Consider the following 71,724-nt stretch of genomic DNA (forward strand, 5'->3'; position numbering starts at 1 on the left):
ATTGTGCCCATCTTTGCATGAGATGTTCCCTTGGTATCTGTAATTTTCTTGAAGAGATCTCTAGCCTTTCCCATTCTATTGTTTCCCTCTATTTCTTTGCTGAGGAAGGCTTTCTTATCTCTCCTTGCTATTCTTTGGAACTCTGCATTCAGATGGGTGTATCTTCCCTTTTCTCCTTTGCCTTTCGCTTCTCTTATCTTCTCAGCTATTTGTAAGGCCTCCTTAGACAACCAGTTTCCCTTTTTGCTTTCTTTTTCTTGGGGATGGTTTTGATTGCCACCTCCTATACAGTGTCATGAACCTCCTTCCAAAGTTCTTCAGGCACTCTATCAGATCTAATCCCTTGAATCTATTTGTCACTTCCACTGTATAATTATATGGGATTTGATTTAGGTCATACCTGAATGGTCTAGTGGTTTGTTTTCCCTACTTTCTTCAATTTAAGTCTGAATTTTGCAATAAGGAGTGCATGATCTGAGCCACAGTCAGCTCCCGGTCTTGTTTTTGCTGACTGTATAGAGTGTCTCCATCTTCGGCTACAAAGAATATAATCAATCTGATTTCGGTATTGACCACCTGGTGATGTCCATGTGTAGAATCGTCTTTTGTGTTGTTGGAAGAGGGTGTTTGCTATGACCAGTGTGTTCTCTTGGCAAAATTTGTTAACCTTTCTCCAGCTTCATTTTTTACTCCAAGGCCGAACTTGCCTGCTACTCCATGTATCTCTTGACTTCCTATTTTTGTATTCCAGTCCCCTATGATGAAAAGGACATCTTTTTTTGGTGTTAGTTCTACAATGTCTTGTAGGTCATCATAGAACTGTTCAATTTCAGCTTCTTTGGCATTAGTGGTTGGGGCATAGACTTGGACCTCCTTCAAAAAGACTTATTCCAGCCCTGATGTATTCAGTGCCTCTGACCCAGCAGTAGGCCACCGTCAATCCACGCCTCCACCACAGATTCCTGGATACTCACAGGCAAGTCTGGCTCAGTCTCATGTGGGGTCGCTGCCCTATCTCCTAGGTCCTGGTGTGCACAAGGTTTTGTTTGTTCCCTCCAAGAGTCTGTTTCTTTAGTCCTGTGGAAGTTCTGTAATCAAATCCCACTGGCCTCCAAGGTCAAATTCCCTGGGGGTTCTTAGTCCCTTTGCCGCATCCCCAGGTTAGGAAATCTGTGGTGGGTCCTAGAACTTTCGTAACAATGTGAAAACTTCTTTGGCATAATTGTTCTCCTGTTCCACAGAGAGAACATGATTTTCAGAAGATCCATGTAATTGCTTGAGGTGGAAGCATCTACCAGTAAAATTTTCTGGGAGCTAGAAATCCACATTAGTTTCTACAGAGGAAGTCTACCCACAGACAGGCCGCCTGTGCCAATGGTTCACTCCTGTCTTTGGTGGCCGTGAAATTTAGATTGAGTAGAGCATGAATCTAGGAGGGACAGGAGGAAGACTGCAAATAACATGACATCAGGCACTTCAGACAATTGTTGGGGAAATACAGGAGGACTGAGTAGTGCAGCAGAGGCAGTGGGCTGCGGAGCCAGGCAAATTACAAAAGGGAGCTGGGCTGGAGCAATGTGCAGCAGATACTTAATTGCAGGAGAATCTGAGTATACAGTGTGTGAAAGGCCCCCATCATAGGGCTTCCTAGATGGCAATAGTGGTAAAGAATCTGCCTGCCAATTCAGGAGACATAAGAGACATGGGTTTGATCCCTGGGTTGGGAAGATTCCCTGGAGGAGGAAACGGCAGCCCCTTCTAGTATTCTTGCCTGGAGAATCCCATGGACAGAGGAAACTGGCGGGCTACAGTCCAAGGGTCACAAAGAGTCAGACGTGACTGAGCAACTGAGCACAAAAGGTCCCATTGTGTGGCATTTGAAACAGCAGAGGAGAAGTCCCTGATACTGCAATGCCTGTGGTCACAGAAGAGAAGCCATTCCTGGTTCAGTTTCTATTCAGGGCCTCTGTCATGTAGTTGCACTAACTACAAGATGCCTTTGTAATTAAACTCTTCTGGATAGTGATGCTGAATTTCTCCAAGTTGGGCCTGGAACACACATACAGTTATATGGTGGGAAAGGGCTCTAAGAATAAATGCTAATCGCTGTTTCCCTAAACTGTGCCACAGGTTGGAGCCCCAGCAGGACTTGTATCTCTAAAAACAATGGTTACAAAACAGAACAGACTCTCAAGGACTTATTTTGTGCCAGGCACCACTGTAAATACTTTGCCAATCTGTGAATTCATTTAATTATTAACCTTCATTTATTATTAATAGCCCTTTGTGGGGGGTGCCCCCATCATACCCATATAACAGACAATGAAACAGGCAAAGCAACTTGCTGCTGATCCCCCAGTTATTAAGTGCTACAGCCAGGTTTCTGGGACTAGCTAGTTGATGCTGTCAACCCACACACATTTGGCCGCTGAAATGGTGGGCACTACTCTTCCCATTTCCAATTCTCCCACAGTGGTATGGACACAGGACCCAGGTCGCCTGGGCACATTTGGAGCAATGTATGTACCTCAGTTATCTTGAATGGCAACAACAACTGGCATAGACCAGAGAACCCAGGGTAGTCCTCAGGACTGAAACCATTCAGCAGTTGGAACCGGATTCCCAGGCAGATCAGTGGTGAAGAATCAGCCTGCAAATGCAGGAGATGCGGGTTTGATCCCTGGGTCTGGAAGATCTCCCTTGAGGAGGAAACGGCTACTCACTTCAGTATTCTTGCCTGGAGAATCCCATGGACAGAGGAGCCTGGTGGACTGGTACACCGTTGTCCAAATATGAGTAGGTCTAGTTCTATCTTAAACGTCCCACACGCGTCTAGGTCCTAGGAAGGGAGAGGGCTTTAAAAAGGTAGATGGAAACCATGGTTTTCCTAAGGGCTGCCCGGCTTAGGACACAAGCACGATCCCTGGCGTGGGCCTCTGAGACATGACACAGCAGGTGTCCCTCTCCCTAAACTGCACAGCCCAGACTCCAGATGACCCAAGGAGAAAATGAGGCAAACAGCTGATGAAGCTGTCCGTTAACTGCGGCCCCACCTGCGCCCTGAGGCCGAGATCTGAGTAGATTAAGGCGTCAACAGTGCCGCGACACGCCACCCCTAGTCGGCTCAGCGGTTGGAGCACAAGGGTGGAGGGACCAGCCCCTAGCGCTGCGTTACGGCGCCCACCAGTGACGTCACGGGCAAGTGCCGGCCAGAAGCCCGCCCCTTCGGGTCACGTGAGGTCGCGCCGCCGGGACCACCGAAATGCTCTGCCCAGAAGTGCGCTGGGTGCCCGCGCTCGCTTCTGTGTGGGCTGTGAGAGTGCTTCTTGGGGTTCGGAGGGGAAGAGGGTAGGTTCTGGCGAGTTTTTCGTGCCAGTCTCGTCCGGCGCCGGCTTCCTCGTTTTCCTTAGCGCCTCGTCAGCACGCTGCCCTGAACTCGCTTCTCTCTGACCGGATGCCCCGGCGTCTCGGCCTCACAGAAGCCGCAGAGGTGGCTGCTGGGCCTCCTAGAGCCCCGGTCCAGACCTTTGCCACCGAGGCGTGATCCTCTTTGTTTGAAAGAAGTTGGCCCAACAGTTCCCCGTGGCCGGTACTGAAGTTTCTGATGTTTGGGGTCTCCTGCTTGCTTGGGTGGAGAGCCTCTTGGGGTCTCCCGTCCCCTGATAGCTCTTGTGACCCTGAATATTTTACTCAATCCAAATCCAGCCACCCTTGTCTCCTCTCCATAGGCACTTTTGGGAGTCAGTGACGTGGTCCCCATAAGCACTTTTTAAGGTTTTTAAATTTGTTCAGACCCAGCACTGTAGGGGCCGAATTCGTCATGTGTGTCTCGGTCCACTCGGTGTGAATGGTCCCAGGAGCGCTCTTGGGCAGAGGAGGCAGGTGGTGGATTGTCCCGAATACCAGCTAGAGCAATTCATGAGGAGGTGGGGGCCATCAGCCAGTGGAGGGCTGGTAGAGACTCCTGCCAATGCTGGAAATGAGACGGAAGACCGTGGGCGGTGTTGGTGATGTAGAAAAGGGACCATTGCGCTCATGGCTCTTCTTGTCTTAGTTTTTAAGGTTCTTGCTTTTCCAAACCGGGAAGAGTGCACAGAGCCAGGGGACATCAGCCATGCTCCAAACCACTTGGCCTCAGGTGAGCCTACCTTCATTTCAGTCTTAAAGGTCACGTTAGCTATCAGGTCATTAGGAAGGGACCGAAAAAGCCTAAGTTGGAGAGGCTGTGGTTTCCCTCTTGAATCCATCCCCAGGGCTAAGGTTGTAAATATGTTGTGGGGGAGGTAAGAGTCTTGTGTGTAGAGTGGAGAGTTTGGATATATAGGTTTAAGTAGAAAAGGGGGGACCCATGTCAAGAAATTCCCCCAGAACATGAAAATAGAGATAATTTGAGGTATTATATAAATAAAAGTTGTGTGCAGAGATATAGAAAACAACTTTGCCTAAAGGGAAGCATGTGGGGGTGGAGTATAAATTAGGAATATGGATTAGCAACAACAAAAAAATAAGGTTGCTAGGTGAGAAACCGCTTGAGAAAAATTCTCAATTGAAGAGATTGCTTCACAAATACTAGATGTATCCCAGAGAGACCTGCATTGTTCTTTCCATATGTGCTTTCAGACTAGGCACATAATGCTGAATAATGCAGACAGGTTCTCCTTTCTCATGGAGGGTACTTTTACCAAAAACAAGTTGATATCATAAGTACCTGTTGCTCAAGTACCGTGCTTGCTAACAGTGAGGGCCGCAGGTGGGCAGCATCAGGATCGCTTGGGTGCTTATTAAAATCGCCAGTTGCTAGGTGCCACCCTAGATCAGTAATCATCCTGGGTAGGAGGGTAGGTCGGTGTCAGGAATCTGTTGTAGCAGGTTCTGTGGGTGATTCTTATGCACCCTCTCAAATTTGAGAAGCCTCAAAGAAGCTCCCTTTGAAGGTGGTCGTCAGGGAAGCCCTCATGGAGGTCGTCACATGAGCTTGAGACCTCCTGAAAGAAGTAAAAATAGGCTGGAGAACTACTGGAGAGAGAGCCAAAGCTGAGCTTTCCAGGGAGTATAGCAAATGTGTCAGCCCTGAGGTAGGGGAGAAAGCTGGGTGTATTCTAGAGACAGAAGTTAGAGGAGGTAGTTCATTGTGAGGTGGGACAGTTAGGCACATGTTTTGGAGGTCACTGTGAAGACTCTGGTCTCACTTCTGAGTTCAGTAGGAAGACCGTAAAGGATTTTAATCAGGACATGTGAAAGGGATGGATTTACATATCAAAAAGATTTTTGGCCCATAGTGGTGACTTGCTTGCAAGAGTGTGAGTCACTTAGGAGGATGTTGCAGTCCAGGTAAGAGGTTAAGTATTGGTGTCCCTGCTCTCTCATCTTTCTTTTTTTAGTAGACTCTTTTTTTTTCCCCAGTGAGAAATTTTAGGTTCATTGTATAATGGCGCAAAAACCACAGAGTCCCCAAATGCTTTCTGGCCCCATACGTGGATAGCCCATTATCAGAGTGGTACATGAATTCAACTGATGAACCTACATTGACATAGTCACCCAGAGTCCATAGCTTGCACTAGGGTTCATTCTTGGTGTTGTACATTCTGTGGGTAACGTGTATAAATGATGTGTATTTACTATTATATCATACAGTGTCTTTTCACAGGCTCTAAAAATCCTGTGTCCTGCCCTCCCTTCCTGGCAACTGTTGATCTTTTTGCTTTTTCCAAAATATTGTGTAGTTGGTATCCTACCTTTTCATGTTGGTTTCATTCACTTAGTAGTATTCATTTCAGGTTCCTGTGTGACTTTTCATGGCTTGATAGCTTGTTTTCTTTTCAGTGCTCTATAATACTCCATTGATTATACCACAATTTATTCACCTACTGAAGGACCATTTGTTTGCTTCCAAGTTTTGGCAATTGTGAATAAAGCTGCAGTAAACATCTTTGTGTTTGTTTTTGTGTGGCCATAAGTTTTTAGCTCATTGGGTAGATACCAAGGAGTATGATTGCTGGATCGTATGGTTAGAATGAGTTTATTCTAGTTTTATAAGGAGCTGTTAAACTGTCTTCCAAAGTTTGTATTTGGAAAAGAATGAGAGTTCGTGTTGCTCCACATCCTCACTAGTGTTTGGTGGTGTCAGTGTTTCGGATTTTGGTCATTCTACTAGGTGTGTTGTGGTATCTCATTGTTTTAATTTGCATTTTCCTGAACACATAAGTTGTAGAGTATCTTGTATACCTGTTTGCCATCTGTATAACTTCTTTGGTGACATTTCTGTTCGGGTCTTTTGCCCACTTTTTCATTGGGTTCATTTTCCTGTTGAGTTTTTAAGAGTTCTTTATGTACTTGGGATAATAGTCCTTTGCTATGTGTGTCTCTTTAAATGTTTTCTCACTATCTGTGACTTGTATTCTCATTTCCTTGAAGTATTGTCCTTTTAAGGTACTGTTTAATTCCCCATCATCTTTTCTTTCAAAAATGTATTTCCTTCAAAACCTTCTCAGCTCTATGATGAGTTACTTTTTTTCAGATGACTTTAAATGAACCTCAACTGCTGCATAAATCTCATTGATTTTTTTTTTTTTTTGGTGAAGAAGTTGATTTTATTGGAATCATAGGCAAAATTGGGGATTGACTTCTTTACAAGTTTGATTCTTCCCATTTAGAAACACTGTATAATTTATTCAGTTCCTCTTGTATTTATTTTAATAGACATATAGTTTTCTTCATCTTGGTTTTACAGGTTTTTGTTGGGTCTGTTCTTAGCTCTTTTCATATGAATGGCATCTTATTTTCTACGATTTTGTCTTTTAGCTGATTATGATGATACTTAGGAAAACTAATCATTTTGGTTCATTTATCCTATATCTAGGTAACTTAATGAATTATTCTGTCAGTTTTAAATGTTTTTCATTGTCTTGGGTCTTGGATATTTTTTTAAAAAGATAGCTATTTCATCTGCAAGAAAAGATATTTATGTTGCTTTTCTATATTTATGTGCCTTCTCCAATCTTTTTAAAAAAATTATTTATTTTTAATTGAAGGATAATTGCTTTACAGTATTGCATTGGTTTCTACCAAACATCAACATGAGTCAGCCATAGGTTTACCCATGTTCCCTCCCACTTGACCATCCCTCCCACCTCCCTCCTCATTCCACCCCTCTAGGTTGTTACAGAGCCGCAGTGTGAGTTCTCTGAGTCATACAGCAAATTCCCGTTGGCTATATGTTTTACATATGGTAGTGTATGTTTCCATGTTACTCCCTCCATACCTCCCAATCTCTCCTCCTCCCCTACCCCTAGCCATGTCCATAAGTCTGTTCTCAATGTCTGTGTCTTCATTGCTTCTCTGCAAATAGTTTCATCAGTACCATCTTTCTAGATTCCAGTTTTAAGCGTTCAGTTCAGTCGCTCAGTCGTGTCCGACTCTTTGTGACCCCATGAATCGCAGCACGCGAGGCGTCCCTGTCCATCACCAACTCCCAGAGTTCACCCAGACTCATGTCCATCGAGTCAGTGATGCCATCCAGCCATCTCATCCTCTGTCGTCCCCTTCTCCTCCTGCCCCCAATCCCTCCCAGCATCAAAGTCTTTTCCAATAAGTCAACTCTTCGCATGAGGTGGCCAAAGTACTGGAGTTTCAGCTTTAGTGTCATTCCTTCCAAAGAAATCCCAGGGCTGATCTCCTTCAGAATGGACTGGTTGGATCTCTTTGCAGTCCAAGGGACTCTCAAGAGTCTTCTCCAACACCACAGTTCAAAAGCATCAATTCTCAGCTTTCTTCACAGTCCAACTCTCACATCCATACATGACCACTGGAAAAACCATAGCCTTGACTAGACGGACCTTTGTTGGCAAAGTAATGTCTCTGCTTTTGAATATGCTATCTAGGTTGGTCATAACTTTCCTTCCAAGGACTAAGCGTCTTTTAATTTCATGGCTGCAGTCACCATCTGCAGTGATTTTGGAGCCCCAAAAAATAAAGTCTGACACTGTTTCCACTATTTCCTCATCTATTTCCCATGAAGTGATGGGACCAGATACCATGATCTTCGTTTTCTGAATGTTGAGTTTTAAGCCAACTTTTCCACTCTCCTCTTTCACCTTCATCAAGAGGCTTTTTAGTTCCTCTTCACTTTCTGCCATAAGGGTGGTGTCATCTGCATATGTGAGGTTATTGATATTTCTCCTGGCAGTCTTGATTCCAGCTTGTGCTTCTTCCAGCCCAGCATTTCTCATGATGTACTCTGCATATAAGTTAAGCAGGGTGACAATATACAGCCTTGACGTATTCCTTTTCCTATTTGGAACCAGTCTGTTGTTCCATGTCCAGTTCTAACTGTTGCTTCCTGACCTGCATACACGTTTCTCAAGAGGCAGGTCAGGTGGTCTGCTTTCCCACCTCTTTCAGAATTTTCCAGTTTATTGTGATCCACACAGTCAAAGGCTTTGGCATAGTCAATAAAGCAGAAATGGATGTTTTTCTGGAACTCTCTTGCTTTTTTGATGATCCAGCGGATGTTGGCAATTTGATCTCTGGTTCCTCTGACTTTCCTAAAAGCAGTTTGAACATCTGTAAGTTCACGGTTCACATATTGCTGAAGCCTGGCTTGGAGAATTTTGAGCATTACTTTACTAGCGTGTGAGATGACTGCAATTGTGTGGTAGTTTGAGCATTCTTTGGCATTGCCTTTCTTTGGGATTGGAATGAAAACTGACCTTTTCCAGTCCTGTGGCCACTGCTGAGTTTTCCAAATTTTATGGCATATTGAGTGTAGCACTTTCGCAGCATCATCTTTCAGGATTTGAAATAGCTCAACTGGAATTCCATCACCTCCACTAGCTTTGTTCGTAGTGATGCTTTCTAAGGCCCACTTGACTTCACATTCCAGGATGTCTGGCTCTAGGTGAGTGATCACACCATCGTGATTATCTGGGTCGTGAAGATCTTTTTTGTACACTTGCCATCACTTCATGGCAAATAGATGGGGAAACAATGGATACAGTGACAGACTTTATTTTGGGGGGCTCCAAAATCACTGCAGATTATGACTGCAGCCATGGAATTAAAAGACACTTGCTCCTTGGAAGAAAAGCTATGACCAACCTAAACAGCATATTAAAAAGCAGACACATTCATTACTTTGCTGACAAAGGTCCATCTAGTCAAAGCTATGATTTTTCCAGTTGTCATGTATGGAGGTGAGAGTTGGACCATAAAGAAAGGTGAGCACTGAAGAATTGATGCTTTTGAACTGTGGTTTTGGAAAAGACTCTTGAGAGTTCCTTGGACTTCAAGCAGATCCATCCAGTCCATCCTAAAGGAAATCAGTCCTGAAAGTTCATTTGAAGGACTGATGCTCAAGCTGAGGCTCTAATACTTTGGCCACCTGATGGGAAGAACTGACCCATTGGAAAAGACCCTGATGCTGGGAAAGATTGAAGGCAGGAGGAGAAGGGGACAACAGAGGACGAGATGGTTGGATGGCTCACCAACTTGATGGATATGAGTTTGAGTAAGCTCCGGGAGTTGGTGATGGATGGAGAAGCCTGGCGTGCTGCAGACCATGGGGTTGCAAAAATTTGGATTAACTGAGCCACTGAAATTATATAGTATCCCTGTTCAGGGTACATATGGCTGCAGCAAGGATTGCCTATGTGATTATCATTCCATTCAGACTCACAGATCAGTTGCCTCACTGTCCCAACAGCCTCAAATGTTTCTCCTCTGTCCTAAACGGTTGCCTCAATGTGGGATCTCACCCCTCCTTCAGTTCACCCCCAGGTGCAGTCCTCCTCACACTCCTCTTTTCCCCCCTACTTCTTTTGTCCTACAGAGTTTGCATGGTTTTATATATTCTTTTCTGGTGATCAGGTACTCCTGCTCGCTCTCAGCTGCTGTTCTATAAGATCGTCTGTGTCTGAAGGTGTATTCCTGATGAATCCATGGAGAGAGAAGTACTCCTTTTCCACTTATGCCTCCACCATCTTGGATCTCCTGAACATTCCTATTTTTAGTTTTTTAAGGAACCTCTGTACTCTTTTCCAGAGTCCGTATCAATTTACTTTCCCATCATCAGTGTAGGGAGGCTCTCTTTTCGCCACACCCTCTCTAGCATTTATTGTTGGTAGATTTTTAGATGATGGCTCTTCTGATCAGTGTGATACTTCATTGTAGTTTTGATTTGCATCTTTTCATGTGCTTCCTGGCCACTTGTATGTCTTCCTTGGAGATGTCTGTTTAGATCTTCTGCTCATTTGTGATTCGGGTTTTTTTTTTTTTTTTTTATATTGAATACATGAGCTGTTTGTAAATTTGGGAGATTAATCCCTTATTGGTAATATTGCTTGCAGATATTTTCTCCCATTCTGTGGGTTTTTTCTGTGCAAAGGCTTTTGAGTGTAATTAGGTCTCATTTTCTTCTTTCCATTACTCTGGGAGATGAATTGAAAAAGATATTGACACGATTTATTTCAGAGTGTTCTGCCTATGTTTTCCTCTAAGAGTTTATAGTATCTGGTCTTACATTTATTTAATCTATTTTGAATTTATTTTTGTAGATGGTGTTAAAGAAAGTTCTAATTTCAGTTTTTTAAATGTGTAGCTGTAGTGGGACTATTTCAAAGGAGTGGCTTCTCTGCATGTAGTGTAAGCTGGTGGAGAAGGCTAGAGAGAAACTAGGGCGGGGAACATATGTGGTTGTACACATGTATTTTTGCTGAGCAGAGACAGGGAGAGTAGTTGGTGTACAGAGAATAAGGTGACAGGTTATGGGTACCCCAGACTTCCCTGGTAACTCAGCTGGTAAAGAATCTGCCTGCAATGCAGGAGACCCTGGTTCGATTCCTGGGTCAGGAAGATCTGATGGAGAAAGAATAGACTACCCCCTCCAGTTTTCTTGGGCTTCCCTGGGGGCTCAGATGGTAAACAATCCGCCTACAATGCAGGAAACATGGCCTTGATCTCTGGGTTGGGAAGATCCCCTGGAGAAGGGAATGGCTAGGACTCCAGTATTCTGGCTTGGAGAATTCCATGGACAGAGGAGCCTGGCAGCCTACAGTCCTGCCAGGGGTTGCAAAGACACAACTGAACAACTTTTAGTATGGTATGTCAGGGCAGCTGATGCTAGAGAGACAGCTCCATGGAGACAGGAACATAAGAGGTTGATACAGTTACAGCCCCTGATGAGCCCCTGATGCCAGGCTTTGAGGTTTAGAGCTGCAGAGCTGAGCAGGTAGGAAGCCTTGGTGATCCACATTTGAAGGTGGGAACCAGTGCTCTTGTCCATAGAACAGACCTTCCACGGGGCTCAGAGTCACAGACCTTGGCAGGTCTGTTTCTTCCCTGAAGCTCATACTGGCCCCCTCTGGCCCTCACTCAGAGCCTGAGCAGGAACCTGTTGTTTCAGGAGCCAGTGACCTTTGAGGACGTGGCCGTGTACTTCACCCAGAACCAATGGGCCAGCCTGGACTCTGCGCAGAGGGCCCTGTACAGGAGGTGATGCTGGAGAATTACGCAAATGTGGCTTCCCTTGGTAAGATCTCTCAGTGGCCCTCTGATAGTTGGTCTTCCTCAGATGTCTTGGGAGTTCTAGTAGTCCTCAGGGTTCTGTGGAGATGCTGGGTGGGGAAATCCCAGGTTCCCCTTGGCTTTGAAGTTGGACTTTATTCCTTCCCAGGGAAGAGCGTGGTTTTGGACCCTGAGGGAAAGGACTCTTGGGGTGCCCCAGGAGACCTCAGTTCCTCCGTCCTTGCAGTGTGGTGGATGTGGGCCCTCTCCTGTGTGCAGGAGCCTCCCAGGATATCGGTACATTCATCCTTCCTGAGGGGATGTCCTTTCTTCTGAGTCAGGGCGAGCTTGCACTTCCTCCCTGGGGAGAATCACTGTCTCCCTGATCTTTGCATGGAGTCAGTTTGGACCCCTTCCTCAGAACCCCTGTGTGGCTCATTGGTCCCCCAGGCAGTCCCCTTCTCCCCCCCCAACTCAACTCGCCTGCCTTGGGGTGGGCAGAGGGATCTCAGTAACAGCTCTGGATGTCTCCCCTCAACTTGTCTGTCTCTCTCTCTTGTTGGAGTAGTGTCTCCATTCCCCAGACCTGATCTGATCTCCCAGCTGGAGAGAGGGGAAGCTCCATGGGACCCCGATCCCTGGGAAGCAGAGGATTTGAGAGGCATCTGTCCAGGTGAGTAAGGGGACTTAGCACCTTCTGGTTTTGCCTTCCTGGTTTACTGGAAATGTTTCTTCTGCAGTGGAGAGCAAAGCTCCCTGTAGCTGACCCTCTGACCTGTATTGAGTTCCCATCCCAAACCTGTAAGGACAGTTTTCATGGCAGGGTGGTAGGGTTTCAGCTATACTTTAAAGAAGGTGTGATTCTGTGCATCAAACTGATTGATTTGTACCATAGCTATGATTTTATTTGCCTTTTTAGTGTTTATATAATTTTTAGTATTTTAAAGTTCCTGATGCCATAACGTTGTGGTTTACAATGAATTTGTTTTAAATGGGGCCATAGAGGAAAGGGCAAGAATACTACCCCACTGAACACACACACCCACTTACCCTAAAATTTCCTGGAATCTTTGCTGATGAGTTAGTCCTGGGAGGTTTTAATTATTTGGGTTTTCTTTACTCATTCCCAGGTAGCTCAGATGGTAAAGAATCTTCCTGCAATGTGGGAGACCTAGGTTCAATCCCTTGGTTGGGAAGATCCCCTAGAGAAGGAAATGGCAACCCACTCCAGTATTCTTGCCTGCAAAGTCCCATGGATGGAGGAGCCTGGCAGGCTACAGTCCATGGGGTCGCAAAGAGTTGGACGTGACTGAGCGAATTCACTTTTCTTTGCTTTAGGAAGAAACTTTCCAGGCCTCACTTCTCACACATATTGTGATACTGTAAAAAGTGGTTTCTTCAGCAGTAAAACCACGGTGGCCTACAGTTCTCCAATCAACTTGTATTCCCACTGACTTGCTGAAATAATCTTTTATCCCAGAATGTTATATGAAATATTTAAAAGTAGAATTGTCAGGCTGTTATTTAGAATTCAAAATTGGGGGTGGTTTCCTGGCTTCCAGGTGGGGCATTGGGGTCCATCGTTTCTCTGTTTGTGTTGCTGGGCTTCTCAGCTGCTCCCCTTCATCTCACCGATGTCTTATCCCTCCCTGAGGGTCTCCCTCTCTCTCTCTTTTGAAGCCTGTTTGCATTTCGTGCTGGTCCATCTTACCTCACCCATTCTTTTTTCCCCTCCTGCTTCCTTTCCTTCCCACTCTTGAAGTTCTCATTTGCCCACCTCACCTGCCCTGGTTCATTGCCCAGCCCTTCCTTATAAGAGGCACTTCCTGGACTGCAGTGTCATCTCTTGTCCAGTTTATGCTGTTGTTTTCCTTTTTCTCTCTTATCCTCTCTTATGGAGGCTCATAACCATCTCATGGGATATTTTTGAAATACCGCATCCTACGAGAGAAAACCAGGACCACTGCATCCCATTTCCCTTCCAGTTCAGTAACGAGGAAACTTGTGGTTTCTTTGGTCAGGTGGTGAGAGGGGCATCAAGACAGAAGAGCCAGCGGTAGCGCAGCAAGCCTCCGAGGGCACAGAGGCCCACGGCAGGCCCGTGGGAGGGCTTCTCACGAATGTGTCTCAGCACTTGGATTTTGAAAATAAGGCAATGTGGCAGACTTTCAATCTGAATCCCAATCTGATACTTCGAGGTGGCATGAAGTTCTACAAATGCAAAGAATGTGGGAAGATCTTCCGATATAACTCACAGCTCCTTCGGCATCAGAGTAGGCACACTGGGGAAAAGCCCTTCAAGTGCAAGGAGTGTGGCAAAGCTTTCAAGTCCAGCCAGAACTGTATCGTACATGAGAAAAATCACATTGGCAAAGGACCCTATGAATGTAAGGAGTGTGGCAAAGGTCTGAGTTCCAAAACCGCCTTGACTCAGCATCAGAGGATCCACACGGGGAGAAGCTCTATAAATGTAAGGAGTGTGGCAAAGGTCTGAGTTCCAACACTGCCTTGACCCAGCACCAGAGACTACACACTGGGGAGAAGCTCTATAAGTGTAAGGAGTGTGGGAAGGCGTTCACCCAGAAGATCACCTCCATTCAGCATCAGAGAGTTCACACCGGAGAGAAGCCCTATGAGTGTAAGGTGTGTCGGAAAGCCTTCAAGTGGTACCCCAGCTTTCTTCAGCATCAGAAAAGGCACCGTGTGGAGAGGCCCATCAAGGCTTTTGGGCCGCCCCTGCTGCGTCCCCAAGGCCCCTCTGCATCCTTAGCTCCCGGGTGTCTCCCGGGCCTGGGCTCTACTCCTGTGGCCGTGGCCTTGCCACACACCGTCCTCATTCCTGCCTCCGGGCCCATGTTCATGCTGCTGCCCGCCTCTGGGGTTCTTTCTTCCCCTGTCCAAGTAGTTCGTGTCTTCCAGGGTCTTCCTCCTGCTGTGAAGCCTTCCCCAGTTATTCTGACCCCTTCTCCTCACCCCCGTGACCTCTCTCTTGGCACTTCTCTGGCTGTTACAGCAGATCTCTAACCTACTTCAGCTTGATCTGTAGCTTTTACACTGTACCTGTGTTCCAGCTATTTGAGCATAAACCCCATTGTAATCGAGATGCATCTAAAGACTGTGTTATATACAGTGTATTCTCTTCTGGGTAGAAAACGGAAGCACTTGACTTTCATATTGGTCCCTTTCAGACTTGAACAGTAATGGCCGTATCTGCATCATGGGGCTGCTCGTGGGTGAAGTGCTGGTAGGACACTGTGGTGAATTAGGGATCTTTGAGAGAAGATATCCCCATGTCAGGCCCCTGTGATGTGAGAGAAGCTGCCTGGGAGAAACAGGAGGCATGTGAGATCTGTCAGAGTTTAGAATTGGCCTGAGTTTCCAACCAGGGCCTTTAGAAATGAATGCAGGTGGTTCAGTGGTTGAAGGTTCATGGTGTCTTCATGCAGTGGAAGTTGGGTTGCCTTTGACACAGATCATTGAGGATCTCGTACGTCTCTGCAAAAAATCATGCGGAATAACCAGTTAAAAAACATGTATTGGGCTTCAAGGGTGGCTCAGGGATAAAGAATTCACCCTCAATGCAAGAGAAATGGGTTCAGTCCCTGGTCCAGGAGATCCCACATGCTATGGAGGAAGTAAGCCCCTGTGTTGCAGCTACTGAGCCTACCTGCCTCAGCTACTGAAGCCCGAGAGCCCTAGAGCCTATGCTCTGCAACAAGAGAAGCCACTGCTGTGAGAACCCTGTGTACTGCAACCAGAGAGTAGCCTCTAATTGCTGCAGGTAGAGAACAGCCTGTGCAGTAAGAAGACCCAGCACAGTCAAAAAAAATACATGTACACAGTGATAGCAATTATTTATATGATTGATAGGAATCATGTCTTGAAACATGAAAGGTTTTTTATTTTTTAATCTTTAGTTTTGCTCTTGATATGTAGTTTCCTTTTACCTTTGGTTTCCTAAGCGCACACACACCAAAGCATTCATCTTTGCTCCACCCATTGGGTACATTTTTCTTGGTGGGCGTTCTGGTTTGCTGTTTGCAAGCATTGGTTTCTGCATTTCCTTTTCTCCAGATAGCATAAATTATGAGTTTGGCAAACTACTAAAGAAATAGGAGCAGAAGATTTGGGGGAAATCTGAATATGCCTGTGTAATGTTTTTAAAATAATTTTTACTTATTTATTTTTGTTGGCACTGGGTCTTCACTGCTGCCCTGGGCTTTCTCTACTCGTGGTGTGCGGGCTTCTTGTTGCAGTGGCTTCTCTTGTTGTGGAGCACGGGCTCTAAGTGTGTGGGCTCAGTAGTTGTGGCACGTAGCCTTAGTTGCCCCACATTGTGTGAGATCTTCCCAGACCTGGGGTCAAACCTGCAGTCCACCAGGCTCCTCTGTCCTCCACTGTCTCCTGGAGTTAGCTCAAATTCTTATCCATTGATCAGTGAGGCTATTTAACCATCTAATCCTCCACCTTCTTCTGCCTTCAGTCTTTCCTAGCATCAGGGTCTTTTCAGTGAGTTAACTTGGTGTCAGATAGCTAAATTATTGGAGCTTCAGCTTTAGCATCAGTCCCTCCAATGAATACTCAGGGTTGATATCCTTTAGATTGACTGGTTTGATCTCCTTGCAGGTCAAGGGACTCTCAAGAGGTTGTGACAGGTTAGTGAAGTAGAACTTTGGATTGTTCTTGCTTTTGACTTTAGATGAGGTCTTTTATAACTATGCAAAAGACTATGTGAAGTAATTCCTGGGAAAAGAACTGAGTTATGCATTACAGGCACACCTTATTTTATTGCACTTCATTATATCTGTTTTGCATATACTGTGTTTTTTACAAATTGAAGGTTGTGACAACACTGCATTATTGGAAAATGGCTAAGATATTTTAGCAATAAAGTAATTTTTAATTAATGCTGTTCCTCTTTTTTTTTTGACATAATACTATTACACACTTCACAGATTGTAGCGTAAACAACTTTTATATGCACTGGGAAACCAAAAAATTCACGTGACTTGCTTTCTTGCTGTATTTGCTATATCATGGTCCTCTGGAACCAAACCCACAATATCTCCAACATATGCCTTACTAGCACTGTTGTGCTGTGCTTAGTCACTCAGTGGTGTCCAACTCTGTACCCACCAGGCTCCTCTGTCCATGGGGATTCTCCAGGCAAGAATACTGGAATGGGTTGCCATGTCCTCCTCCAGGGGATCTTCCCAACTCAGGGATCAAACCTAAATCTCCTGCATTGCAGGCGGATTCTTTACCATCTGAGCAACCAGGGAGCCCAAGAACACTGGAGTAGGTAGCCTTTCCCTTCTGCAGGGGATCTTCCCGATCCAGGAATTGGAACTGGGGTCTCCTGCATTGCAAGCGGATTGTTTCCCAGCTGAGCTACCGTGGAAGCTGGTAAAGTATTAGCACAGATTTAAAGTAAATCCTTAAATGTTTATGGAAGGGGCCATACATTTTTTAAAGTTGTTTTTCTATCTACATGTTTCTCCATTGCCATTAGTGCTTCTTAAACTTTACCATGTGTCTCGATAACCTGGTATAGAAAGAGTAATTTTCTGGCCTAACTCTCAGAGATTCTGATTTTTAAAACATGTTTTATGAGAGTATAGTTGATTTACAATGTTGTGTTAGTTTCTGTTCTACAGCAAAGTGTCTGTGGATATCCATGGTGATGCCCAGACCTTTAGTGTGGACCATGCTTTGAGAGAGCTGCCTTGAGCAGAAGATGTCTGGGGCTGTACATTGATAAAGGGCTTGCCCTGTTAACTCAGTGGTCTTCAGGAAAGAGACCTCTAAAAATAGTTTGGGTGGTGTCACTTTAGAAGGAGAGAGAAAAGCAAGTGGAACTGGTCCATAAGGAAGAAAAGGGAAGGGGAAAGAGATGTGATGTGGCCTGTGGAGAGTCCTGAGTTCTCACCTGCCAGGAAGTGCCTGAGGTGGACAGTGGCTACTTTTTGCTGTTTTTGTGGCTTACTTGCATGTTCACTGAAAGAGTGAGAAAATATTTTTTCTTATATAAAGTTAATACACTTTAAAAATAGCTCTTGGGTTAAAGAGAACACAGAGTGGATGCTGCAGATGAGTGGGACCGAACAGCAGAAGGATGAGATGTAGCATGGTCTATGGCATGTGGCAGAAGGTGGGGCTTGGAATAAGCTTTACAGTCTTGGATGCATTCTTTGTGTGAAAAGTCACTGAGTCGTGTTCTGACTCTTTGCAGCCCCGTGAACTGTAGCCCGCCAGGCTCCTTTGTCCATGGGATTTTCCACCAAGAATACTGGAGTGGGTTGCCATTTCCTTGTCCAGGGGACCTTCCTGACCCAGGGATCGAACCCAGGTCTCCTGCATTGCAGGCAGATTCTTTACCACTGATCCACCTGGGAAGTTTGAAGGCTTGCAGTTCAGAGTTGGGGATGGTGGTAGTCGTGGGAACCAAAATAATTACCCCAAAACTAAAACCAAATATAGACCTTTTCCCCAGTAAACTTAGCAGAAATAAGATACAACAGACTTTGTTAAGATGGCCATTGAACATAGCATTCACACCCTCCTGAAACCCCATTGAGAAAGAGATTAAAAATTAAAAAGCATAAACTCAGAAGAACAGTGAAAATAAGCTAATTATAACATTTTGGAAACTCGAAATTAGGTGAAGGAGTTATGACTAAGTACAGCTAAGAAAAGTAAATCCTAAACCATGTTGCGGGAAGCTGAGCAGTGCCTCCATGTGGCAGAAAAGGTTAAAGATTCGGGTAACTTCTGAAAGTCTGCTGGCAACACAGGAGACCTGGGTTGGATCCCAGGGTGGGGAAGATCCCCTGGAGAAGGCAATGGCTACCGACTCCAGTGTTCTTGCCTGGACATCCTATGGACAGAGAAGCCTGGCGGACTGTACAGTTCATGGGGCTGCAAAGAATTGGACATGACTTTGCGACTAACACTTTCTCTTTTCTGGAAGTGTAGGTGATGCTGGTGGGGTGAAGAACAGGAAAATCAACTAAAAGTCTTTAAGAAACACTGAGATTCCATGTCACTTCCCCACCCCTCTCTCCCTGGGAGCAGTGTAGCAGGAATTTTTGGTGTCGGGGAACAACAATAAATGTTAAGTCCTTCCCCTTGTAACCAAAACCTGCTCATCTCTTGAGGATGCTGCTTCCCCAGCACCATCCCTCACATCACATATTCTGGGTCCTCTTTCTCTGTGAAAGTTTCAGGCCACTCCACCTCTCACTTTGCCCCAAAACCTCCACCTTTGAATCCTGTCATCAGGCTGGAACCTCTGGGTCACATGCCCTTTGTTCCTTGAAGATGTTAGCTCATCACCTGCTGTCACTCTGCTCAACATTAATCTTAATTCTTGGTGTTTTCAGTGGATGAGCCTTCCAACAGCTCACCTCTCATTTTCTTTCTTACCCTTTCATTTTTCCTGAACCACTCCTTGATCATATCCTAGACCTCTTCATGATATAAAACTTCACCCCTCTGTAACCTCAGCACTTTAAATATCTTGACCTGTCTTTCTAATTTCTTCCTTTTAGAATCCTGATGCTAACAGTCCTTCAGCTCCCACTGTTCCCCTCTTTCACTGCTCTTCACTTTCTTCATGCCTGTTCTTTCTTTATCCTGCTTAAAGTCCATGGTCAGTTATTAGAACAGTTCCTCTACATTCTCCTTTAATGGACTTGCCCTTTTCTGGCTTTGGTATAGACACAGTTGGCAGGACCCCATCTCTGACTAAATGCAGTTCTTTGCCTTCTTTGTGCCTGCGTCCATGCTACCAAAAGTAGTCAGGAAAAGCACATTGTCATGTGGAATTATCCTGCTTGAGGTTCATGATAAGTAACTTCAAGTAGGCCCTTAATGCCTCCTACATCATACTGTATCTCCAGGGTTCCCTTCATTTTCCTGGCCTACTGCTCTGTACCTCCTCTCACAAACCTCCCAGACCCTCCTGCCCGGTCGTCACCAGCCTCAGCTGATAGATTGTGCTCTCTGCTGGGATAACTGAGCTCCAGGAAGTGGCTGTGCCTTCAGCCCTGGTGCCAGAGTGAGGAGACACAGGTGGGACCCTTCCTCATTTCTTCTCCTTTTCAATTTCTAACATCTGACCTTCTCCCACCCACTTCTCATCTCATGTCCTAAGGCAGCTCTGTCCCGTTCAGCAGCCCGCTTCTACTTCCTAATTCCCGGTCAGTGTGCGGTTGCAGACATTTTTTTTTTTTTTTGGTCACATTGTGTGGTTTATAGGATCTTAGTTCCCCAACCAGGAATTGAACCTGGGCCCACAGCAGTGAAAGTGCAAAGTCCTGTCCACAGGACCATCAGTGAATTCCCCAGAATCTATTTTAACATGTTTAAGCAGAAAGGGATTTGCTACAAACCACTAGGTAGCTTACAGAATTCCCAGAAAGGAACCAAGCTGGGCTGTCACATAGGCATGCTCAGAAAAGGGACCAAGGACAGCACCAACAGGCTCCAGTGGAAACCCAGCAGCTGCTGGTGCCTGCTGCTGGACTGGCACCCTCACCACACCGAAGAGAGGGGCTAGACCTCCAGGAGGCTTGCTACATGCGCTGAGAAAAACCAGGTGCATCCACATCCATTTAAGGATCCTGACTATAGGGTCTCATGACCTTTATTTCCATCTTCCAAGTTGTACCTGCTCAATGGAAATTGGTTGTATGTGTACATCTAAGGAGCAAGGGCTTCTGGGAAATAGTTTTGAATTCTGCCTCATAAGTGAGATTTATAAGGTGGAGCAGTCCTAAAAAAAAAAGGGAAAGGATTTTCAAAACATTTGGAGCAGCTTTTATAAAATATCAAATATTCATTTCAGGCATAGAAAATGACCAAAATCTCTGAAGAATACACTATATTCATGGGTAGGGAAGGTCAATATCCAGATTTCAATTTTTGCCAAGTGAATTTTTATGTTAAAAGTAATTCCAATCAAAATTTACAAGGGAAGTTGTCTGTGTGTGCGTGCATGTGTGTACGTGTGGAACCTCACAAATTGATTCTAGAATTTATACAGAAGAGCAAAGGACAAAGAATAGCTAAGACATTTTTGAAGAAGTTGGCTGATTTTGTGCTACCAGATATTAAATATATTGATAATGAAAAACAACAAAAGCAAAAACAAAGCTGACCTATAAAACAGCAATAGAGTGTTTAGAAATAGACACATTTTATACACAGTTACACACATTTATACAAAGTACAGAATTATAGAGAAAGTATAGAGTGATCAGCATCAGTGGCACAGGCTGAGGAAACATACTTCCTCTCCTCTTCTTCCTCCTCTCTTCTCCTCTTACTACTTCTTTCGTTCTGTCCCACGTTCCAGGAACCCAGTCCCAAATGCTGCCCCTCAGTGGTCCAGCACTCCCCACCTTTGCCCTATTTGTTTTCTGAAAGCAATAGTAGATATTTTGTTTCTAAAATATCTTGAATTAAAGATTCTCAAAGTGCTTTACAAAATGTGGTCTTTTTACACTTCTATAAGTAGATCAGTACAAAAAGCTTATTTTATGGCTGTTCAGAAAGAAGTTATATGATTTGCTTTAAGGTAAAAATCATATTGTCTTATTAATTTTTTTAAGATTTGTTTATAGCTGTGCTAGGTCTCCATTGCTGTAGTCTGGCTTTTCTCTAGTTGCAGCGAGTGGAGGCTACTCTTGTTGCGGCACACAGGCTTCTCATTGCAGCGGCCTCACTGGGGTGGAGCAGGGGCTATAGGCTCTCAGACTTCAGTAGCTCCATCTCGCAGGCTCTAGAGCGCTGGCTCTGTAACTGTGACGTATGGGCTTGGTTGCCATGCGGCATCTGTGATCTTCCCAGTTCAGTTCAGTTCAGTCGCTCAATCGTGTCCGACTCTTTGTGACCCCATGAATCATAGCATTCCAGGCCTCCCTGTCCATCACAAACTCCCGGAGTTCACTCAGACTCAAGTCCATCGAGTCAGTGATGCCATCCAGCCATCTCATCCTCTGGCGTCCCCTTCTCCTCCTGCCCCCAATCCCTCCCAGCATCAGAGTCTTTTCCAGTGAGTCAGCTCTTCACATGAGGTGGCCAAAGTACTGGAGTTTCAGCTTCAGCATCATTCCTTCCAAAGAAATCCCAGGGCTGATCTCCTTCAGAATGGATTGGTTGGATCTCCTGGCAGTCGAAGGGACTCTCAAGAGTCTTCTCCAACACCACAGCTCAAAAGCATCAATTCTTCGGCGCTCAGCTTTCTTCACAGTCCAACTCTCACATCCATACATGACCACAGGAAAAACCATAGCATTGACTAGACGGACCTTTGTTGGCAAAGTAATGTCTCTGCTTTTGAATATGCTATCTAGGTTGGTCATAACTTTCCTTCCAAGGAGTAAGCGTCTTTTAATTTCATGGCTGCAGTCACCATCTGCAGTGATTTTGGAGCCCCAAAAAATAAAGTCTGACACTGTTTCCACTGTTTCCCCATCTATTTCCCATGAAGTGATGGGACCGGATGCAGGGATCAAACCTGTGTCCTCTTCATTAGCAGGTAGATGCTTAACCATTGTGCCACCAAGGAAGGCCCCAAGTCATATTATCTTAAAAGCTAGCTAATATATAAAAGAATATCTTGCTTAAAGAAAATATTTTGAAACTTCTATTACAAGAAGCCCAGTTGTAGGGCTGGCTCATCTATTTCTCATAAATGAATCAGTAATGATTGTTATTTCTACCAAAATATTTCGCCTCACTAGTTACAATGTGTGTTAGTTGCTCAGTCCTGTCGGACTCTTTGTGATCCCGCAGGGTGTAACCTGCCAGACTCCTCCGTCCATGAGATTTTCCAGGCAAGAATACTGGAGTGGGTTTCCATTTCCTTCCCCAGGGGATCTACCTGACCCAGGGATTGAACCCAGGTCTCCTGCATTGCAGGCAGACTCTTTACTGTCTGAGCTACCAGGACTGTTACAGGAAATTTCAGTTGGCCACAATTTTCAATTTACCCCATTACCACCTTCCTAAGGACACCTTGAATTGTTTTAGTCATGACCTGTGGCTTATGGGATTCAGTTTCCCAACCTGGGACCGAACCCTGGCCCCTAGCAGTGGAAGTGGAGAGTCCTAACTACCAGACCACCAGGGAATTCCCCTTGGATTTTAATAATGAGAAAAATATCTACTTTACTGGTGCTGTTTACCATTTAACATTTAAGCACAATGCACTGAAAGTTAGATTTTTCTATGTCAGGTTTGTATTTTAAAAAACTCCAGAAATGGTAAATGGCCTTGCTTCAGGACAGTGACTAGAGACAGAACTGAAATGTATCAATGCCCACTTTCAGCTGTAATCTTTACTTTGTAAGAAAAGCAGTCTCAGGTATAAAGTGTATCAAATAAATACATGGGATAGATGAATTTTCTTCTTGCCCTTGTTTTGCCGGCAATCTTAGCAGTTTAGTTATAATTTGTTCTTCAGTGACTATTAGCAAATTGGTTATCTAAGGAACGAGTGAAGTTCATTAGATTCTGTCAATAAAAGTGCAAATAATGAGTCTCAAAGGTATAGGCAGCAAAAATATGAAGCCAATTGTGTCTGTTCCTAAGAAGGTTTTCTTCATAGCCACTGTTCTGGGACCAGGGCAGTTTTCTTGTACCTTTTCAGCTGTCTCATTTTCCATAAACAAGATGCCTAATTATTATTTTTTTAATATTTATTTATTTGACTGCATTGAGTCTTAGTCAAGGCATACTATACCAATCTTCATTGCTTCAAGTGGGATCTTTCGCTGTGGTGCACAGAATCTCTACTTGCAGCTGGAGGGCTTAGTTACTCCGAGACATGTGGGATCACAGTTCCCCAACCAGGGACTGAACCTGTGAACCATTGCAAGACGGACTCTTAACCACTGGACCAGCAGGCAAGTCCAGATGCCTAATGATTTTATGAGCGGTTAAGAAGAGGTGCCTACATTATCTCCACTTTTAAGCTCTTGACCATATAAAGTGGCTTTTAAATTTCTTTTTTTTTTTTTTTCCTAATTAGAAATACATGCTTTGGAGCAAAAATCTTGCCTGGAAAAACACCTAGGCCTGAATTTCACCACTTTTAATGCTTTGGTGAATATACAAACACACACAGTGAATGTGCATGCATGCATGAATTATAGTTATGCATACTCTGTCACAGAGTTCAGTTAGCAGAACACAATGTATGTGTCCTAGTAAACAAATCATCTGTAGTATCACGTGATATTGCACTGCATGGATTTCTCTTCTTCCTGGAACTAATATCTTATTATTGAATGTTTAGGATATTTCCATTTTGAATCTCTCTAAATACTTAGATGAACATCTAGTACATATGTGATTGACACAATTATGATTTATTATTTTTTACCTCATTCCATTTCAAAGGAGTGGAATATTTCTGTAAAATTAAAGGCCTCTTTGATACCTAGCCCAAGCTTGTCCTGCTCACTGTACAAGGCCAATAAATTGAAAGGTGAGTCGTTGGGGCAAGGAATAATGACTTTAACTGGAAAGCCAGCAGGCCAGGAGTGATAGACTAATGCCTTGTTGCAAAGAACCCTCTTCCTTCAGCCAGAATTTGGGCTTCTGTTGCACAGGGAAGGGGAGGGCTCACTGCAATGCCAGTGGGCCAGGGGGACCCGCCCCTTTTACACCTTCTGTTCTTCTGTTTCGCTCTTATTATTTTCCCAGAGCTGCTCTATAAATCATAAATGGCCCTGCTTTTCACGTTGAGAAAGCCAGCATTGGTGCTGCTGTCCAAGGGACGCTGGAGACAGTCATGCCGTGGGCAGCCTCGTGTGCAGGTTCTCTGTTTGTCTCTGTGGGTTATTAGTCTCTCCCCGGTTACTCAGCAACATGTTCCCTCATTACCATTGTGCTTGAGGTATGTTACTAGAGGATTCAGGAAAGTAAGGGAGTAAACCAAAAAGAAATATTTAGAGCTCAGGAAATGGAGGATCCAATATTCACAGAGTAGTGAAGGGATGGGAAGAGAGTTGTACGCCTGTCCTAGGCAACAGCCTGTTTGAATTGAGTAGAACGATTAAATACTGTGGGGGTTAGGCCTCCAGGAAAAAAGGACAACAATATTCTAATTCCAGGCACATCATTATGCACTGTCAGAACACCAAGGAGTAAAAGAACCTAATTAAGAGCTTCTGCGGGTGTGTGGGAGTGGGGAACAGATCACATACATCGAGGAAGTGGAATCGGAATGGCGCGAGACTTCTCAGTAGCATCATGGGATGCTCCAAGAGAGTGGACAGTGCCTTAAAAATTCTGAAGAAAATTATTTTCAACCTAGAATTCCATCCCTAGCCAAACTATCCATCAAAAGTAAATTAATGAAGTAGAATGCTAAGTGCTAACTATAAATGTACTGAGAGTACTGAAGCTGTAAATCACTTTCTGACCATTATAATAAAGATTGGTTCAGGTAAGAATCAATGGATGCTCAGTCTAGGGGGAAATTTAATGAGGATCAGAATATTTGTTTAATCTTCAATGTTTCCCCATGGAAGCTTATTTGTTGCAAGAGAAATCACAAAGTATTTACAAATTGCACAGCACCTTGACTGTATTATCAAAATTAACACCACCAAAGAGGGGAATTTGGAAATTGTATCCTTCATACGTGATGCCCTGAGAAAAGCACATCACTTGTGAGTATCCTAGTAAGGGATGATTATCCCAAATCTAATCATGGGGAATAACCAGGCAAACCCAGTATGGTGTATTTCTATTCAAAAAGGTGATTCCGTGTTCTTTTAAAATGTGTCATAAAAGACAAAGGCTGAGCAGGTATTCCAGATTAAGTGTGACTAAAGAGATATGATGCTAAATGCAATACCTGAGTGGATGGTCTATTGAAGGAAAAATAAACTGCTATAAAGGACATTATTGCAACATTAAAATATAGACAATAGATTAGATCCAAACTGGATCAATATTAAATTTACTAAAGGTTAACAGTATTGTTATTATGTAAGAATATTTTAAGGAAATATACACACTGAAATATTTATGGATAAAGGGCCATGATGTATGAATATTACTTTTTAAAATTATTTAATTGGAGGCTAATTACTTTACAACATTGTAGTGGTTTTTGCCATACACTGACATGAATCAGCCATGGGTATACATGTGTCCCCCATCCTGAACCCCCTCCCTCCTCCATCCCCATCCCATCCCTCTGGGTTGCCCCAGTGCACCGGCTTTGAGTCCCCAGTTTCACGCATCGAACTTGGGCTGGTGATCTATTTCACATGTGGTAATATACATGTTTCAATGTTATTCTCTCAAATCATCCCACCCTCGCCTTCTCCCCGAGTCTGAAAGTTTGTTATTTATATCTGTGTCTCTTTTGCTGTCTCTATAGGGTCATTGTTACCATCTTTCTAAATTCCATATATATGCATTAATATACTGTAATTGGTCTTTTTCTTTCTGAATTACTTCACTCTGTATAATAGGCTCCAGTTTCATCCACCTCATGAGGACTGATTCAAATGTGTTCTTTTTAATAGCTGAGTAATATTCCATTGTGTATATGTACCACAGCTTTCTTATCCATTTGTCTGCCCGTGGACATCTAGGTTGCTTCCATGTTCCAGCTATTGTAAACAGTGCTGCAGTGAACATTGGGGTACACGTGTCTCTTTCAATTCTGGTTTCCTCGGTGTGTATGCCCAGCAGTGGTATTTCTGGGTCATATGGCAGTTCTATTTCCAGTTTTTAAGGAATCTTCACACTGTATGAATATTACTCTTAAATATTTCAGAGAAAATGATAATCTCTCTCCATCCATCTACCCCTCCTTCCCTCCCTCCATCCATCCATCCATGAGAGAGAAAGAGGAGAGACAGAAAAAGAAAAAGCAGATATTAAAGAATATGGAACAAAATGCTAGTAACAGGTCAATGTGTGTAAAAGGTAACACAAGTTTCATGTAACTATTCTTATTCTTAGAACTATTCTATAAGTTAGAAATATAAAAAAAGTAATATAAACATGTTTTCAGACATCCAAGGACCAAATAGTTTAACCATCATGTTACAAGATGTGCTTCAGAAAAATAAGGAAGCAATGTAGAAAAAAACTACAGATGATCTAGGAAATTGGAAATCCAGCACAGGAGAAGGAGAAAAGGAAGCCCCAAGAAGGCAACAGTAATCAGTCCAGACTGGAACAGAAGGTTGAAGCATGCCGGGAGAGAGATCTGAAAACAAAAACAAAAACAAATGGGGACTGATAGATTACTGGGAAGTGTTTGAGTGTTCATAAAATTATTGTTTCACAAATCTGTAGGAGAATTTGGGGAAAAAAAATAAGGGGCAATACAAAACAAAGCAAATTTCAAAACAAAAAAAATCCAGGCAACTATGAAGTACAGGAAAAGCCAAAAATTTAATAAAGAAAGAAAAGGTAATCATAAAACACACCATGACTTATCAGGTAATGATATTTAGTCATGATAAGTAAACATTGCATTTTTATAGTCAAAATTTGTGATATATTGGGAAAACAATGGAGTATAGTGAGATGTAAAAATTACATCCTCAATGATCACCATCAGAACTCAACAGATCTAAAAACAACCCTGTGAAGAGCAATGTAAACGTACGTGGCAGCTGCTGTCGTTTGCCCACGAAACAGCCAATCCGTTTGTTCCTCTTCTGGATTTTGTTCAGCATTTCCCTCCTTCCACTAGCCATGTGTAGCAGGGGCATCCCCAAAGGGGAAATGCTGCTTGGTCCAAGCTGATCATGCTGGGCTTACACCCCTCTTTTTACCAGCCAGGGCATGGCAGTGTGCTGTGGTTCTAGCTGACGACACACTAGGGAGGGCTTCTCAGGGGTTTCAAGGAGTCCACTTTACAGTCTTAACGCAAGAAACACATAGCAAGTGGCCTTTAGGCACTGTCATTTCTGGATGTGGTGTTCAGAGCTCCTGAGTCATCTTGTGAGCCCCATTCACAGCACCTTCTCTGTGGTGCTCCTCATCAGGAGGAGCTGTGTTGTGGAAGACAGCACAACTGTCTTCCTTCTGGGTTTCCGTCCCAACCAGAAAAGCAAAAAGCCCACACTGCATCTTCTCCCCGTCTAGTTAATATCCTCCTCGTTTGACTTTCTACTTACTTCGAAACCCAGGTACGTTATGGAGACATTGAGAAACAAGCTGGCAGAGACCTTCAGGGAACACCAGCCGACCCGAATTGAAAAGGCTGTTTTTTAGAGACAGTCCTCAATACCATTCAATGCAGGAGGGCCCCCAAGTGGTATATTAATAGCAAATGCCTATTTAAAAAGATTTTTATAATGATAATTATATCACTGCTGTGCTGTGCTGAGTTGTGTTCAACTCTTTGCAACCCCATGGACTGTAGCCCACCAGGCTCCTCTATCCATGGAATTCTCCAGGCAAGAATACGAGTGAGTTGCCATTTCCTCCTCCGGGAGTCTTCCCAATCCAGAGATCGAACCCGAGTCTCCTGAGTCTCCTGTGGTGCAGGTGGGTTCTTTATCACCAAGCCTCATGAGAAACCCCTTTGTATCATTAATAGTTCCTTTTAATTTCTTGGGCAAAATTTAGTGGGTGAAGAATTGAGATAAACTTGTATTTCCTCTTGGAGGTACTTCACATGGGTAAATGAGGCCACATATTTGAAGGTTAAGGCCTGGCTCTCAGCAAAGAGCCCATGGATGGCTCTGTCTGGCAAGGCCATTGCTGGTATATAGACAACTGGAGGTCCATAGCTCAGGTTAAATATGCTCATTGGTCCATCTTATTGGGAGAATATCAGTTCAGTTCAGTTGCTCAGTCGTGTCTGACTCTTTGTGACCCCATGGACTGCAGCACACCAGGCCTCCCTGTCCATCACCAACTCCCGGATTCTACTCAAACTCATGTCCATTGAGTCGGTGATGCCATCCAACCATCTCATCCTCTGTCGTCCCCTTCTCCCGCCTTCAATCTTTCCCAGCATCAGGGTCTTTTCAAATGAGTCAGTTCTTCCCATCAGGTGGTCAAAGTATTGGAGTTTCAGCTTCAGCATCAGTCCTTCCAATGAATGTTCAGGACTGATTTCCTTTAGGATGGACTGGTTGGATCTCCTTGCTGTCCAAGGGACTCTCAAGAGTTTTATCCAACACCACAGTTCAAATACATCAATTCTTTGGTGCTCAGCTTTCTATATAGTCCAGCTCTCACATCCGTACATGACTACTGGAAAAGCCATAGTTTTGACTGTATGGACCTTTGTTGGCAAAGTGATGTCTCTGCTTTTTAATACACTGTCTAGGTTTGTCATAGTTTTTCTTCTAAGGAGCAAGTGTCTTTTAATTTCATGGCTGCAGTCACTATCCACAATGATTCTGGAGCCCAAGAAAATAAAGTTTGTCACTGTTTGCATTTTTTCCCCATCTGTTTGCCATGGAGTGATCTGTGGTAGTTAAGTTCCATAAAGTCACTGTGAACACTGAATTAGCAAATATAGAAGAATCCTTTCTCTCAGGGGAAATGCAGGAGTAGGTTTCTGTGAGACTCTGGCCATAGTTTCATCACCTAATAAAAACATGACCTTATTTTATGTGTGTTTTATTTTAGAGACAAGTTATTTCATATACATCATTGGTTCATTAATACTGAACTCATGGCCAACAGTATCATAACTCATGCCTGAATTAAGTTTATCTAACAGACGTATTTTCTCCATAAGGCGCATCACAGCCTTCTTGCTTTTAGGAACACTGGATTGCATTTCAGGACATAAATGCAATGAGCCATCCTAAGTGGTGAAATTACTAACAAAAAGTGGCACAAAAGTGTGAACAGAGTGACATTAAATAAAACTACAAAAAAGGCATTTGTGTATAGCCTAAAGGATGAATGAAGGCAGAGTCCCCTTGATCAACCTCATCTAGGAATATGCAGAGTGGGTGACTCAAGGCTTTTGCCATTCTTCACACGTCTGTGAATGACCACAAAAACACCCAGGGTATTGATTTTGGGGTTACTAGTGAATTTTCTGAGTATAGAAATCCACAAATATAGAACCTGTGAATATTAAGAATTGGCTGTATGCATCTTTTAAATATAAGAATTATTTTAAAAACGTAGCTTCAATTACCATTTTTGCTCCTAGATTCCTTAACATTATGGAGTAGCCATCATAATTCACGTTTTCCCAACTGTCTTATTAAAGCATCTTTATGAATCCATGGATTTAATCATAGCTGACATGTTTGAATTCATTTGCAAAGATTATCATGATTCATTTTATTACTTATCTTCACTATTATTATTACCCATGCTCAGACTGTCCCATCTTTGGCCACTGGGAGTTCTATTTGTCTAGGCAGCACTGGTTCCTTTTCATGAGAAATGGCCCATAGAGAGCCTGCTATGGGTGCTCACTGCGATCAGCACTGTCAGTTTCCAGTGGACAGAACTGGGAAACAGGAAGTACCTGTCTGTCTTTGTATCTGTCTACCTATCTAGCTAGCTATCTAATCAATCATGAAATTACATCACGCATTTGAACCTATGCTTCCTTTTAAGGTTCTGGATTATATGATTTTTACTCAGTTCTTCTAATACTTGTATTTCCTTCTTCCCACAGCCAGAATCTTTGTTCTCAAAAACAACATGAATGATAAAATATCATGTAATTTTTCAGTAGTTTTATCTGACATTGCATTACCCAAATGACAAGTCTAAAATAGCAGAACCACAGTAATATCATTACTGAAAAGTTACTCTGTTGCTGTTTTTTAAAGCTGGAGGATAGCTGGTTTACAATATTGTATTGGTCTCTGCCACACATCAACATGATCAGCCACAGGCATACATATGTCCCCTCTCTCTTGAACCTTCCTCCCACCTCCCACCCGTCCCAAGCTTGTAGGTTGTCACAGAGCACCTGATGTGAGCTCCCTGCTTCGTACAAATTCCCCCTGGCTCTGTTTTACGTACGGTCATGTATATGTTTCCGTGCTGCTCTCTCAATCCGCCCCTCCTCCCCCACTGTGTCCACAATTCTGTTCTCCGTCTGTGTCTCCACTGCTGGCCTGCCGACAGGTTCATCGGTACCATCTACAGTCCTTTTTGTACTTAGGATGCATCCCACTAGGGGAGCACAAATTCTTATGGCTTCTCTTTGTGTAGTTTTGCTACCAAAATGGATACACAGTTAGGTTCATTTATTTTTTTATATTTTGGGATTAATATTTTAAAATTGAATCACACAGTATCAAAGACATACATAGAAACCAAAATATATGCAAGTCTAGTTTGTATCTATCCTTGTCTCATACGCTCTATACCTTTCTTTATCCTATAGAGAACCCTTAAAACCTTTTTGTGGTTTATTTGTCCATGGAAAAAGAGAATTAAATCTGTATATATTTATATCCTTTATTATAGAAATAGTAGTATACACATTTTTATGCACTTAAAATCACTTTAACAATGTATCTTGGAAATTACTCCATAGTAGATGGAGATACTCATTATTAGAATATAGTTATATACTACTCTGTCATAAGGATGTGCATAATTTATTCAGCCAGTCCCAGATTGTGGCATTTTAGTTGTTTTATGGCTTAGCTTTTATAGAGTGTCCTTGTACACCTCTCTCTTTTTAAAGAAAGATTTATCTATGACTGCAGTGTGATTTTTTAAGATTTATTTACGGCTGCGCTGGCTCTTTGTTGCTGTGCGTGGGCTTTCTCTAGTTGCAGCGAGCAGGCGCTACTCTTTAGTTATGGTGTCCAGACTTCTCACTGCAGTGGTTTCTCTTGTTGCAGAGCATGGGCTCTAGGGACCATGGGCTTCAGTAATTGCAGCTCACGGCTCTAGAGCACTGGGTCAGTAGCTGTGGTGCACAGGCTTAGATGTTCCTTGGGATGTGGGATCCTCCTGGACCAGGGATCAAACCCATGTCCCCTGCATTGGCAGGCGGATTCTTTACCTCTGAGCCACCAGGGAAGCTCCATATATCTCTTTTATATTTGCCAGTATATATTTGAAATAGATTACAAGAAGTATGATTACTGAATCAAAGGGTAAAAGAATATATAATTTTGCTAAATATCTTCAAATTCTCTTCCATACAGGTTATTCCATTTGCATTCCTTCTGTGTGCAAGCCTGTGTGTTCGGTCACTTTGTCTCTGACTCTTTGCCACCCTAGGGACTGTAGTCCACCAGGCTCCTCTGTCTCTGGGATTCTCCAGGCAAAAACACTGGCATGGGTTGCCATGCCCTCCTCCAGGGGATTTTCCTGACCCAGGAATCAAACTGGTGTCTCCTGCATTGCAGGCAGATTGCTTACCCACTGAGCCACCTGGCAAACCCCTGTATTCCTTCTAGCAATATGTAAAGGTACTGGTTCTTCCAAAGTTTCATTAACTTTGGAAGTTAGTTTCAAGAGTGTACTTTTGAGCTTTTTTATTTTTTTGCTAATCTTTTGGAAAGGCAAGAAGTATCAGTATAATTTGCATTTCTGTTATTATTGCCCAACTTTTGGAGGAAAATACAATGTATTGGTAACATATAAAATAATACATTTCACAGAAACCTTAATCTCCTTTCTTAAAAAGTTAATGTAGCTGCACCAAATCAACATTTCCAGCTGGGGTGACTGGCTGGGACTGAGTCCAGCTGTTCACATTAGATGGGCGTGTGGTTCCTAGTTTAATACAAACTCCACTCTGCCTCTCACTGGATTATAGGACCTGCCTTTCCCTGTCAGTGTTCGATCTGTCAGCCCATCCCTTGACTTGGAAAGTAGGTGTAACAGTTTGTTGCCAGAAAATGCGGCATCATGAGCATCACAGTCACAGAGCCGCAGTGGCCTCTATCACACTGAGCATTTGTTGCCCTGCCTCTGGGGTGGTTGGCTGGGTGGCTGTGCTGACATTAGCTGGGCTCACTCACATGTCTGAGGGTTGGTTAGCTGTCAACTGATCCAGATGATTTTTGACTGTATGGTTATAGAGCCATACACAGAGTGTGATCCCATAAATGTAGAGCATAGCATGTACTGGGTGATGTGCTCTTTGTCCAGATGCCACTCACGCAGGTGCCCTCACTGCTAGGTTTCTGGGGGGCTATGTCCCCCTTAGAGCCATGTGTCCTGTTGTTCTTGGGGTGCTTCATCCCCTGACGACCCACCCCCAGCGCTCTAGTCTCAGACATCTGCTCGCTGTCAGCAAGGACTTTTGCTTCTACCAGGTCCCTTGGCTCTGTCAGAGATGGGAACATGGTCTCGTCTGCTGAACCACGCGGTAGGGCAGAAGGACGGCAGTAGCAATGTTGAGCTGACGAGAAGAAGGCGGAGCGCCTGGGGAGAGGGATTCCTATCAGCTGACCACGTCTGGACTCAGACCGCAGCTCTTCCCTGGGTCTTCAGCTGTGGGCCCGCCCTGCAGATTCTGGACTTTCCAAGCCTCCACAATTGCATGCACCAATTTCTTTCTTTCTTTTTATTATTGGAATATAGTTGCTTTACAACGTTGTGTTAGTTTCTGCTGTACAGTGACGTGAATCAGCCATACGTATACACATATTCCACCCCACCCGTTTAGGTCATCACAGAGCACCGAGATGAGCTTCCTGTGCTTTGTATTAATAGCAAGTTCCCACTAGCTATTTATTTAACACATGGTAGTGTATATATATGTCAATCCTAATCTCTCAATTCATCTCAGTCACCCCCCTCACTCCCGCCCCGTGTCCAAATGTCTATTCTCTACGTCTGCATCTCTATCCCTGCCTTGAAAATAAGTTAATCTGTACCATGTTTTTAGATTCCACATAAAAGCAATAATATGCAATATTTGTTTTTCTCTTTCTGACTTACTTCACTCTGTATGAGTGACTCTAGGTTCATCCACATATCTACAAATGACCTTATTTCATTCCTTTCAGTGGCTGTGTAATATTCCATTGGCTTCCCTAGTAGCTCAGCTGGTAAAGAATCCGCCTGCAATGTGGGACACCTGGGTTCAATCCCTGGGTTGGGAAGACCCCTGGAGAAGGGAACAGCTACCCACTCCAGTATTCTGGCCTGGAGAATTCCACGGACTGTATAGTCCATGGGGCTGCAAAGAATCAGACACGACTGAGCAACTTTCACACACACACACATATGCATGAGCTCATTTCTTTAAAACTTTTTTAAGATGCAGTTTATATTTATTTATTTTGGGCTGCACTGCGTCTTGTTGCTAGTTGTGGCTAATGGGGGCTACTCTTTGTTATGAGAGGGCTCTCACTGCAGTGGTTTCTCTTGTTGTGAAGCACGGGCTCCAGGTTGAGGATGGACTTCTGAAATTGTGGTGCAAAGGCTTAGTTGCTCTGCAGCATGTGAAATCTTCCAGACCAGGGATTGAACCTGTGTCCCCTGCATTGGCAGGCACATGGTTATACACTGGGCCGCTAGGGAAGTCCCTGCATGAGCTAATTTCTTAGACTCTCTGTACACACACACCCTGTTCGTTCTGTTTCTCTAATACAGAATGTTAGCGAAGGAAGGGCTTCAGCCTGCATTTTTGCTTGTTTCCTTCTAAGGCAGTTTAAGAACAAATATGCTTCACCATGGTGAGAATTCATTTCCTGCAGTTTTACACAAACAGATGACTATTCCTTACATAAACAAAATGCTGCCTTCATTTCTTGTCTCTTATAACTCTGTTCTTAGGATTCCATCCCTTCTCGTTCCGTGTTGCACTCTGGAGATTTCTGGAATTAACTGACAATGTGTGGTCTCAGCGCCAGATAAGTGTTCTGTAATTCCCAGGGTTTCTCCTGGTGGGTTGAATGTGGTGGTGAGAGAGTAGGACTGATGTAAGAGAAGCCTTTTCACCCTGCCACAAACCTTTAGAGGCTCTTTGTAGTTACACGCCTCAAAGATTTATACCTTCCCTAAGCACTATTTGTTTTCAGAAACTGTCCTGGGTTCCAAGGCAGGTTCCATTCAGGCCAAACCCAACAAAAGAGATGGTGCAGCCATAAGAATACATTGAGCCATTTTGTCTCATTGAACCTACTAGAATTTGGTTACTTATTTTTGGCTGTGTGGCATGTAGGATCTTAGTTCCCTTTCAAGGACTGAACCCACCCCCTGTGCATTGGAAACCCAGCGTTTTAACCACTGGACCACCAGGGAAATCCCACTGAACCTAGGAGGATTTATACTCAAGTCTTAAAATTGGAAGGCTCTGTGTGTCTTGGATATTCTGAGTTTTGTACCAATGGCACCACTGACACATGGGCCTGACTCATCCTCCAGGATCCCTGAGCGCACACGAGAAAGATCTCAGTAGCCAGACTCGGAAAAGGAGAGGAAGAGAGGGCACAGCAGGCACGCTAGACTCTGCGTTCAGCGGCAGAGGCTGGGCTGCTCCTCTTCCTATCACATTATTCTGCAGATATTCCATGGAGTGTTTGTTCTAAACGTCCTCTGATTTGGCAGAGGCACCTTGGCATCACGGGGAACTGGCATCTGGGAGAAGCACTGAAGGTGCTTTGCAATGGGCGCTGATTTCTAAATGCTCATAAATTCTGCACGCTGTGCATACAACCAAACACATCACAAACACACGCTCTGAAAACCCTCTTATGAATTCTTTTCGATCTGTGCCTCTGCAGAGAACACGGGTGTCATCTGAAAAATAATCACATGGCCTCCCAAACCCACAGTGGGATGAACGAGGGAATGACGGGCTTGACTCCCCATATCTAGAACCTCTCAATCCCCACGTTCCAACATTAAAACTCACTAGTGGGGGTGGAACCCACTCCAGTGTTCTTGCCTGGAGAATCCCAGGGGCAGCAGAGCCTGGTGGGCTGCCGTCTGTGGGGTCGCACACGACTGAAGCGACTTAGCAGCAGCAGCAGGGGGTGGAGGGGTGAAGGGAAGAAGGGGAGAGAAGGGAGAGAAAAGGGAAATAGCCAGGCACCAGTGGAGCCACAGTTCTTCTCTGGGGAGAGACTGATGTGAGGAAGATGAGGAAATATATCTACCACAGCATACAGGTTTTTGAGTCAAATATATCTGGGTTCAAATCCAATTCCTACTGCTTACCAGCTGCATGACCAGAGGCAAGTCACCGAAAGCCCTGAGCCTTAGTTCCCTTATGTGTACAAAGAGGGTAAGAGCTAACTACCTTGGAGAGTTGCTGGCAGGCTAAGGTCATGATTGTGAAGAACACGGCACACAGTGGGGCTTCAGGAATGCTAGCTTCCTGACAGCTTTTCTTAGATGAGCGCTCTGAGAAGTCAGTGCCAGACTCTGGCCTGACTTGGCTTCCCCTTTGACAAGCAGTTATGGCAGGCATGGATGTGTGTCCACCCAGGTGGGGGTGTGCTTGAGGAAACGTGGTTTGAGGTGAGATGAGATTATCCCAGCGGGAGATACCTTTGTCTACAGAGAGGACATGATTTTCAGAAGATCCGTTTAATTGCATGAAGTGGAAGCACCTGTCAGTACAATTTTCTGGGGGCTAGAAACCCACATCAGTTTCTAAAGTCAAAGTCTACCAACAGGTAGGTCTCCTGTGCCACTTATTCACACCTGTCTTTGGGGGCCATAGAATTTAGAAGATTTTGGAAGACGCTGTTGGGATAGTAGATGAGTAGAGCATGAATCTAGGGGGGACAGGAGGAGGACTGCAAATACCATGACATCAGGCAGTTCAGACAATTGCTGGGGAAACACAGGAGGGCTGAGTAGTGCAGCAGAGGCAGTGGGCTGTTGAGGCAGGGATTCTCTGTAATGTTTCCATGGTATTTAAAGTGCTTTTCAGCTCCCAGGAGAAACTGTACAGATGTTGGTTAATAAGCTTTCCTAGCTCTGTGGCCTCTTATTACATCTAAACTTCTTTAGGTTCAGTATTCTCACTTGTAAAACGGGGAACGTAACAGTACTTACCTAAGAAATGAAGATGAAAAGCAATGATGCTGATAAAGCCTTAGCATAGTTTCTAGCACATATTAAGGTCTCATAAATCTTAGTTATTATACAAAGACCGTTTAAGTGACTAGTGCAACACAACAATGAATATGAATTGATTGCAACAAATTTATTAGTTTTTCCTTTTGGATTGCTGTTGCCATCTAGCTGTTTCTGTTTGGTTTCAGTATCTATTTATATGTGTAATTACAAAAGGGAGCTGGGCTGGAGCAATGTGAAGCAGATGCTTAATTGCAGGAGAATCTGAGTATACAGTGTGTGAAAGGCCCCCATCATAGGGCTTCCTAGGTGGCAACAGTAAAGAATCTGCCTGCCAATGCAGGAGACATAAGAGACATGGGTTTGATCCCTGGGTTGCGAAGATTCCCTGGAGGAGGAAACAGCAACCCACTCCAGTATTCTTGCCTAGAAAATCCCATGGACAGAGGAGCCTGGCAGGCTACAGTACATGGGGTCGCAAAGAGTCAGACATGACTGAGCAACTGAGCGCTAAAGGTTCCATCATAGGGCATCTGAAACAGCAAAGGAGAAGTCCCTGGACACCACAGTACCTGCGGCCACAGGAGAGAAGCCACTCCTTGTTCAGTTACTATCCTGGCCCTCTGTCATGTAGTTGCACGAATTGAAGATGCCTTTGTAATTAAAACCTTTCTGGACAGAGGTGCTGAATTTCTCCAAGTTGGGCCTGGAACATACATACAGATACATGGTGGGAAGGGGCTCTAAGAATAAATGCTAATGGCTGTTTCCTAAACTGTGTTACAGATTCGAGTCCCAGCAGGACTTGTATCTCTAAAAACAACACAGTTACAAAACAACAGACTCACAAGCACTTATTTCGTGCCAGACACCACCGTAAACACTGTACCAATCTGTGAATTCATTTAATTATTAAACTTCAGCAGCCCTTTGGGGGTACCCCCATCATACCCATATAACAGACAATGAAACAGGCAAACCCAGTTAGTGAGTGGTTCAGCCAGGTTTCTGGAACTAGCTGGTTGACGTTCTCAACCCGTACACATTTGGCCACTGAAATACTGGGCACTACTCTTCCCATTTCCAATTCTCCCACAGCGGTGTAGACACAGGGCCCAGGCCGCGTGGGCACATCTGGAGCAATGTCCCTGTTATCTGGAATGGCAACTACAAGTAGTGTACACCTCCTGGGAAATCCTCATGACTGGAACCATTCAGCCGCTTGCACCGGATTCCCAGGTGGGCCAGTGGTGAATTCGCCTGCAAATGCAGGAGACGCGGGTTCGATTCTTGGGTCTGGACGATCCCCGGAGGAGGAAATGGCTACTCCAGTATTCTTACCTGGGAAATTCCATGGACAGAGGAGCCATGGGGTCGCAGAGTCGGACACTACTGAAGCGACTTAGCACACAGCACATACCTGGGCCCAGAGGCCGAGATATGAGTAGATTAAGGGGTGCCGCGACACCCAACCTCTAGTCCCCTGAGCGGCTGGAGCACAAGGGCGGAGGGACCAGCCCCTAGTTCTGTGTTACCGCGCCCACCAATGACGTCACGGGCAAGCGCCTGTCCGAAGCCCAGCCCCTTCGGGTTACGTGAGGTCGCGCCGCCGGAACCACCGAGATGGGCGGCCTAGAGGGATGGTGGACACCTGCGCTGGGTTCTGCATGATCTTTGAGAGAACCGTTTCTAGGGGTTATGAGGGAAAGAGGGTAAATTCTGGCTAGCTCTTCTTGCCAGTCCTGTTAGGCGCCGGCTTCTTCGTTTTCCTTAGCGCCTCGTCAGCACGCTGCCCCTGAACTCGCCTCCCTCTGACCGGATGCCCCAGCGTCTCGGCCTCACAGAAGCCGCCGAGGTGGCTGCGGGCCTCTAGAGTCCTGGTCCAGTCCCTTGCCCACCGAGGCGTGATCCTTTTTTTGTCTAAAAGAAGTTGGCCTAACAGCCCCCTGTGGCCGGTACTGAAGTTTCTGATGTTTGGGGTCTCCTGCTTGCTTGGGTGGAGAGCCTCTTGGGGTCTCCCGTCACCTGATAGCTAATGTGACCATGAATATTTCACTCAGTCCAAATCCAGTTATCTTTGTCTCCTCCATAGGCACTTTGGGGAGTCAGTGACGTGGTCCCCATAAGCACTTTTTTAGGTTTTTAAATTTGTTCAGACCCAGCACTGTAGGGGCCGAATTCGTCATGTGTGTTTCGGTCCACTCGGTGTGAATGGTCCCAGGAGCGCTCTTGGGCAGAGGAGGCAGGTGGTGGATTGTCCCGAATACCAGCTAGAGCAATTCATGAGGAGGTGGGAGCGATCAGCCAGTGGAGGGCTGGTAGAGACTCCTGCCAATGCTGGAAATGAGACGGAAGACTGTGGGCGGTTGTTGGTGATGTAGAAAAGGGACCATTACGCTCATGGCTCTTCTTGTCTTAGTTTTTAAGGTTCTTGCTTTTCCAAACCGGGAAGAGTGCACAGAGCCAGGGGACATCAGCCATGCTCCAAACCACTTGGCCTCAGGTGAGCCTACCTTCATTTCAGTCTTAAAGGTCACGTTAGCTATCAGGTCATTAGGAAGGGACCGAAAAGGCCTAAGTTGGAGAGGCTGTGGTTTCCCTCTTGAATCCATCCCCAGGGCTAAGGTTGTAAATACGTGGTGGGGGAGGTAAGAGTCTTGTGTGTAGTGTGAAGAGTTTGGACATACAGGTTTAAGTAAAAAAGGGGGGACTCACGTCGAGAAATTCCCTCAGAAAGTGAAAATCCAGATCATGTTGTACAAATAAAAGTTGTGTGCACAGATATAGAAAACAACCTTATCTAGAGGGAAACACGTTGGGGTGGGGATAAATTAGGAATATGGGATTAGCAAAAAAAATAAGATTGCTAGGTGAGAAACCGCTTGAGAAAAATTCTCAATTGAAGAGATTCCTCCACAAATACCAGATGTATCCCAGAGAGACCTGCATTGTTCTTTCCATATGTACTTTCAGACTAGGCACGTAGTGCTAGTCTGAATAATGCAGACAAGTTCTCCTTTCTCATGGAGGGTACTTTTACCAAAAACAAGTAAGTTGATATCATAAGTACCTGTTGCTCAAGTACCGTGCTTCCTAACAGTGAGGGCCACAGGTGGGCCGCATCAGGATCACTTGGGTGCTCATTAAAATCACTAGTTGCTAGGTGCCACCCTAGATCAATAATCATCCTGGGAAGGAGGGTAGGTCGTGTCAGGAATCTGTTGTAGCAAGTTCTGTGGGTGATTCTTATGCACCCTCTCAAATTTGAGAAGCCTCAAAGAAGCTCCCTTTGAAGGTGGTTGTCAGGGAAGCCCTCATGGAGCTGGTCACATGAGCTTGAGACCTCATGAAAGAAGTAAAAATAGGCTGGAGAACTACTGGAGAGAGAGCCAAAGCTGAGCTTTCCAGAGAGTATAGCAAATGCATCAGCCCTGAGGTAGGGGAGAAAGCTGGGTGTATTCTAGAGACAAGTAAAGGTTAGAGGAACTAGTTCACTGTGAGGTGGGACAACGAGGCACAGCTAGTATCTCGGAGGTCACTGTGAAGACTCAGGTCTCACTTCTGAGTTCAGTAGGAAGATGCTAAAGGATTTTAAGCAGGGCATGTGAAAGGAATGGATTTATATATGAAAAAGATTTTTGGCCTATAGTGGTGAGTTGGTTGCAAAAGAATGTGAGTCATTTTGGAGGATATTACAATCCAGGTAAGAGATTAAGTATTGCTCTCTCTGCTCCCTCCCTTTTCTTTTCTTAGTAGACTTCTTTTTTTTTTTTTTTAGAGAACTTTTAGGTTCATAGCATAATTAAACAAATAGCACAGAGTCCCCATATGCTTTTTGGCCCCATACATGCATAGCCCATTATCAGAGTGGTACATTAGTTCAATTGATGAACCTACATTGACACATCATAGTCACCCAGAGTCCATAGCTTGCACTAGGGTTCATTCTTGGTGTTGTACATTCTGTGGGTTACATGTGTATAATGATGTGCATTTACTATTATCATATCGTACAGTGTCTTTTCACAGGCTCTAAAAATCCTGTGTCCTGCCCTCCCTTCCTGGCAACTGTCAATCTTTTTGCTTTTTCCACAATACTGTGTAGTTGGTATCATACCTTTTCATGTTGGTTTCATTCACTTAGTAGTATTCATTTCAGGTTCCTATGTGACTTTTCATGGCTTGATAGCTTTTTAAAGCACTGTATAATATTCCATTGACTGTACCACAGTTTATTCACCTACTGAAGGCCCATTTGGTTGCTTCCAAGGATTGGCAATTATGAATAAAACTACTGTAAGCATCCTTGTGCTTGTTTTTGTGTGGACATAAGTTTTTAGCTCATTGGGAAGATAGCAAGGAGTCTGATTGCTGGATCATATGGTTAGAATGTGTTTATTCTAGTGTTGTAAGGAGCTGTTAAACTGTCTTCCAAAGTGACTGCAGCAGTTTGTATTTTCACCAGCAGTGAATGAGAGTTCGTGTTGCTCCACATCCTCACCAGTGTTTGGTGGTGTCAGTGTTTCCGGATTTTGGTCATTCTACTAGGTGTGTTGTGGTATCTCATTGTTTTAATTTGCATTTCCCTGAACACATATGCTGTAGAGTATCTTTTTGTATACCTGTTTGTTGTCTGTATAACATCTTTGGTGAGATTTCTGTTCGGGTCTTTTGCCCATTTTTTAATCAGGTTCTTCATTTTTCTGTTGAGTTTTTAGAGTTCTTTGTGTACTTGGGATAATAGTCCTTTATTATGTATTTCTCTTTATATGTTTTCTCACTATCTATGGCTTATATTCTCATTTCCTCAAAATATTGTCCTTTTCAGGTAGGGTTTGATTCCCTCCCATCTTTTCTTTCAAAAATGTGTTTTCTTCAAAACCTTCTCAGGTAGTCTCTCACACTTAACTTTTCTCAGATGACTTTAAATGAGCCCCAGCGTCTGCATTAATCCCATTGATTTTTTTTGGTGGAGAAGTTGATTTTATTGGAATCATAGGCAAAATTGGGGATAATTGGCTTCTTTACAAGTTTGATTCTTCCCATGTAGAAACACTGCATATTCTAATTTATTCAGTTCCTATTTTATTTAATAATCATTTAGTTTTCTTCATCTTGGTTTTGCAGGTTTTTGTTGGGTCTACTCTTAGCATTTTTCATATGAATGGCACCTTATTTTCTCCCATTTTGTCTTTTAATTGTTCATATTGATACTTAGTAAAGCTAATCATTTTGGTTCATGTATCCTATATCTGGCTAACTTAATGAATTATCTTGTCAGTTTTAAATGTTTTTCATTTATTTTCTTGGGTCTTAGATATTTTTTAGGCAAATAGCCATTTCATCTGCAAGCAAAGATATTTATGTTACTTCATTAGCTATATTTATGCTGCTTATCTAGTCTTTTACCGAAAATAGAACCTCAGCGCATGGTAAATTATCAGCCATCAGCTTTAATGGATGTGCCCTGGCATTTCACTGTGAAAGTGGTATTTGCTGTTCTTTTCTGACCTTCTTCATAAATGTAAAAATTCTATTTGTGATCGAACCATTTTTGAAATTAATTCTTTCCCCAAATTCATATTAATCACCTTGGATCTGCCAGACATTAGGAAAAGCTACTACTAGCTTTTACCTACTGCCAAGCACTAGGGAAAGCTACTAGGAAAACCTACTGTGCACTAGGAAAGCAATAATGAGGAAAGCAGAATCCTTGCCTCATGGCTTACATTCTGGTGAGAGGGAGATACACGATAAAAGTGTAATTTGTTAGATGATGAAAAAATACAGTGGAGAAAAGTAAGGTGCAGGTACACAGGGACCATCCACAGGAGGAAGAAAATTATATCAATAGCCTAACTGTCTTAAAATAGCGAGTTCCCCTTTATTTAAGAAAACGTGTTTCCCTTAATTTGGTCGCACGGGATCTTTGTTGTCGCCGTGCTTTCTCTAGCTGTGAGTGGGACTACTCTCTAGTTGCAGTTTGAGGGCTTCTGTGTTGCAGCAGCTTCTCTTGTCGTGGAGCACAGTCTCTAGGCACGCAGGCTTCAGTAGCAGCCGAAGAATCCATGGCATGTGGAATCTTCCCAGACCAGGGATCGAACCAGTGTCCGCTGTATTGCAAGGCAGATTCTTAAAAACTAGACCACCAGGGAAGCCCAAGTTCCCCTTTAATAATGGGAATTTTTTTGGACTCATGATGCCTGGGAATATTTGAAAGCAGGTGGGAAGAACAGCCTGTCAAGGAAGATGGTACTGGGTGGGGAAGACTGAAGCAGCTCTGGAGATGTGAGGGAGTGAGACTTGACTTCCGGGAAGCAGAGTGAATTCGGTTTTCCTACCAGGCTGTGGCCTCAGAATCCCTTGTTGCTGAATCCATGATTACTCACAGGACATCATGGTTCTATCTGATGTTTGGATTTGGGGCTCAAGTATTCCAGGGGCCCTGTGGACTTTGTCAGTGCCCAGTTTAAGGGTCAGCTCTCCTTTGAGAAATTGCTAAATTTGTTCTTTTATGTTCTTTTTCTTTCACTCTCTCCTTTTGAATTCCGTAGTTCTGGTTTGGAAAGGACCCCCTCGTAACGGCCTGGGTGTAGAGCGAGGAGAGTAGCTAGGAGCAGTTGCAGCGTTTGTCCTGGGGACGTGTTTCTTCCCTGCCTCCTCCAGCAGCCGTTGTGAGAGTGTCCCCTTCTCCCTGTCCCCTGTGCTGTCTCCAGTGCACAGGCTGCTCTGGGGCTGCCGGGAGAGATTGGTGCACTCAGAGAATTAGGGGCTTAGCTGAGCCCCAGTGGGTAGGTGTTTTCATTTTCATTGGCTGAAAAGAATGCTGACTGCATAGGGTAGTGAGAATCCCAGGAGGTAGAATCATCTGTGGGGTCATCAAGGTGAGAAGGTACAGAAGTCAGGAAACCCCTTCCAGGTTGGGAGTGCAGCCTCTGTGGTCTGCATTGTGCAGTCTGTCCATAGAAGCAAAGAGAGTAGCCAGTGGATGCCGTTAGAGACTGTTCTTGTGTCTCAGAAGATGCAGAGGCTCTGGCTTCTAGGGTGATGTGTGCTGTTCTGAAATAGCTGATCCCTCAGTCTAGATTGGGGGAGGGGCCTCGTGTTGCCTGGAGGTAGCCTGATAAAGATGGATTGACTGTTGATTTTGGAAGTTGTGGATGTGAAAAGATCTTCTCCAGACAGGGGCGACACCAGGTTAGGAGGAGGTTCAGGGGTTGGCTGTGTGTTTGGAGAAGTTCATGAAGCCTGTGCTGGAGGCAGCTCGCTATGTGGGAGGAGCCCGGGTTTGCTGTTTGACGAGTTTGGGTTGACGTCCCAGCTCTGTAACTTCCTGGTTGTGTGATTTTGGGCAAAGTAGTGAATTTTTCTGAACTTTAGTTTCATTCTTTGAAAAAGAGGGGTAAATAACTCTGACTTCACATTGTGTTGTTAAGAGTAAATGACAGACAAGATTTAGAAGTACCCACCCAAGAGCCTGGTGCCTAGGGTCTGGTCTATGAATATGAGTTCATGTCGCTCTTGGTATGATGGCCTGGGGAGACAGAGAGGGGTGAACTTTCTCAAGTGGGATGAAGCTCAAGACGCGGGGCAGGGGATGTGCCCGTGCTCGGAGACAGCACACAGCCAGCCTTCTTTGAAGATGTGTGGTTCAGAGAAGAGGCCAGAATAGGCAGGCTGCAGGTTTCCTTCAAGAGAGCTGGCTTTCTAATATGGTAAGAAGGAATGAAAAGAAATTTGTGAAATATTGGGAGTGTTTTTTTTTTTTAATTTTTATTTCATATTGTAGTATAGTTGATTAACAATGTGTTAGTTTCAGGTATACAGCACAGCAATTCAGTTATACATATTCAAGTATCTATTCTTTTTCAAATTCTTTTCCTATATAGGTTATTGCAGAATATACAGTAGAGTTCCCTGTGCCATGCAGTGGGCCTTCGTCAGTTATCTCTTTTAACATAGTAGTGTATACATGTCAGTCCCAAACTCCCAATCTTTCCCTCCCCACTGACCTTCCCCTCTGGTAACCACAAATTCATTCTCTAAGTCTGTGAGTCTGTTTCTGTTAGTTCTTTTGTATCTTTTTTTTTTTTTAACCTTCTACATACAAGCTACATCATATGATTTTCTCTCTCTCCATCTGACTTACTTAACTCAATATGACTATCCCTAGGTCCATCCATGTTACTGCAGATGGCATAATCTTATTCTTTTTTTTTGACCAAGTATATTCCATTGTGGGTTTCCCAGGTGGCTCAGTGGTAAAGAATCCGCCTGCCAATGCAGGAGACGCAGGAGAACCCCCTGGAGAAGAAAATGGCGACCACTCCAGTATTCTTGCCTGGTAAATCCCATGGACAGAGGAGCCTGGTGGGCTACAGCCCTTGGGGTCGCAAGAGAGTCAGGCACAACTGAATTACTAAACATCAGCAACAGTATTCCATTGTATATATGTGCCACATCTTCTTTATCCACTCCTCCATCGATGGGCATTTAGGCTGCTTCCATGTCCTGGCTGTTGTAAACAGCGCTGCACTACGCTGAACATTGGGGTGCGTGTATCTGTTTGAATTATGGTTTTCTCTGGATATATGCCCAGCAGTGGAATTGCTAGATCATGTGGTAGCTCTGTTTTTAGTTTTTAAGGAACCTCTGTACTCTTATCCACAGAGGCCGTGCCAGTGGACATTCCCATCAATGGTGTAGGGAGGTTCACTTTTCTCCACACCCTCTCCAGCATTTATTATTTGTAGATTTTTAGGTGATGGCTGTTCTGAACAGTGTGATACCTCATTGCAGTTTTGACTTGCATTTCTCTAATAGTCTCTCTAAAGATGCTGACATCTTTTCACATGCCTCTTGGCCATATGTATGTCTTTTTTGGAGAAATGTCTGTTTGGATCTTCTGTCCATTTTTGATTGGATTTTTTTTTTTCATATTGAGTGCATAAGCTGTTTGTAAATGTGGAAGATTAATCCTTTGTCAGTCGTATTTACAGATATTTTCTCTCACTTTGGGTTTTTGCTGTGCAAAGGCTTTTGAGTGTAATTAGGTTCCATTTGTTTACTTTTGTTTTTCTTTTCATTACTCTGGGAGACAAACTGAAAAAGATATTACTGTGATTTATGTCAAAAAGTGTTCTGCCTATGTTTTCCTCTAAGAGTTTTATAGTATCCTGTCTTACATTTAGATCTTTAATCTATTTTGATTTTGTTATATATCATGTTAAAGAATGTTCTGATTTCTTTTTTTTTTTTTTTTTTTAACGTATAGCTGTACTGGGGCTATTTCTAAGGAGTGGCTTCTCTGTGTGTAGTGGAAGCTGGTGGGAAAGGCCAAGGAGAAACTGAGCAGGGAATACGTCCGGTGGTGTACATGTACTTTGGCTGAGAGGAGATGGGGAGAGTAGTTGGTGTACAGAGATAAGGTGACAGGTTATGGGTACCTCAGGTCTGTGGGTCCTAGAGAGACAGCTCCATGGAGACAGGAACATAAGAGGTTAACACAGTTACAGCCTGGAGAGCCCCAGATGCCAGGCTGTGAGGTTGGGATGACAGTTTGGAGCTGCAGAGCTGAGCAAGTGGGATAGCCTTGGTGTTCCACATTTGAAGGTGGGAGCCCTGGCTGAGGGCTGGGGTACTGAGTGCTCTTGTCCATAGAACAGACCTTCCACGGGGCTCAGAGTCACAGACCTTGGCAGGTCTGTTTCTTCCCTGAAGCTCACACTGGCCCCCTCTGGCCCTCACTCAGAGCCTGAGCAGGAACCTGTTGTTTCAGGAGCCAGTGACCTTTGAGGACGTGGCCGTGTACTTCACCCAGAACCAATGGGCCAGCCTGGACTCTGCGCAGAGGGCCCTGTACAGGGAGGTGATGCTGGAGAATTACGCAAATGTGGCTTCCCTTGGTAAGATCTCTCAGTGGCCCTCTGATAGTTGGTCTTCCTCAGATGTCTTGGGAGTTCTAGTAGTCCTCAGGGTTCTGTGGAGATGCTGGGTGGGGAAATCCCAGGTTCCCCTTGGCTTTGAAGTTGGACTTTATTCCTTCCCAGGGAAGAGCGTGGTTTTGGACCCTGAGGGAAAGGACTCTTGGGGTGCCCCAGGAGACCTCAGTTCCTCCGTCCTTGCAGTGTGGTGGATGTGGGCCCTCTCCTGTGTGCAGGAGCCTCCCAGGATATCGGTACATTCATCCTTCCTGAGGGGATGTCCTTTCTTCTGAGTCAGGGCGAGCTTGCACTTCCTCCCTGGGGAGAATCACTGTCTCCCTGATCTTTGCATGGAGTCAGTTTGGACCCCTTCCTCAGAACCCCTGTGTGGCTCATTGGTCCCCCAGGCAGTCCCCTTCTCCCCCCAACTCAACTCGCCTGCCTTGGGGTGGGCAGAGGGATCTCAGTAACAGCTCTGGATGTCTCCCCTCAACTTGTCTGTCTCTCTCTCTTGTTGGAGTAGTGTCTCCATTCCCCAGACCTGATCTGATCTCCCAGCTGGAGAGAGGGGAAGCTCCATGGGACCCCGATCCCTGGGAAGCAGAGGATTTGAGAGGCATCTGTCCAGGTGAGTAAGGGGACTTAGCACCTTCTGGTTTTGCCTTCCTGGTTTATTGGAAATGTTTCTTCTGCAGTGGAGAGCAAAGCTCCCTGTAGCTGACCCTCTGACCTGTATTGAGTTTCTGTCCCAAACCTGTAAGGACAGTTTTTATGGCAGGGTGGTAGGGTTTCAGCCATACTTTAAAGAAGGTGTGATTCTGTGCATCAAACTGATTGATTTGTACCATATCTATGATTTTATTTGGCTTTTTAATATTTATATAATTTTTAGTATTTTAAAGTTCCATGATGTTATGGTTTACAATGTATTTGTTTTAAATGGGGCCATAGAGCAAAGGGCAAGAATATTCCTCCAATACCACACTCTCAAGACACACCCACCCATCCTAAAATTTCCAGTCTGCTTACCAGTCAGTCCTGGAAGGTTTTAATTACTTGGATTTTCTTTACTTTAGGAAGAAGCTTTTCAGGCCTCACTTCTCACACATACTGTAATGTTGTGAAAAGTGATTGCTTTAGTGGTAACAGCACAGTGGCCTACAGTTCTCCAGTCACCTTATGTTCCCTCTGACTTCCTAAAAGAAAGAATCTTTTATCCCAGAATAGTATGTGAAATATTTAAAGTAGAATTATCTGGCTGTTACGTAGAATTCAGAGTTGGGGGTGGTTTCCTGGCTTCCAGGTGGGGCACTGGGGTCCATCATTTCACTGGGTGTTTCTGGGCTGCTAGCTGCTCCCCTTCGTCTCACCGATGTCTTTTCCCTCCCTGAGGGTCTCCCTCTCTCTCTCTTTTGAAGCCTGTTTGCATTTCGTGCTGGTCCATCTTACCTCACCCATTCTTTTTTCCCCTCCTGCTTCCTTTCCTTCCCACTCTTGAAGTTCTCATTTGCCCACCTCACCTGCCCTGGTTCATTGCCCAGCCCTTCCTTATAAGAGGCACTTCCTGGACTGCAGTGTCATCACTTGTCCAGTTTATGCTATTGTTTTTTCTTATCTCTCTCATCCTCCTTTATGGAAGCTCATAACCATCTCATGGGTGTATTTTAAAAAATCGCATCCTATAAAAAAAACCAGGACCGCTGGATCCCATTTCCCTTCCAGTTCAGTAACGAGGAAACTTGTGGTTTCTTTGGTCAGGTGGTGAGAGGGGCATCAAGACAGAAGAGCCAACGGTAGCGCAGCAAGCCTCCGAGGGCACAGAGGCCCACAGCAGGCCCGTGGGAGGGCTTCTCACGAACGTGTCTCAGCACTTGGATTTTGAAAGCAAGGCAGTGTGGCAGACTTTCAGTCTGAATCCCAATCTGATACTTCGAGGCGGCATGAAGTTCTACAAATGTAAAGAATGTGGGAAGATCTTCCGATATAACTCAAAGCTCCTTCGGCATCAGAGGAGCCACACTGGGGAAAAGCCCTTCAAGTGCAAGGAGTGTGGCAAAGCTTTCAAGTCCAGCTATGACTGTATCGTACATGAGAAAAATCACATTGGTCAAGGACCCTATGAATGTAAGGAGTGTGGCAAAGGTCTGAGTTCCAACACCGCCTTGACCCAGCATCAGAGGATCCACACGGGGGAGAAGCCCTACGCGTGTAAGGAGTGTGGCAAGGCTTTCCGCCGGAGCGCCGCCTACCTGCAGCACCAGAGGCTGCACACTGGGGAGAAGCTCTATAAATGTAAGGAGTGTTGGAAAGGTTTTGGGTGTAGGTCACTTTTTATCGTCCACCAGCGCATCCACACTGGGGAGAAACCCTACCAATGTAAGGAGTGTGGGAAGGCATTCAGCCAGAAGATCGCCTCCATTCAGCATCAGAGAGTTCACACCGGAGAGAAGCCCTATGAGTGTAAGGTGTGTGGGAAAGCCTTCAAGTGGTACGGCAGCTTTGTTCAGCATCAGAAAGTGCACCCTGTGGAGAAGAAGCCCAGCAAGGCTCTCGGGCAACCCTTGCTGCGTCCCCAGGGCCCCTCTGCATCCTTAGCTCCCGGGTATCTCCCAGGCCCGGGCTCTGCTCCTGCTGTGGCCGTGGCCTTGCCACACGCTGTCCTCATTCCTGTCTCCGGGCCCGTGTTCATGCTGCTGCCCGCCTCTGGGGTTCTTTCTTCCCCTGTCCAAGTAGTTCGTGTCTTCCAGGGTCTTCCTCCTGCTGTGAAGCCTTCCCCAGTTATTCTGACCCCTTCTCCTCACCCCCGTGACCTCTCTCTTGGCACTTCTCTGGCTGTTACAGCAGATCTCTAACCTGCCTTCAGCTTGATCTGTAGCTTTTACACTGTACCTGTGTTCCTACTATTTCAGCATAAACTCCATTGTAATTGAGATACATTTAAAGATATATTTACCTGTGTTTATCTAATATATTCTGTTTTCTTTTGGGTAGATAATGGAAACACATGACTTCTATATTGGTTCCTTTCAGACTTGAACAGTAACGACTGTATCTGCATCATGGGGCTGCTGGTTTGGGAAGTGCTGGTAGGATGCTATGGTGAATTAGGCACCTTTGAGATAGGACGTCCCCATATAAGGCCCCTGTGATGTGACAGAAGCTGCCTGGGAGAAACAGGCATGTAAGATCTGTCAGAGTTTAGAAGTGGCATAAGCTTACAGCCAGGGCCTTTAAAAATAAATGTAGGTGGTTCAGTGGCTGAAGGTGTGTATTCATGCAGGTGAAGTTGGGTTGTCCTTGACATAGATCGTTGAGGATCTTGTACATCTCTGCTAAAAATCATATGAAATAACCAGTTAGAAAACATATATGTGGCTTCCCTGGTGGCTCAGTGGTAAGGAATCTCCCTGCCAACACAGGAGACATGGGTTTGATCCCTGGTCTGGGAAGATCCCATATGTCGTGGGGCAACTAAGCCTGTGTGTGACAACTACTGAGCCTGCGCTCTAGAGCCTGAGAGCCACAACTCCTAAGCCTGCGTGTCCCAACTCCTGAGGCCTGTGAGCCCTAGAGCATGTGCTCTGCAGCAAGAGAAGCCCACTTCTCACTGCAGTGGGAAGCCCATGTACTGCAGCTAGAGAGTAGCCCCGCTTCCTGCAACTAGAGAAGAGCCCGTGCAGGAATGAAGACCCAGCACAGTAAAAAATAAGTAAATAACAACTAAAAAAATGTTAAAATAGTTTAAAAAATGATAACAATCATTTATATGATTGAGAGAAATCAGGTCTTGAAACATGAAATTGTTTTTTACCTTTAGTTTTGCTCTTGATACCTGGCTGTTTCTTTCTTTCTTTCTTTTTTTTTTTTTTTTAAAGCAAATGAACTTTTAAAAAATTTATTTGGCCGTTCCAGGTCTTCACTGTGACCCAGGCGCTTCTCTAGTTGTGACACACGGGCTTAGTTGCCCCGAGGTATGTGGGATCTTAGTTCCATGACCAGAGATCAAACCCAGGCCCCCTTGCATTGGAGCTTGGAGTCTTAGCCACTCGATCACTTTGGAAAGTCCCTGGTTGTTTCCTTTTAAGTTTAGTTTCTTTAGTACATGTACACCAGGACATTCATCTTTGCTCCATCCGTTGTGTAAATTTTTCTTAGTGGGTATTTTGGCTTCCTATTTGCAAGTGGCGTTGGTTTCTGCACTTTTCTCCAGATAGCATAAATTATAAATATGAGTTTGGCAAATTATTAAAGAAATAGGAGCAGGCGATCTGGGGAAAATCTGAATATGCCTGTGTAATTTTTTTTTTAATAATTTTTGTTTGCATTGGGTCTTTGTTGCTGCACATGGGCTTTCTCTAGTTGTGTGTGGGCTTCTCACTGCAGTGGTTTTTCTTGTTGCAGAACATGGGCTCTAGGGTGCTTTGACTCAGCATTTGTGGCACACGGCCTTAGTTGCCCCACGGTATATAGAATCCTCCCAGATCAGGCATCAAACTTGTAACCCACCAGGCTCCTCTATCCCCCACTGTCACAATACATGTTAGCTCAATGCATGTTCATTGATCAGTGATTCTATCTAAACATTTCATCGTCTGCTGTCCCCTTTTCATTTTGCCTTCAGTCTTTTCCAGCATCAGGGTCTTTTCCAGTGAGTCAGCTATTCGCATCAGGTGGCCAAAATATTGGAGTTTCAGCTTCAACGTTAGTCCTTCCAATTAATATTCAGGGCTGATTTGGTCACGTTGCAGTCCAAGGGACTGTCAAGAGGTTGTGACAGGTTAGTGAAGTACAATTTTGGATTGGTCATGCTTTTGACCTTAAATGAGGTCTTTTATAACTATGCAAAGAACTATGTGAAGTAATTTCTGGGAAAAGAACTTGAGTTATGCATTATAGACACAGCTTATTTTATTGTGCTTCATTGTATCTGTTTTGCAGATACTGTGTTTTTTACAAATTGAAAATTTGTGGCAGCACTGCATTATCATAGCTAAGATATTTCAGCAATAAAGTATTTTTTAATTAAGGTTTTTCCTTTTTTTTTTCCTGACATGATACTGTTAGACACTTCATACACTATAGTGTAAACAACTTTTATATGCACTGGGAAACCAGAAAATTCATGTGACTTGCTTTCTTGCTGAATTTGCTTTATCATGGTAGTCTGGAACCCAACCCACAGTATCTCCAAGGTTTGCCTTTATTAACACAAATTTAAAGTAAATCCTTATTGCCAAATTCAGACTTAAATTGAAGAAAGTAGGGAAAACCACTAGACCATTCAGGTATGAACTAAATTAAATCCCTTATGATTACACAGTGGAAGTGAGAAATAGATTTAAGGGCCTAGATCTGATAGATAGAGTGCCTGATGAACTATGGACTAAGGTTCGTGACATTGTACAGGAGACAGGGATCAAGACCATCCCCATGGAAAAGAAATGCAAAAAAGCAAAATGGCTGTCTGGGGAGGCCTTACAAATAGCTGTGAAAAGAAGAGAAGCAAAAAGCAAAGGAGAAAAGGAAAGATATAAGCATCTGAATGCAGAGTTCCAAAGAATAGCAAGGAGAGATAAGAAAGCCTTCCTCAGCGATCAATGCAAAGAAATAGAGGAAAACAACAGAATGGGAAAGACTACAGATCTCTTCAAGAAAATCAGAGCTACCAAGGGAACATTTCATGCAAAGATGGGCTCAATAAAGGACAGAAATGGTATGGACCTAACAGAAGCAGAAGATATTAAGAAGAGGTGGCAAGAATACACAGAAGAACTGTACAAAAAAGAGCTTCATGACCCAGATAATCGTAATGGTGTGGTCACTCACCTAGAGCCAGACATCCTGGAATGTGAAGTCAAGTGGGCCTTAGAAAGCATCACTATGAACAAAGCTAATGGAGGTGATGGAATTCCAATCGAACTATTTCAAATCCTGAAAGGTGATGCTGTGAAAGTGCTACACTCAATATGCCAGCAAATTTGGAAAACTCAGCAGTGGCCACAGGACTGGAAAAGGTCAGTTTTCATTCCAATCCCAAAGAAAGGCAATGCCAAAGAATGCTCAAACTACCGCACAATTGCAGTCATCTCACACGCTAGTAAAGTAATGCTCAAAATTCTCCAAGCCAGACTTTAGCAGTATGTGAACCATGAACTTCCAAATGTTCAAGCTGGATTTAGAAAAGGCAGAGGAACCAGAGATCAAATTGCCAACATCTGCTGGATCATCGAAAAAGCAAGAGAGTTCCAGAAAAACATCTATTTCTGCTTTATTGACTATGCCAAAGCCTTTGTGGATCACCAAGGATCCTGTGTGGATCACAATAAACTGTGGAAAATTCTGAAAGAGATGGGAATACCAGAACACCTGACCTGCCTCTTGAGAAACCTATATGCAGGTCAGGAAGCAACAGTTAGAACTGGACATGGAACAACAGACTGGTTCCAAGTAGGAAAAGGAGTACATCAAGGCTGTATATTGTCACCCTGCTTATTTAACTTATATGCAGAGTACATCATGAGAAATGCTGGGCTGGAAGAAGCACAAGCTGGAATCAAGATTGCTGGGAGAAATATCAATAACCTCAGTATACGCAGATGGCACCACCCTTATGGCAGAAAGTGAAGAGGAACTAAAGAGCCTCTTGATGAAAGTGAAAGAGGAGAGTGAAAAAGTTGGCTTAAAGCTCAACATTCAGAAAACGAAGATCATGGCATCTGGTCCCATCACTTCATGGGAAATAGATGGGGAAACATTGGAAACAGTGTCAAACTTTATTTTTTGGGCTCCAAAATCACTGCAGATGGTGATTGCAGCCATGAAATTAAAAGACGCTTACTTCTTGGAAAGTTATGACCAACCTAGATAGCATATTCAAAAGCAGAGACATTACTTTGCCAACAAAGGTCTGTCTAGTCAAGGCTATGGTTTTTCCAGTGGTCACGTATGGATGTGAGAGTTGGACTGTGAAGAAAGCTGAGCACCAAAGAATTGATGCTTTTGAACTGTGGTGTTGGAGAAGACTCTTGAGAGTCCCTTGGACTGCAAGGAGATCCAACCAGTCCATTCTAAAGATCAGTCCTGGGTGTTCTTTGGAAGGAATGATGCTGAAGCTAAAACTCCAGTACTTTGGCCACCTCATGGGAAATGTTAACTCATTGGAAAAGATTCTGATGCTGGGAGGGATTGGGGACAGGAGGAGAAGGGGACGACAGAGGATGAGATGGCTGGATGGCATCACTGACTCGATGGACGTGAGTTTGAGTGAACTCCGGGAGTTGGTGATGGACAGGGAGGCCTGGCGTGCTGCAATTCATGGGGTTGCAAAGAGTTGGACACGACTGAGTGACTGAACTGAACTGAACTGAAAGTAAATCCTTAAATGTTCATGCAAGGGGCCATACATTTTTTAAAAGTTGTGTTTCTATCTACATGTTTCTACCTTGCAATTAGTGCTTCTTAAATTTTGCCATGTGTCTGAAGAACCTGGTGTAAAATGAGTAATTTTCTGGCCTAACTCTCAGAGATTGATTTTATAAAAACTTTTTATTGGAATATAGTTGATTTACAGTGTTGTGTTAGTTTATGCTCTACAGCAAAGTCTGATTGTGGATATCCATGGTGATGCCCAGACCTTTACGTGGACCACGCTTTGAAAGAGCTGCTTTGAGCAGATGTCTGGGGGTGTACATTGATAAAAGGCTTGCCCTATTTCTCAGTGGTCTTCAGGAAAGAGACATCTACACATAGTTTGGGTGGTGTCAGTTTAGAAGGAGAGAGAAAAGCAAGTGGAATGGGTGCAAAGGGAAGAAAAGGGAAGGGGAAAGGGATCTGATGTGGCCTGTGGAGTCCTTGAGCTCTCCACCACCAGGAAGTTCCTGAGGTGGACAGTGGCTGTTTTTTGCTGGTTTTGTTGTTTACTTGCATGTTGGCTGAAAGTGAGAACATTTTTTTCTTACATGAATTAATACACTTTAAAATAGCTCCTTGGTTGAAGACAGCACACAGTGGATGCTGCGGATGGTTTAGAGATGAACAACAGGAGTCTGGAGACATAGCGGGGGTCTATGTGATGTGGCAGAAGGTGGAACAAAGAGCAAGGTTTACAGTCTTGGACGCATTCTTTAGAAAACTAGTTTGAATGCTTGCAGTTCAGAAAATTTGGGCTGGTGGTAGTGGTGGGAGCCAAAAAAATTAACCAGAAACTAAAACCAAACAAATAGACCCCTCCTCCTGCAGTAAACTTTGTGGAAATAGGATGCACAATGTAGTTTTGTAAAGATGGTGGTTGAACATGTTGACATCCACACCCTCCTGAAACCCCATTAAGAAAACTAAATGAAAAATTAAAAGACATAAACTCAGGACAGTGAAAATAAGCTGAAGATAACACTTTGGAAGCTTGAAATCAGATGAAAGAATTGTGACTTGGAGCAGAGCTGAGGAAAGCAAATCCTAAGCCACATTGCAGGGAGCTGAGCAGTGCCCTCATGTGGCAGAAAAGCTTAGGAAAGATTCAGATAACTTCTGAAAGTGTATGGGGATGCTAACGGGGCAAAGAACAGGAAAACTGGCTTAAGTCTTTAAAAAAAACTTAGATTCTGGGTCACTTCCCCACCTTTCTCTCCTCAGTAGCAGTGTAGCAGAATGTTGGGTGTCAGGGAACCACACTGAATGTTAAGTCCTTCCTGCTCTGATCAAAACCTACTCATCTCTTGAGGATGCTGCTTCCCCAGCACCATCCCTCACATCACAATTCTGGGTCCTCTTTCTCTGTGAAAGTTTCAGGCCACTCTTCACCTCTCACTTTGCCCCCAAACCTCCATCTTTGTATCCTGTCATCAGGCTGGAACCTCTGGGTCACATGCCCTTTGTTCCTTGAAGATGTTAGCTCATCACCTGCTGTCACTCTGCTCAACATTAATCTTGTCTTAATTCTTGGTGTTTTCAGTGGATGAGCCTTCCAACAGCTCACCTCTCATTTTCTTTCTTACCTTTTCATTTTACCTGAACCACTCCTTGATCATATCCTAGACCTCATGATACAAAACTTCACCCCTCTGTAACCTCAGCACTTTAAATATCTTGCTCTATGACCTGTCTTTCTAATTTCTTCCTTTTAGAATCCTGATGCTAACAGTCCTTCAGCTCCACTGTTCCCCCTTTTCACTGCTCTTCACTTCCTTCATGCCTGTTCTTTCTTTATCCCACTTAAAGTCCATGGTCAGTTATTAGAACAGTTCCTCTACATTCTCCTTTAATGGCCTTGCCCTTTTCTGGCTTTGGTGTATACTCAGTTGGCAGGACCCGTCTCTGACTAAATGTAGTTCTTTGCCTTCTTTGTGCCTGCGTCCATGCTACCAAAAGTGGTCAGGGAAAAGCACATTGTCATGTGGAATTATCCTGCTTGAGGTTCATGATAAGTAACTTCAAGTAGGCCCTTAATGCCTCCTACATCATACTGTATCTCCAGGGTTCCCTTCATTTTCCTGGTCTGCTGCTCTGTACCCCTTCTCACAAACCTCCCAGTCCCTCCTGCCCGGTCATCACCAGCCTCAGCTGATAGATTCTGCTCTCCGCTGGGATAACTGAGCTCCAGTGAGTGGCTGTGCCTTCGGCCCTGGTGCCAGAGTGAGGAGACACAGGTGGGGCCCTCCCTTATCTCTTCCCCTTTTCAACTTGCAACATCTGACCTTCTCCCACCCACTTCTCATCTCATGTCCTAAGGCAGCTCTGTCACGTTCAGGAACCCGCTTCTACTTCCTAATTCCTGGTCAGTGTGCGGTTGTAGACAACAGAATCTTTTTGGGGTTTTTTTTTTTTTTTGCCACACCATGTGGCTTATAGGATCTTACTTCCCCAACCAGGAATTGAACCTGGGCCCACAGCAGTGAAAGTGCAAAGTCCTGTCCACAGGACCATCAGTGAATTCCCCAGAATCTATTTTAACATGTTTAAGCAGAAAGGGATTTGCTACAAACCACTAGGTAGCTTACAGAATTCCCAAAAAGGAACCAAGCTGGGCTCTCACATATGCAGATGCCCAGAAGAGGGACCAAGGACAGTACCAAGAGGCTCCAGTGGAAACCCAGCAGCTGCTGGTGCCTGCTGCTGGACTGGCACCCTCACCACACCGAAGAGAGGGGCTAGACCTCCAGGAGGCTTGCTACATGCGCTGAGAAAAACCAGGTGCATCCACATCCGTTTGAGAAGGATCCTGACTATAGGGTCTCATGACCTTTATTTCCATCTTCCAAGAAGTTGTAGCCACTCAACTGTATTGGCTGTATGTGTACATCTAAGGAGCAAGGACTCCAAGGAAATAATTTTTGGATTCATTCTCAGAAAGTGAGATTTATAATGTGGAGGAGTCCTGAAAAGGAGAAAGGATTTTCAAAATATTTTGGGCAGCTATAAAATATCAAATACTCTTTACAGGCATAGAAAATGACTGAAATCTCTGATGAATGTGCTATATTCATAGATAGGGAAGGTGAATATCCAGATTTTAGTTTTTACCAAATGAATTTATATGTTAAAAGCAATTTCAATCAAAGTTACTAGAGGAGGGGGTTGTGTGTGTGTTGTGCATGTGCACACATCTGCAGCCTTACAGATTAATTCTAGAATTTATACAGAAGAGCAAAGGACAAAGAATAGCCAAGCCATTTTTGAAGAAGATGGGAGATTTTTTGATATAAGATATATATTAAATATATTGATAATCAAAAACACAAAAGCAAAAACAAAACCGCACCCCACAACCTAAGATACACTGTAATATGGTTTATATGAGTTAAAACAACAATAGAGTGTTTAGAAATAGATACATTTTATAAAGTAATGAAGTAGTGAATGTCACCCAGTTGTGTCTGACTCTTTGTGACTCCGTGGACTCTACAGTCCATGGAATTCTCCAGGCCAGAATACTGGAGTGCGTAGCCTTTCCCTTCTCCAGTGGATCTTCCTGACCAAGGAATCGAACCGGGATCCCCTGCATTGCAGGTGGATTCTTTACCAACTGAGCCATGAGGGAAGCCCTAGTTATACACATTTATACAAAGTGCAGAATTATAGAGAAATTACTTTTAGAGCAATCAGCATCAGTGGTGCAGCCTGAGAAAATATACTGTTCCTCTCTCCTTCCTCTGTTCTCCTCTTACTAATCCTACTTCTCTTATTCTGTCCTATATTCCAGGAACCCAGTCCCAAATGTTGACCTCTCATGGTCCAGCACTCCCAACCATTGCTCTACTTGTTTTCTGAAAACAATAGTGGGCTTTGTTTCCAAAAATATCTTGAATTAATGATTCTCAAAGTACTTTACGAAATGTGGTCTTTTAAAACCCCTGGATCAGTACAAATAGCTATTTCATGGCTGTCCAGAAAGGAGTCATATGATTTGCTTTAACCTAAGAATCATATTGTTTTATTTTAAGATTTGCTTATTTATTCTTAGCTGTGCTGGGTCTTTGTTGCTCTGTTCAGACTTTTATCTCGTTACAGCAAGCCGGGGTTACTCTTCATTGCAGTGCGTGGGTTCATTGCATTGCGGCAACCTCATTGGGGTGGAGCAGGGGCTATAGGCTCTCAGACTTAAGTAGCTGCAGCTCGCAGGCTCTAGAGTACTGGCTCTGTAACTGTGATGTGTGGGCTTGGTTGCTATGCGGCATGTAGGATCTTCCCAGAGCAGGAATCAAACCTATGTCTTCTTCATTAGCAGGTGGATTTTTAACCACTGCGCCATCAGGGAAGCCCCAAAGTCATATTGTGTTAAAAGCTAAATAATATATAAAAAAATGTATTGCTTAAAGAAAACATTTTGATACTTTTATTATATGAAGCCCAATTATAAGATGGGCTCTTGTATTTCTCATAAATAATTCAGTGATGATTGTTATTTCTACCAGTCTCCTCACTAGTTACAATAGATTTGTGCTGTTAAAGGAAATTTCAGTTGGTCACAATTTTCATCTTACACCTTTGCCACCTTCTCAGTTCAGTTCAGTCACTCAGTCATGTCCAACTCTTTGCAACCCCGTGGACTGCCAGGCTTCCCTGTCCATCACCAGCTCCTGGAGATTGCTCAAATTCATGTCTGTCGAGTTGGTGATACCATCCAACCATCTCATCTTCTGTTGTTGCCTTCTCCTCCTGCCTTCAATCTTTCCCAGCATCAGGGTCTTTTCCAGTGAGTCAGTTCTTCCCATCAGGTGGCCAAAGTATTGGAATTTCAGCTTCAGCATCAGTCCTTCCAATGAATATTCAGGACTCATGTCCCTTAGGATTGACTGGTTTGATCTCCTTGCAGTCCAGGGGACTCTAAAAGTCTTCTCCAACACCACAGTTCAAAAGCATCAATTCATTGATGCTCAGCTTTCTTTATAGTCCAACTCTCATATCCATACATAACTACTGGAAAAATCATAGCTCTGACTAGATGGACCTTTGATGAAAAAATAATGTCGCTAGTTTTTAATGTGCTGTCTAGGTTGGTCATAGCTTTTCTTCCAAGGAGCAAGTGTCTTTTGATTTCATGGCTGAAGTCACCTTCTGCAGTGATTTTGGAGCCCCCCAAAATAAAGTCTGTCACTGTTTCCATTGTTTCCCCATCTATTTGCCATGAAGTGATGGGACCGGATGCAGTGATCTTAGTTTTTGGAATGTTGAGTTTTAAGTCAGCTTTTTCACTCTCCTCTTTCACTTTCATCAAGAGGCTCTTCAGTTCTTAGCTTTCTGCCATAAGGGTAGTGTCATCTGCATATCTGAGGCTACTGATATTTCTCCTGGCAATCTTGATTCCTTTCCCAGTTTTGAACCAGTCTATGGTCACCTCATGCGAAGAGTTGACTCATTGGAAAAGACTCTGATTCTGGGAGGGATTGGGGGCTGGAGGAGAAGGGGACGACAGAGGATGAGATGGCTGGATGGCATCACCAACTCAATGGACGTGAGTTTGAGTGAACTCTTGGAGTTGGTGATGGACAGGGAGACCTGGCGTGCTGTGATTCATGGGTTCGCAAAGAGTCGGACACCACTGAGCGACTGAACTGTATTGATTCTTCCATGTCTGGTTCTAACTGTTGCTTCTTGACCTGCATACAGATTTCTCATGAGGCAGGTCAGATGGTCTGGTATTCCCATCTCTATAAAAATTTTCCAAAGTTTGTTGTGATCCACACAGTCAACGGCTTTGGCATAGTCAGTAAAGTAGAAGTAGATGTTTTTCTGGAATTATCTTGCTTTTTCTGTCATCCATTGGCAATTTGATCTCTGGTTCCCCTGCCTTTTCTAAATCTAGTTTGAACATCTGGAAGTTCATGGTTCATGTGCAGTTGAAGCCTAGCTTGGAGAATTTTGAGCATTACTTTGTTAGCATGTGAGATGAGTGCAGTTGTGTGGTAGTTTGCACATTCTTTGCATTGCCTTTCTTTGGGGTTGGAATGAAAACACCTTTTTCAGTCCTGTGGCCACTGCTGAGTTTTCCAAAGTTGCTGGCATATTGAGTGCAGCAGTTTCACAGCATCGTCTTTTAGGATTTGAAATAGCTCAGCTGGAATTCCATCACCTCCACTAGCTTTGTTCATGATGATGCTTCCTAAGGCCCGCTTGGCTTCACATTCCAGGAGGTCTGGCTCTAGGTGAGTAATCACACCATTGTGGTCATTTAGGTCTTGAAGATCTTTTTTGTATAGTTCTTCTGTGTATCTTGCCACCTCTTCTTAATATCTTCTGCTTCTGTTAGGACCATTTCTGCCCTTTATTGTGCCCATCTTTGCATGAAATGTTCCTTTGGTATCTCTGCTTTTCTTGAAGAGATCTCTAGTCTTTCCCATTCTATTGTTTTCCTCTATTTCTTTGAATTGATCACTCAGCAAGGCTTTCTTATCTCTCCTGCTATTTTTTGGAACTCTGCATTCAGATGGGTATATCTTTCCTTTTCTCCTTTGCCTTTAGCTTCTGTTCTTTTCTTAGCTATTTGTAAGATCTCCTCAGACAACCATTTTGCCTTTTTCCATTTCTTTTTCTTGGGGATGGTCTTGATCCTATACAAATGGTCTTGCCTCCTATACAGTGTCACGAACCTCCTTCCATAGTTCTTCAGGCACTCTATCAGATCGAATCCCTTAAATCTATTTGTCCCTTTTACTGTATAATCGTAAGGGATTTGATTTAGGTCATACCTGAATGGTTTAGTGGTTTTCCCTACTTTCTTCAAGAACACCTTTAAGTTTTTCTTTTCCACTGCAGGGGGCCCAGGTGTTTTTTGTTTTTTTTGAAAAACACCTTCTCAAGAGCACCTTTAATTTTTTTTGGCTGTAACACTTGGCTTGTGGGATCTTAGTTCCCCAACCAGGGCTTGGTCCTGGGCCCCTTGCAGTGGGAGCTGGGATTCCTAACCCCTGGACCATCAGGGCACTCCTCTTGAATTTTAATAATGATAAACATATCTACTTTCCTGGTGCTATTTGCCATGTAATATTTAAGCACAATGCACTGAAAGCTAGATTTCTCTATGTCAGGTTTGTATAAAAAGAAACTCCAGAAATGGTAAGTGACCTTGCTTAAGGACATAGCGACTAGAGACAGAACTGAAGTATTTCTTTTTTTTTAGATTTGAGTTCTTTATTTTTTTAATTAATTTATTTACATTGGAGGATAATTACTTTACAGTACTGTGGTAGTTTTTGCCATACATCGACATGAATCAGCCACGGGTGCACATGTGTCCCCCCACCGTGGACCCCCCTCCCACCTTCCTTCTCACCCCCTCCCTCAGGGTTGTCCCAGAGCAAAGGCTTTGAGTGTCCTGCTGCATGCGTCAAACTTGCACTGGTTATCCATTTTACATATGTTAATATACATGTTTCAGTGCTCTTCTCTCAAATCATCTCACCCCTGCCTTCTCCCACATAGTCTGTTCTTTACATCTGTGTCTCTTTTTCTCTCTTGCATATAGGGTCGTCATTACCGTCTTTCTAAATTCCATGTATATGCATTAATATGCTATATTGGTGTTTCTCTTTCTGACTTACTTCACTCTGTATAATAGGCTCCAGTTTCATCCACCTCATTAGAACTGACTCAAATGCATTCCTTATTATAGCTGAGTAATATTCCATTGTGTATATGTACCACAGCTTCCTTATGCGTTCATCTGCCGATGGACCAGGTTGCTTCCAGGTCCTGGCTATTGTAAACGCTGCTGCAATGAACACTGGGGTACATGTGTCTCTTTCAGTTCTGGTTTCCTTGGTAGAACTGAAGTATTTCAATGCCCACTTTCAGCTCTAAGTTTTACTTTCTAAGAAAAACAGTCTCCATTATAGGAGGCATTTTCAGTGTATCAAAAATTACTTATATGGGATAGATAAATTTTTTTCTTGCCCTTGTTTTGCATGCAGTCTTAACAGCTTAGTTGTAATCTTTTCTTCAGTGACTACTAGCAAATTGGTTAACTATGGAAGGAGTGACAGTCATTAGATTGTATCAATAAAAGTGCAAATTATGAGTCTCAGATGTATAGGCAGCAAAAACATCTAGCCAAATTGTATCTATTCCTGAGAAGGAGGATCTTTTTATAGCACTGTTGTGCTGGGAACAGGGCAATTTTCTTGTACCTTCTCAGCACTCTCATTTCTACAAACAAGATGCCTAATTATTGTATAATTATAAGTAATTAAGAAGAGGTATCTATATTATTTCCACTTTGAGTCTCTTGACCATATAAAGTGGCCTTTAAATTTCTTACGTTTCTTTTTTTCTAATTAGAAATACATGCTTTGGAGCAAAAATCTTGCCTGGAAGTACCTAGGCCTGAATTTCACCACTTTTAACACTTTGGTGACCACACAAACACACAAAGTGAATGTGCATGCATCCGTGAATTATAACTGCACGCACTCTGTCATAAGCTTTATCTAGTTAGCAGAACACCATGGACCTGTCCTAGTCGGCAAATCATCTGTAATATCATGTTTAATAGCTACATATAGTTGCACTGCATGGATTTCTCTTCTTCCTGGAACCAATCTCTTATTATTGAACATTTAGGATATTTCCATTTTGAATCTCCTTAAATGCTTTGATGAATATCTAGTACATACATGATTGACACAGTTATGGTTTATTTATTTATTTTTAGTTCATTTCTACAGTTTTCTTTAAATAAAAGAAATGGAATATTTCTGTTAAACTGAGGGCCCCTTTGATACCCAGCCCAAGCTCATCCTGCTCCCTGTAGGACAGGCCAGTAAATTGAAAGACGAGTTGTTGGGGCAAGGAATAATGACTTTAATTGGAAGGCCAGCAGGCCAGGAAGATGGTAGACTAGTGCCTTGTCGCAAAGAACCGTCTTCCTTCAGTCAGAATTCGGGCTCCTTTTACAAAGTAAAGGGGGAGGGCTCACCGCAATGCCAGTAGGCCTTGGGGACCCGCCCCATTACACTTTCTGTTCTTCTGTTTTGCTTTTATTATTTTCCCAGAACTACTCTATAAATAAGTGGCCCTGCTTTTCACATTGAAAAAGCCAGCATCGGTGCTGCTGTCCGAGGGACGCTGGAGGCAGTCATGCCGTGGGCAGCCTCGTGCGCAGGTTCTCTGTTTGTCTCTGTGGGTTATTAGTCTCTCCCCTGTTACTCAGCATCATGTTCCCTCATTACCATTGTGCTTGAGGTATGTTACTAGAGGATTCAGGAAAGTAAGGGAGTAAACCAAAAAAGAGAAATATTTAGAGCTCAGGAAATGAAGGATCCAGTATTCACAGAGTAGTGAAGGGATGGGAAGAGAGTTGTACACCTGTCCTAGGCAACAGCCCGTTTGAATTGAGTAGGACAATGAAATACTGTGGGGGTTAGGCCTCCAGGAAGAAAGGACAACAATATTCTAACTCCGGGCACATCATTATGCACTGTCAGAACACCAAGGATGAAAGAACCTGAGAGCCTCTGCAGGTGTGTGGGAGTGGGGAATAGGTCACGTACGTCGAGGAAGTGGAATCGGAATGGCGCGAGACTTCCCAGTAGCGTCATGAGAGGCTCCAGGAGAGGGGGCAGTACCTTAAAAGTTCTGAAGAAAATTATCTTCAAATTTGAATTTAAGTCCTAGGCAAAGTGTTAGTCACTCAGTAGTGTCTGACACTTTGCGACCCCATGGACTGTAGCTCACCAGGCTCCTCTGTCCATGGGATTTTCCATGCAAGAATACTGGAGTAGGTTGCCATGCTCTCCTCTAGGGAATTTTCCCAACCCAGGGATCGAGCTCAGGTCTCCTGCATTTTAGGCAGATTCTTTACTATCTGAGTAGCCAAGCTATCCATCAAGTAGAATTAATGCGAATAGATTCTATATTAATGCAAGTAGAATGCCAAGTGCTAACTATATAAAATGTACTGATAGTGCTGGAACTAGAAAATCATCACTTTGTGACCATTATAATAAAGATTGGTTCAGATAAGAGTCATCAATGGATGCTCAGTATAGGGGGAAATTTAATGAGAATTAGAGTATTTGTATAACCTTCAGTGTCTACCCGTGGAAAGCTTATTAGTTGCAAGTGTAATCACAAACTCTACAAATTGTACAGCATCTTGACTGGGTTATCAAACTTAACACCACCAATGGGGGGCGTTTGGAGATTGTACCCTTCATACCTGATGACCTGAGAAAAGCACGTCACTTGTGAGTATCCTAGTAAGGGATGATTATCCCGAATCTAATCACAGGGAATCACCAGGCAAACCCAGTATGGTGTATTTCTATTTAAAAAGGAGTTTCCCTGTTCTTTCAAAAATGTAATTGTCATAAAAGACAGACTGAGAAGGTATTCCAGATTAAGTATGACTGTAGAGATATGATGCTAAATGCAATACTTGAGTGGATGCTCTATTGAAGGAAAAATAAACTGTTATAAAGGACATTATTGGGCTGACATACATTAAAATATAGACAATAAGGTAAAAATTGGATAAAAATTAGTTTAAAATTGGTATTAAATTTACTAAAGATAATAGTATTGTCATTACATAAGAGAATATTCTAAGGAAATATACACACTGAAGTATTTATGGATAAAGGGCCATGATGTATGCAAATTACTCTTGAACATTTCAGAAAAAAATGATCATCTGTCTCCTTCCATCTATCCCTCCATCCATCCATGAGAGAGAAAGAGGAGAGAAAGAAAAAGGAAATACTAAAGAAAATGGAGCAAAATGTTAGTAATAGGTGAATGTGGGTAAGAGATAACATGACCTTCATGGAATTATTCTTAGTCTTAGAACTATTCTACAGGTTTGAAATTTAAAAGTAGTATAAAATGTATCCTCAGACATCTAAGGACTAGGTAATTTAATCATCATGTTACAAGAATATGTGTGCTTCAGAAAAAGGAGGATGTTATGTAGAAAAAAATACAGAAGATCTGGGAAATTGGAAATCCAGCACAAGAAGAAAGGAAGCTTCAAGATGGCAACAGTAACCAGTCCAGATTGAAATAGGAGGATAGAGATCTGAAAAAACAAAAATGAAACTGATGGATTACCTGAAGTGTTTGATGGTTCAGAAAAAAATATTGTTTCACAGACCTGTGGGAGAATCTGGAAAGGATATTAAGGGGCAGTACAAAACAAAGCAAATTACAAAAGAAAAATCTAGGCAACTCTGAGGTACAGGAAAATCAAAAGTTGAATAAGAAACATGTAATCATAAAACATACCTTGGCTTATGAAGTAACTGTTTACAACCATGATAAGCAAGCACTACATATTCTACAACCAACATTTGTGATATATTGGGAGAATGATGGAGTATGCTGCTGCTACTGCTAAGTCGCTTCAGTTGTGTCCGATTCAGTGCGATCCCACCAGGCTCCCCTGTCCCTGGGATTCTCCAGGCAAGAACACTGGAGTTGAGATGTAAAAAATTACATCCTTAATGATCACAACCAGAAAATGGATTCTGTCTAAAATTAATAACTGTGAAGAGCAATATAAACATGTGGCAGCTACTGTTGATTGCCTACAGAACAGCCAATCTTTTTCTTCCTTCTACCCAGTTTTCAGCATTTGCGCCTTCCACTGGCCATGTGTAGCAGGGGCACCTCCAAGGGGAAACCCTGCTTGGTCCAAGCTGATCACGCTGGGCCTACACCCCTCTTTTTACCAGCCAGGGCACGGCAGCATGCTGTGGTTCTAGCTGATGACACACTAGGGCAACCGCAGGGGTTTCGAGGAGTCCATTTGTTCACTCTTAACCAAAGACACACAGCAAGTGGATCTTTCATCCATCTGTTACTGTGAGTGGAGTTTATGTTATTCTGGCCTTCTTGCATATGTTTATGAACGTGTATGATTTTTAAATATATGTACGTATATATGTGTGTGTGTGTGTATGTACATGTATTCACACACAATTTTTTAAACCCCCAATGGGATCCTTTAAGAGACTAGTCCTCAAGCTTGAACATGCTTAAGAATAATCCAGAGGACTCCGTAAACACAGATTACCTGATGCCCTCCACAGAAATTGCCACGCTTCAGGGCTTACAGCTCAGTCCTTCCAGGCACCGGTGGACAAACTCACCTGCAGTCCTGCCACCTCAGACCCTCTGAATACCCCCAATTCGCGTCCACATCTCTCCCATTTCTCTTTCCAATCCTGGGAGCACAACTGTCTTCCTTCTAGGTTCCCCTCCCAACCAGAAAAACACAAAGCCTGCATTGCATCTTCTTCCCAGTCTAGTTAACGTCCTCAAGAAGTTTGTTTCTAATAGCAAATGCCTGGTTTTATTTTTAAAATTTTTTGGCTTCAAAGAGATCTTTATAATGATAATTATATCCTGTGCTCTGCTGTGCCCAGTTGTGTCTGACTCTTTGTGACCCCATGGACTGTAGCCCACCAGACTCCTCTGGCCATGGGATTCCCCAGGCAAGAATACTGGAGTGGGTTGCCATTTCCTCCTCCAGGGGATCTTCCCGACCCTGGAGTCTCCCAAGTGTCCTGTCTTGCAGGTGGATTCTTTACCACTGAGCCACCTGGGAAGCCCAGTTATATCGCTAGTAATCTCTTAATTTCTTGAGAGTTAAGGCCTGATTCTCAGCAAGATCCCATGGATGGATCTGACTAGCAAGGCCATTGCTGGGAAGTAGACAACTGGAGGTCCATAGCTTGGTATTAAATATGCTCATTGGTGCATCTTCATTATGAGAATGTAGCAAATGCCTATTTTTAGATATTGTTTTCACACTAGACTCTGATTTACAGTTCCTTTTTTTTTTTTTTAGAAACACAAACCCTTATTAACTGCCCCCTTAAGGAGAGGGAAATCCAGATTTTGTACTTTCTGAGATATCTGGCTACTCTCCTGGGGAGAGGAAAAAAATTGTCATCACTCTTTGATGATTGACAGTAGTAGAATCAAAAAACAAAACAAAAACCCAAATCACAGGCCACTTTCTTAGTCACCCTGCCGCATCCCGCATATAATAGGTGCTGCAATAAGCTCTGGTAAGTCATCAGATGAACCTTTGTGGAATGTCTTTTGCCTTGCCTTTGACTGATTTACCATGTTCTTTACAACAAATATCCTGCCTTAAAGATTCCATGCTCATTCTGTTTGACTCTGTACCTACCCCCAAACCCAGGTCTGTTACAGAGACATTGAGAAACAAGCTGGCAGAGATCTCCAGGGAACACCAGCAAACCCGAATTGAATATGATTGTTTCAGTTGATGTTTCTTATGATGTCTCTGTTTTTTCCGAGACAAACCTCAATACCCTTCGATGCAGGGGGAGCCCCCAGGGGTTCTGGCATCCTTTCTGCTCCTGCTGCTGGGGCTGGGGAACAGGAGAAGACCAGTGTCTGCTTTAAGCATGTCCCTGGAGGTTTCCTCTCTCCTGCTTATGAGGTCACAAGTAAGAGTGCTGTAAGAGTGCTGATCCTGTGGGGCTGCAGGTGGCCCTGCTCCGAGTGTCTCCAGCACCACCTTCTTCCTGCCGGGATTCCTGTCACCGGTCCTGGAGTCCAATATGAGCTTTATCTACTGGGCCATCAAGGGCCCTATTTGTGGGAATGAGCCTCTGGCGGGATGGCCAGAAGATGCCACCAGCCAGGATCCAGTGTCCTCACGTTTACAGGGGCCCTTCTTGGACTCACACCTTGCTCCATTTCCCTCATCTCAAAGGACAAGCCCCTCAAGCATCCTCCAACCATCTGCCTCCCTGGGAGTCTGGTCAGGAAGTTTGTGGTGTGTAGGGCTAGGGCCCTGTGTCTTAATTTATTCTGGGCTCTGGGGCTGATGGGTTGGTTTGTTTTGTGCTAATAAAAGGGTAGTTAATTTAAAAAATGTTTTCTTGTAAAATGTCCCCCAGTCTTGATATGTATGGTTACTTCCACTGGGTAGTGACTTGTTCCTCTCTTCTCCGTATCCTTAAAGTTTGTCAAGAGATTTGATTAGATTATGACAAAAACATGTAATGGTGATGTAGTATCTTTCAGGAGGCTTTAATGCTAAGATACCTTCTTATTAGGGCTTCCCCAGTGGCTCCATGGTAAAGAATCTGCCTGCAGTGCAGGAGATGTGGGTTCAATCTCTGGGTTGGGAAGATCCCCTGGAGGAGGGCATGGCAACCCACTCCAGTATTCTTGCCTAAAGAATTCCATGGGCAGAGGAGCCTGGTGGACTACACTCCATATGGTCGCAAAGAGTCAGACATGACTGAAGTGACTTAGCATGCACACATGTACCTTCCTATTAACAATCCTAAGTTTGATCACTTGGTTAAATTGGTAATCGCTAGATCTTTCCATTGCAAAGGTACCCTTTTCTCTTTGAAATCACTATGTAATTTAATGTCATGATACTCGAACATCATGCTAATTTTTTATTCCCCAACAACCTTTTGTCTAATTGTTTTAAAATCCATTAATGATTTTTTTCCCTAATAGTTCATTGGAGATTGCAGGAGGGTATTTTTCCAGTTCTGTTATTTCTTCTACATAGTTTAGCCAGTGTAAAGACAATCTTTTTAGGGAATTCCCTGGTGATCCAATGGTTAGGACATCGTGCTTTCACAGCCATGGCCTGGGTTCAATCCCTGTTAGAGAACTAAGATCCTGCAAGTGTGTAGCACAGCCAAAAAATAATAGCAATGATAATCTTTTTATCCCTTTTTAATCTAAATATTGCTGTGGACTCATGCTTTTCTATAATCATATTTCTTCCTCTTATTATTCTTAAATTATCTCCAATTAGTCCTTGATCATTTTTGTGTTTTCTGGCTGATAATTCCCATCCCCAGCCCTGAAATAAACCATTTCTCCAAGGAGCCCTGGTTTGGGGAATAGTATTTAGAAACTGTGAGCTGGGAGCTGGGTGTCTCGAGTTAGCTTGAGCATGAATTGTCCAAGGCTGAAGTTGGTGCATTTAGTCTAGTTCATAGCTGTGGGGCTGTTGGACATTTTTCTGGTTTTCCAACTCTCTTCATGCAGAAACCCAACCTGAATGATAAGGTAGATCTCTGTGATCTTGGTGCTGAAAGATGGTGATGAACAGTCATCAACTGTTGGTTCTCATTTGAACTTGTAGCCATTGTGGTGGGTTTTTGTTTTTTGGGTTTTTTTTTTTTTTAGTATAAGAAAAGAGTAAATAATCTATGGTTGATTGACATGTCTAATGCATACAGCTCTCTCATTCCAAATAACTGACTGAGTGCCTGACACATTGAAGGCTTTCAATAAATGCTTTTTGAAGAAATAAATTACAAAAGCATCTTTGTGTAAGTAGTTATTGCCTTCATCATAATTCATGCTATAACTTAATGTCACCAGAAGACTAAGCAGTAAATATATAGGAATTCATGAACTATAAATTGTAAAAGAGCTCTCACTACATACTAAAATACAGACAAATAATATCTATGGATCCTAGTTTGTTTATAAATTGAATAAGCTGCTCCCACAATGGTAGGATTACTTTAAGGACATGCAGAAAAGATTTTCTTAAAACATTAAGCAAATATACAGTTGTAGATGGGCTTCCCTGGTGGCTCAGATGGTAAAGAATGTGCTTGCAATGCAGGAGACCCGGGTTCGATCCCTGGGTTGGGAAGATCCCCTGGAGAAGGGAATGGCAACCCACTCCAGTATTCTTACCTGGAGAATTCCATGAACAGAGGGGCATGGCAGGCTACAGTCCATGGGGTCGCAAAGAGTTCGACATGAGAGAGCAACTAACACTTTAACTTTTACATAGATAAGTGCTTGTTATTAGTAAAAGGCAAATGAACAGCATCAGAAGTGGCATGTTTAGTCTTTCATTATTGATGAGGAAGGGAGCAAAATTAGGACTGTTTACAACTTTATTTTATTTGTGCCTAGATTTTAAGCAAGTGGTATTTCTATGAAAAACTGGTGATATTTCTAAGAAAAAGTGGTGTGAGAAAGCACAATGTTAGCCATGGAAACAAAGGGAATAAAATGAAATCCTGAGTCATTTTAGGTCCTTTAGCTGGGTGTACATAGACCCCAAAACTGGTTCAATTTGGTTATATTGGGATCAACTGAGACTTCTGACATTTCTGGTATGAGAATGATCCAGAGAAGGGATAAGCCCAGTTCAGATCTCCACCTACATTTTTTTTTTTACTCGTTTCATACATGATATTATACATGTTTCAATGCCATTCTCCCAAATCTCCCCACCCTCTCCCTCTCCCAAAGAGTCCATAAGACTGATCTATACATCAGTGTCTCTTTTGCTGTCTCGTACACAGGGTTATTGTTACCATCTTTCTAAATTCCATATATATGCATTAGTATACTGTATTGGTGTTTTTCTTTCTGGCTTACTTCACTCTATATAATAGGTTCCAGTTTCATCCATCTCATTAGAACTGATTCAAATGTATTCTTTTTAATGGCTGAGTAATACTCCATTGTGTATATGTACCACTGCTTTCTTATCCATTCATCTGCTGATGGGCATCTAGGTTGCTTCCATGTCCTGGCTATTATAAACAGTGCTGCGATGAACATTGGGGTACACGTGTCTCTTTCCCTTCTGGTTTCCTCAGTGTGTATGCCCAGCAGTGGGATTGCTGGATCATAAGGCAGTTCTATAGAAAGCCCAGAGATAAATCCACGCACATATGGACACCTTATCTTTGACAAAGGAGGCAAGAATATACAATGGATTAAAGACAATCTCTTTAACAAGTGGTGCTGGGAAAACTGGTCAACCACTTGTAAAAGAATGAAACTAGAACACTTTCTAACACCATACACAAAAATAAACTAAAAATGGATTAAAGATCTCAACGTAAGACCAGAAACTATAAAACTCCTAGAGGAGAACACAGGCAAAACACTCTCCAACATACATCACAGCAAGATCCTCTATGACCCACCTCCCAGAATATTGGAAATAAAAGCAAAAATAAACAAATGGGACCTAATTAAACTTAAAATCTTCTGCACAACAAAGGAAACTATTAGCAAGGTGAAAAGGCAGCCTTCAGAATGGGAGAAAATAATAGCAAATGAAGCAACCGACAAACAACTAATCTCAAAAATATACAAGCAACTCCTACAGCTCAACTCCAGAAAAATAAATGACCCAATCAAAAAATGGGCCAAAGAACTAAATAGACATTTCTCCAAAGAAGACATACAGATGGCTAACAAATGCATGAAAAGATGCTCAACATCACTCATTATCAGAGAAATGCAAATCAAAACCACTATGAGGTACCATTTCACGCCAGTCAGAATGGCTGCAATCCATAAGTCTACAAGCAATAAATGCTGGAGAGGGTGTGGAGAAAAGGGAACTCTCTTACACTGTTGGTGGGAACGCAAACTAGTACAGCCACTATGGAGAACAGTGTGGAGATTCCTTAAAAACTGGAAATAGATCCACCCACATTTTTATCCTATTTGAAAAAAGATTCACCAGCTATGTGTTAACAGTTTCCATATTTCATTTATCATCCTCTCTCTCTCCATATATACCCTATGCACACACATACATAAATGTATATACATGTGTGTGTATGTGTGTGTGTATGTATATATATATACACACATGTATATATATGTATATACACACACACACACACACACACACACACTTTTTTTTCTGAATCATTTGAGAGCAGTTGCATGCCTCATGTCCCTTCACTCTTAAACACTTCCATGGGCATATCCAAGAGCAAATATATTTTCTTCTGTAACATCAACATAGTTGTCAGATTCCGGAAATTTAACATTGATCCAATACTATTTTCTAATTTATACTCTGCATCCCAGTATTGCCAGTTATCCC

The 71,724-nt window shown here is 43.5% G+C and overlaps 2 protein-coding genes across 5 annotated transcripts; both read left to right on the forward strand.

Moving 5' to 3' along the window:
- The first annotated feature begins 3,194 nt into the window (after window positions 1–3,194).
- On the forward strand, window positions 3,195–16,718 carry LOC102274445 (zinc finger protein 621). The gene is given in 7 exon segments (XM_005891065.2): window positions 3,195–3,348; window positions 4,055–4,138; window positions 11,399–11,480; window positions 11,483–11,524; window positions 12,068–12,172; window positions 13,521–13,946; window positions 13,949–16,718. Coding segments are annotated over 6 exon segments (1,254 nt in total). The 5' UTR covers window positions 3,195–3,348; window positions 4,055–4,114; the 3' UTR covers window positions 14,524–16,718.
- Window positions 11,506–54,512, forward strand: LOC102274737 (zinc finger protein 621). Of its 4 annotated transcripts, XM_070360168.1 has the most exons (6): window positions 11,506–11,524; window positions 12,068–12,172; window positions 38,900–38,983; window positions 46,259–46,385; window positions 46,927–47,031; window positions 48,162–54,510. In XM_070360168.1, exons 3-6 carry the CDS (start codon window positions 38,960–38,962, stop codon window positions 49,253–49,255), a joined length of 1,350 nt encoding a protein of 449 aa, XP_070216269.1. In that variant the 5' UTR covers window positions 11,506–11,524; window positions 12,068–12,172; window positions 38,900–38,959; the 3' UTR covers window positions 49,256–54,510. The 4 variants fall into 4 exon arrangements, with proteins under 4 accessions (XP_070216269.1, XP_070216267.1, XP_070216268.1 ...); XM_070360166.1 differs by lacking the exons at window positions 11,506–11,524; window positions 12,068–12,172 and adding an exon at window positions 38,091–38,192; XM_070360167.1 differs by lacking the exons at window positions 11,506–11,524; window positions 12,068–12,172 and adding an exon at window positions 38,095–38,435.
- Window positions 54,513–71,724: the final 17,212 nt, after the last annotated feature.

The sequence above is a fragment of the Bos mutus genome, chromosome 22 (genome assembly GCF_027580195.1).
Source record: "Bos mutus isolate GX-2022 chromosome 22, NWIPB_WYAK_1.1, whole genome shotgun sequence".
Classification (NCBI taxonomy): Eukaryota; Metazoa; Chordata; class Mammalia; order Artiodactyla; family Bovidae; genus Bos; species Bos mutus.

What these genes read in the sequence shown, in the direction of transcription:
- LOC102274737 (XM_070360166.1), top strand. Translation starts at nt 38,121, where the DNA reads ATGGTGGACACCTGCGCTGGGTTCTGCATGATCTTTGAGAGAACCGTT. An exon ending in GGGGTTATGAGGGAAAGAGG is followed by an intron (nt 38,193 to 38,899) that starts GTAAATTCTGGC and finishes TTCTTGTCTTAG; the next exon opens with TTTTTAAGGTTCTTGCTTTT. An exon ending in CGCAAATGTGGCTTCCCTTG is followed by an intron (nt 46,386 to 46,926) that starts GTAAGATCTCTC and finishes TTGTTGGAGTAG; the next exon opens with TGTCTCCATTCCCCAGACCT.